At 43.1% G+C, this 71,790-nt stretch overlaps 1 protein-coding gene across 1 annotated transcript; it reads right to left on the bottom strand.

Annotated features, from left to right (window-relative positions):
• Positions 1-3,173: 3,173 nt before the first annotated feature.
• Positions 3,174-59,605, bottom strand: LOC134140779 (mucin-5AC-like). The gene is made up of 44 exons (XM_062576353.1): positions 59,533-59,605; positions 55,775-55,849; positions 54,551-54,812; positions 53,399-53,513; positions 52,865-52,955; positions 52,318-52,430; positions 51,580-51,796; positions 51,101-51,226; positions 49,943-50,060; positions 48,941-49,079; positions 47,120-47,230; positions 46,652-46,721; positions 46,315-46,452; positions 46,066-46,230; positions 45,201-45,295; positions 44,057-44,183; positions 43,305-43,560; positions 42,717-42,766; positions 42,068-42,168; positions 41,789-41,940; positions 41,136-41,274; positions 40,889-41,002; positions 40,382-40,561; positions 39,659-39,898; positions 38,908-39,064; positions 38,169-38,297; positions 37,694-37,838; positions 36,465-36,508; positions 36,159-36,365; positions 15,458-34,789; positions 15,054-15,274; positions 14,079-14,253; positions 13,647-13,897; positions 12,048-12,231; positions 11,462-11,654; positions 10,300-10,478; positions 10,006-10,075; positions 9,613-9,713; positions 9,189-9,220; positions 6,662-6,784; positions 5,557-5,682; positions 4,688-4,748; positions 4,000-4,105; positions 3,174-3,417 (listed from the first exon to the last, which is right to left on the bottom strand). The coding sequence occupies exons 1-44, from the start codon at positions 59,603-59,605 to the stop codon at positions 3,174-3,176; spliced, it is 25,347 nt and encodes an 8,448-aa protein (XP_062432337.1).
• Between the last annotated feature and the right edge of the window lie 12,185 nt (positions 59,606-71,790).

Here is a 71,790-nt window from a genome sequence, read left to right on the forward strand (position 1 = left end):
GTGTAACGTACATTAAATACCTACACTAGTAAGGTGTGACCTGCACAATATTCTGACCTCTGTCAATAAAGGCCTACAAAGCCAATCCCTTTTTTTTCTGCTTTACTTTTTATTGTCTTTAATACTTACCCGTGGTTTAGAAAAGTAGCAAATATTATTTATGAGAGATGTAGCTGATTTCATTTATCACAGTTTTTAGAAAAGAGTCATTGATTTCCTTTGGAGCTAATTCCCAATTTGTGTCAGCAATAACTCAGAGCAAAGTTAGTTCCTATGTAATGGCTAATAACTGGGGAAACCTAGAAGGCTGATCTATGCCACCTACAGGTGCTCTTGATTTTTCATTAAATTCTTGTTGTGTTTCCTGCTGCTCAGGGAGTATCTGCGAGTTCTTCTACTTGCTCTTCTGCACCCAAAGCACATTGTGTTCCCTGTTCTTATCCTCTGCAGCTGAGGTTCCCATTTGCTCCTTGCCAGCATTGGTGCTCTGTGTGTGTGAGATAGTTACTGGTTGCTCTGAGGGGGGTCTCCAGTGTGTCCTCCACCACGGGTTCTGCATGCCTCTGCACCTTGCCCCTGCTTAAAGGGCTCCTTGTTTCCTCATGCCAGGAGAAAGGTCTGTCCCCTCCACTCCTTCTTTCTTTCTCTCCCATGTCACACAACCTTAGGTTAGTTTTGCCCCCCCCTTCCCTAAGTCATTGGTCTTTCCATGTGTCGGCGAGTGAGTCTGTCTCATTCGCTTCTTCCTTGTTGTATTAGTCTTTCCTCTTTTAATAAGACATCTCAAGCGTGTGCTGGCACAAACTTAATACATACAGAGTTTTCTGTGAAGGAGGAGAACTGCTGGGATGTTAAGATATGGACTTTGCTTGGGAAAAGAACTGACGACTTTGAAGCAGCATTGTCCCCCGTGTCAGTGGGTTACCTGTGGATAAGGAGCTGTTGTGGACCGAAGAAGTGCGTAATAATTTATTTACTATTAACTTATTGTAATAGACTTAATTTATTTATTAATAAATATTCTCTCTTCCCTTCTACAGAATGAGTAGGAGCAGAATTACACCCTAGCCTACCTGGAAAGGGGATAGAATCTGTTAGTCACCAAACCATTCAGTCCAGTATTAGTGATGTACTGGGTTAGGTGGGAAAGAGCAAAGTGAGCAATAAACCATCTGGGACCTTACTAGTAGTTTGAAGAGCCTAAAACCTGTGACAAAAAAGATGTTGTGAAAAGCCAGAAAATGGACAGTGAAGTAGCAATTTGGCCAACAGGAAGCTGGGAGGTAGGGCAAATTTTTTCTAGTAGAAAGTATGAGGTTACCAGTGGTCCTTAAGGAGAACTCATTCTCACCACTCAGTAAAGGAGTCTATGGGGTGACATAGTTCTGTGAAAGAAAAGTGGGTGAGAAAAGCAGCCTAAGCAGGATACCTGCAGAAACCTACCAGCTTACCCTATTACTACTTCTACTGGATTGTCCAAACTATAGGCTACGAAAAGCTTATCATTATTTTTTTTCTGTTCCCTCTAATGATACTAGAGTGGTCATTTGTAAATTGTGTAATGTGCTACTTGGCATCATACAGTTTACAGGCAGGTGTGTAGTGGCTGGTTGAAAGCATAATGCAGCTTAAGGTGCATGGTAAAATGTCAAAACTTGCAAATTTACAATAGTGCTATTACAGATTTGTTTGAGATTTGTGTGTTTTCAATAGACATTACAACATGAGAGTGACTGTTTTGGAGTAATTTGGGTAGTTTCTGTCAATTGAGTAAAGAATTTCCAATTACAAAATTAGTATGGACTCACAAATATGCTCGTTTACTGAAGACCCTCTAGTCGATATCATCTGAAGTGATGCACTTGGAACACCTTAGGTATTTGCTTTTGAGTGCCTTTCATTCAAAGCACTGAAGAGCACTAAGGCTTTGTAGAGAGTTAGGTACCATAGTGTAGATGACTTTTTAACTGGAGCTATTGAGGAATGGCTACAGTGGAATGGAAAGTAAATATTTCATAGGGCCAGCAACTGTCTTGTATGGGATTCAGTGAAAAAGCAAAAGATACAAATGCTGTAAAATGCTTAAAATTTATTAATCATCATTTCTTTCTTTCATGAGGAACAAAATAAACAATATTCCAAGACAAAATGGAAGAAGAAAGTGTACCACAGCCAGGTAATATCACTAAGACTAAGAAATGGGGTAACAAACTCTGAAGGAAATGGCCCAGTAAATCAAATTTCCAAAAATAAAATAAATAGCAGTAGTACAGCTTTTTAAAACAAATCTCAGCTTCCTATGAAAGAATTTACATATAATATTATTATTATTACTTTTGTTTACAAAAATCCTTCATATGCCACTGTTGGCAAAATATATATATATATATATATATATACTTCTTCTGTAAACAGTTAACCACAAACAAAGTAAATTCCAAATTTTCATATAGTTACTATGCTGATGGTATTATGTAAACAAAGAGCAGTGTGCAGCAGCTTTTCATGACAAGATTTCTTTCTTTCTTTCTTTCTTTCTTTGTTCTTTCATTCTTTCTCAGAAGAATATGTAGGGAAAATGCCCATCATAAATTGCTTATGATATTGAAGTTTACAGTTTTGAGAAGATACAGCTTTCTATACAATCTAAATTTTCCTTAAAGCAAAAAGAAAAAAAGCTGAGAGGTACAGTTTTCTTAGTTTGTTTCTTTTCTCTTCTGGACTCTAGCTTTTGATCTATCTCAATGAAATGGAATGAAAATGTTCTAAAAATGGTCAGTCTATGTCAGTGGAAAGATTAGTTATTTTCAAGCGGGTGCAGAATGCAGTGGTAGCAAAACTTGATTTCCTACACACAATAATGTTTATTTTATGCCTATCTAGTCTATATTATGCCAGCAAGGGAAAGCCTCAAGCCAGGAAAGAGTGCAAACAATCAAACAACAGATGTCCAAACAACTTTATACTGTGCCTCTCAAGGTGTAAAAGAAAAGATACTCTAAGCAATGAGAGATGCATTGGAATGAAAACTGAAATAATATAGGAGCCAGGCAGAAGATATCATCTGTTCATCCAAGCTTCAGCTGCTTTTGACACTTTTGTATTTTTTGAAAGGTTTATTTTAGTCTATGTTCAACTCTTCCTTGTTTGGCTTCTTCTTGCTAATTCTCATTTTAGACCTTCCCTTTCTCTGGCAAGGCCTTTATCCCCTTCACTGATATTTTGGCATTGTTGATAGGGGTTTCATCGCTTTGAAGAACGCACTCAGTGCCCACACAGCTGCAGTTCTCCACATAGGTGTATAAGTAATTAAAGTGGGTTCCATCACTGCATGTCAGGGTCACTGTTCTTTGGCTGGTCTTGATTTCCTGACAGCACATGCAGTTATGTTCCATCATGTTTGCCTCTGTAGAATATCTGATTGCAAGACCAACACAAGAGAGAGATTCAGAAATGATCTTGTGAGAAATACCACTGCTGCTGTCATCCATTACTAGGCAAAACCAGAAGCTATGTGTTTGCATGAGGGGCAATTGCTCAGTATTACCATTCTGAGAATATTGTGCTGAAACATAAGTTGCTAATCACTGTAAAAATGGATGAAACTAGCTCTATGTTCCTAGCTCTACATTAGGACACAGAAAACATAAATAAATTAATCCAGATCACATATCAAGTCAGTCCAAAAACAGAGACTAGAATGAGACAGATAGCCTCACTTTTACGTGGGCTATTCAGCTTGGGTCTGTTCATTGTGGCATTGATCTATCTGTTAAAACCTGGTTAGTCTTGAGGTAATTAACCTTATATAACATCACATCTGTTAAAAGTTCATGTTAGCACAACAGACATGAGCAGTTGATGGCTGAGTGGGTGTTGGACATATAAATAAGGCACTTGCGATTTGCTTTCTGTTACTGATATAATGAGTAAAAAACAGGAAACTAGAGGTTCAGCTGTATACAAGCAAAGTGAGTAATGATCTTTTATACAACTTACCGTGAGTAAGCATTACAGCTGCCTTCACAGTATGTTAGCTCAACAGGCACAGGAGACACACATCCATTGTACCGGATGACAGTAGTGCTGTTGTGCTTCTTACAGCCTGAAGTTTCAGCAGATCAGGAGAAAATATGTTAAAATATGTGTACTTATAAGTAGACATCTGTATATGATAGAGGGTTCTAAACAGAAAACTGAGATGAGTGGAGCTGGAATAGGAACAGTGCAGTTCTCTTTTAATTGTTTATTGCCAAATGATAACTCTTCCCGTTTGTACTAGCAATGAATGAAAAAAATTCCCTTTCCTTATGCAGCACCAGTGTGCGATGCAAAAGAGCAGTGTTGTGCCAGCTCCTCAATGAACACCCACCTTCCGGGACTGGTTTCACTTTTTCGTCAAAGAGAATACATCTACAAAAGGTAGGAGAATAGCTACAAAAAGGCTAATGTTTAATGGCAGGGCATGGGAAAGTTCATCCTATACATGTTTTCAAAGGACTTGAACTGGGTAATGGAAATGTTCTATTCCTTAACACCCTGTTTCCTTTCTCACCCCAACGTGAGGCACAGCTCCCTAACTCATTCACCTATTCACCTGCTCTGCCTGTGCATCTACCATGCAAGATGACCTAATATGCTTAACAAGGCATATATTGTGTTTTTACTTAAAATGATTATGGCTTACTTTTCTGTGGTGGTGGTAGGCACTCTCTGCAGCAGCCATCCTGTGATATCGTGATGTCATCCTTGAGCGTGAAAATAGAACAAGATAACTCAGATTTCATATCTGCATACTAAAGCAGAGATCTTCCCTGCTTCCTAAGTTTCTCTAGTGCCAGAAAATTCTTTGTATTGAGATGGATGGGAGCAGGGCTAAACAGTAAGGGCATGTAATTGCTACTTCAATATAGTATTAATAAGACTCCTTCATAATCTGACATTAAGTGGGACTGAAACTGCCTTCCTATCATCAGACTTCAGTATTCAGATTTTAGAAGTAAAGCTTGTAGCAGATGAAGGGTATTTTGAGGGACCAAAGTGCAGATGAAGGATCATGTCAGCAAAGGTAATATAGTTAATGAAATTCCTTACATATGAGGGGCTGGTTCTGATCTACTCTGAGCTGTATCAAGATGAATTATTTTGCTAATTGAAGTAGCTTATTTTCTTTCCCGTTTGCTCTGAATTCTAAAAAGAATTTGTAAGCTTAAATAATTTAGGAATAAAAGTCCAAGTATTTTCCAGTAGGATTATTGCTCCTAGGATACCTGAAACTTTCGGAAATCAAAAACAGTATGCTGTGGCCTTTTCTCTAATACTTGCTCCATCTTTTTGCATTAGCAATGACTGTCACACCACCCATTTTAGTATTGATTTGCCCTTCTGAAGTGACATTTGATGAGGACCAGATTCAGACAGGATATAATCTGAATTATACTGCATATAATGCCTCTGCTAGTTTTTTTTGTTTGTTTTTTGGACATGGTGATCCTGTTACCACCTGTGCCAAGCCACATGAGAAACAAAATTGAGAACTGGTAGAAGAGTACTTACAGGATCACAGTTGTCTGGAATGGGTGGACAGCGTTCCTGTACAATGACTGGAATGAATTGGTCCTCATATTTTTCACATGTGTAAAATGTACAGTTATTGCCAGGTGGGTTCCAGACTTCTCCAACCTGAAAGTAGTTAAAATTAAATAAAAGTGAATAGAAATCTTAAATAAAGACAAAGCCCCAAAATGCAGTTTTTTGTCATTGCTCCTTGTTTTGGTATTGTTATGCTGTATCATGTTCTTGAACCTCCGATAATAGCTACTTGTCATATTATCCTACTGCTTTAAATCTTTTTCATTAACCAAGTGAAGAGGATATGTTTTTGTCTGGATACTCCCATGCTTTTTGTAGGAATAGGATAAGTACATGGACTAATTTTGAAAGAAGAACTTACATTTTGATAGTTTCAACCTACCCTTTTGTCATCAAATTTATAGAGTCTGTCCTAATCCCACTCAGATATATTGCAGAATTTCTGCTGGCCTCACTGACCTCTTCTGTCTTACAGCTCTCAGAAAACTTATGGTTGGCTGTTTGGGGCAGAAAACTGCCTTCAGATACATAAAAACAAAATTATGCTTTGAACAAAATGGGTGCTATATTTTCAGACTGAAAGCAAATATGAGCCCATTACTTTCACCTTTGTATTTTCTATTTTGATTTCTGAAAGCCATTGTTCAATATCACAGTTGCTTCCAGAAGCCTCAGGTTAAAACCAGAATCTCATAGTTCAAGGTGCTTTTTGAACCATGGGAGACAGTCCACTCCCTGTCTGGATAAGCATTGCAATCTAACATGAGAAAAGACAGAGCAAATAAATGTGATATAGAAAAGGAGAGGAAGGAGCAGAGGCTAGCAGAGTTCACCAAAATGTAACAGGAGTAGTTACTTTGAGCACATGTGTCGTGTTGTCTCTCACAGTCACTATACAAGCCACTGCCTTGCATGTGCCGCAGCATTGCCCAGGTATCTGTGTATACTTGTAACCCTGTTTTGAAAGAAATGCAGAGGAAATGACATTTGAGTTAGGACACCAACATTAACTCTGCTAGTTACTCGAACTGAGCAGGGTAAGAATTACTGGCTGCAAAATAGCACTCACCACTGGGCAGTACGTGTCACAGATAACTGGCTCGCACTTGACAAAGATGTGATGAGGGCTTGAGTAAGAGGAATTAAAGCAGGTGCATTTTTCACAGGGACCTGATGGGATGACAGCTCCAGGCTAGGGGGAGTCAGAAAAAAAAGTCATTATTAGTCAATAAAAGCAAGTTACTTAGTGTACATATAGACGTAGGTACACTAAGACCATGTACATAGACCAAAAGGAGCTGTGTATGGGCTAAACTATCCTTAAAAGTCGTTTTGATTGTTTTAGTTAACTAGAGTTTCGGTTACTGATAACATCAATGCTTTGCATTTTGGAAGGGACATTCCCTTACTACAGAAAGCAAAGCAGATAATACTCTTGCCTATAGGAAGGGTGTTTTATATCGGCCTTTAATAAATGATTAATAATGTTTTATCATGCAAAATATGGCGTATGACAGGAGTCTCAGAAATGTTGCGTTGTTAAGCTATGTGCAGATATATTTTTATAGTGAGTTGCTGTATGCTTACTGGATAGAAGGTGTCGTTGACTGCACAACCAGGTCCTGTTGGTACAATAAGAAAGGAAGAAAGATAGTGACATATATGTATAAATTTTAAGAAGCAGAAGTATGTGAAAATCTACTAATTTGATTTACAGATAAAAAAACACAGCTAATTTGCATCTTTCTCCTATATGGCTTTTATGTTCAACTTTCTAAAATATAGCTCAGAATAACACATGAAGACGGTACATGGTACTTACTGCATTCAAAGGAAGGACAGCATTTTCCAGGCTGTGTTGTAACTATTTCCTGTCCCATTAAGCATTTGTGTGTGACCTCAGGGCAGTGGCTAGTGTTGCAGTCTGTGTAATGTAACAGAACACAGAAAATGAAATCAGAAATTTTAAATGAAGGTGATTTTCTTTTGCACGAGCAAGAGCTTCTTAAGTTTTCCTTTTGGGCAGATATAGTAGTGCAGATGAAAATGTAAACAGGCTCATCTAGTGACTATCTCAATATATTTGCCAAGCCATTTTTGAAATGAATGAGTTTTTCTGTAACCTTTGGAAAACTAAGTATTGCCTGAGAAGAATAGAGTGGTGATTGCTGGAAAGAGGAATTTCCAAAGAGAAATTAGAACTAACTGGAAAATCTGATGTCTCTCAAATGTTTAGGAACACTCTTGAGAAATTTTTAAAAGTTAAAGAGATTTTTTTAAAGGCAAGATAAACTTTTGATAATGGTGTTTTTTTTCATGGAAAAATAAGATGTTTTGAATACTTTGGGTTTATTTTTTTAGGTGATGGCATTAAAGTTTTTTTTTTTCTTTCCAAAAGTTAAACTACAGGAAATTTTTAGTTACTCTTCTGTGTCTAACTGTGTAAAATCTATTAGTCTTTTAAGTTGTTCTCTTCAGGCATCTAGTAGATATTCTACAAGAAGGCTCTAGGAAGTGGGATGGGAAAAAAAAGCTTTATGAGATCAATTAAAACTATAAAAACCTGAGAAATTATTGCTTAAGTTCCCCACAATGAATACAAGATATTCATCATGATAAAGAACTCAAACTGTACTTACAGCACTCAGTCCTGGTACAGCATGGATCATCTGGTATCTGTATCTGAACAGGCATATAACCTGGATCATCACAATACACTGGTTTTATCAGAGGACATTTGTGTCTTGTACAATGCACTTTAAGAGTATGTTTGTCACAGACACATTCCTGGCAATCCTTCATCCATTTTTCTCCTGGCTGTACGAAAAATGAAAAAAAGAAGAAAGAAATTATATATAAATTCAAAATAAAATCAATCTTTTTAAATATTTACTTATTCATGGATATAGTGATACCTGATTGCATCAATGTTTTCATATTTCTAATACTTCTAGATTTTGTAAGAAAACCTTAGACCAAAACTATTCAGGAGAAGATTCTGGGGGTCACTAGAAGTTCTGAACATGTCCATGTATCTATCAATGTTTATTTATTTACGGAGATAATATGAGGGATAGAAAGGGTGTAAAGGAGAAGTGACTGAGTTTTGCATGTATTTTTATATATGACGTAATCATAGCACACACTCATTTGCACATTAGATTACAAAGAGAAGTTTGTGTAATTTTTGTGCAATTGAGAACCTAAGAATGCAGCTTGTCAGCATTTTCAGCAACAAACTCTGCTACTCGTCTGTCTGTTTGTCTCTACTAACTTTAGCTGGTCAAAATTATGTAAATGAAAGAAGCAGATATACCAAGTTTCCACTACTAACAGCTGTTCTCTCTCTCTCTCTCTCTCTCTTTTTAAATATGAGATGATGGTTATTGAAAGACTATCCCATCACTTGCCATTTAATGTCTCAGGAAGTAACATGTGATTTCAGCTATCAAACTCACAATTATTTTTAAGACTTAAGGGGAACAAGCATATGAAATTTTCTCAAACTTAAGCAAAACTTTGTTCTTGAGAAGCATCAAATGTCCTCTTTCTTCCCCTGTCTGTACTTGATATATCACATTGATTGTCATACTCACCCTTTTGGATATTCCACTTGGTTCCTTACAAACTGAAAAAGATAAAAGAATAGAGATTTATATTACTGAAAAACTACCCTAATGGAGTAAACCTGTTCAGTTTCTAAAACAGATACCATGAAGATACATCTAACAAGAAACTGAATATGCAAAGTAATCCTTTGGAAATGAAGGACAGAATTTCTCAATCTTGCTATGTCTGGCATAAATAAGAAAGGTGGGAAGGAGAGAGTATTGATCATTATTCAATTTTTAGATGGGGAGACTAAAGGAGCTTAAATAAACTGGACTGATTTGCCTATGATTTGACCATGTAAAAATCAGAGTAAAAATCAGAGTAAAACCAGAGTAAAAATCAGTAGAACTCCACTGACTCCCAGTCCAGATTTCTATTTATTCCTCAAAGTAAACACAGAGTACTCACCACAATCGAGGACACAGATACTGCTGTCTTCACTGATGAAACTCTGTCCTTCAGGGCAGAAACATCCTTCAGTTACACCATAGCCACTGTGCTCTACAGAGCTAGAGTGGGAGGAATGCATATATTTGAGTACAATGTTTTTGCTGTAAAGCAGGAGAGAGTGTTGAAGGTCACAATGTCATATACAAGGGAGACACTTTTTGAAATACAACAGGAAGTGTAGATTCATAGAGCTGATCAATGAGATATTTAAAACTTGAATAATTTATACAAATTCATGAAATATGCTTCACTATGGAAGTTTTTAGTAACTAAATTTTCTAAGGATAGTGAGTGAGTACATAGAAAAGAAGACAAAAAGTAGCAGTTGTAATTTTTTTGGTCTTTTCATACCTTCGGTCACAGGTAGCAGGATTAATGGGCCCGCATGCCTTGTATATTGTGTTTGGTGGACAGTCGTATGCTGTAAGAGAAAAGATGGAAATAGATCAGAAATTGGTATCAGATACCTTTTTGTAGCAAATATTGTTAGGTGCCTTTGTGATCTGGGGCTTGTTGGTAAAGATGTCTGTGTGTATTTTTCTGGTAAAATGCCATAGTCAAGTGTTAGATGCTAGGTGTCTTTACTGAAAAAACCCCTAATTAATAGTGCTTCACGCATACATTTTTGAGTTCTGCAGTACTTACGGCATATAAAGTTGGTCTTTTCTCTCCAGTCAATGCAGATACCTCTAGCAGCACACTCCGTAGCATACATCTCCAAACTGGAACACTGTATGGAGTCATCGGGTATGCGACAAGCATCAAAAACACACCCTTTGAAAAATGATTCTGGTGGTATCACATCATGGCATGGTTCGAAAACTCTTGAGACAGAAAAGAAACCACAACCTTTTCATGTAAACCAGTCATTACATAAAATTAGATCTTTTCAGACAGCATGTTCCTAGTTAAAGGCATATTGTTCTGTTCTTCAAGAAGGAATGCATTACAGGAAATAGAATTAACTCTAAGAATGGCCACTAATCTGGGAGATAGATTCAGAGTACGAGAGGTTAGGAAATTTGAAGCCCTCAGAACTGTTTTGAGCGTATTTTTCTGAAGAGGCTAATGGTCATAATGTTTGTGTATGTGTAAAGAACTCTTCATTTGCCTGACACCAGAAATTTGTTGAGGAAGGCAATTGCATTAGGTAGAGGAAAAAGGGATGCTAGAAGTGCTCAAGAGGTGGAAATATCTAATAGCTCATAAGTTATTAACACTACAGCAAGTATGTGGGAGAGGCTTTTATAAATGACCCAGCTAAAGAACAAGCTTTGATTATAGTTCACACTGATGTAAGATATAGGTACGTAGGAAACAGGCCTTTGTTAGTGCTAGTGCAGCTGTATATTTTATACAAAATGCACAAATATTGAAAACTACTTTTGGTGTTAGTCTGGTTGGTAAGCAGGCTCTTTATTGTTTGTACTAAAGGTCCAGTTCAAATTTAAAGTTCAGTTCTTACTTAAGTTAGCTAACTTAGTAGTTATACTAGTGGAAATAGTCTGGAAAGCAGGGAGGGAGAAAGATAACTTAAATCTATGCAATTGAAACCCAGGGAGTATGAATTCTTGTTTTTGTTGTGTGCCTGATTTGCTGAATTCTCTTCTCCTTGCTCAGGTATCTTTGGAAATGCAAGTCCTTAAAGAAGAACAGTTTCTTTTGCAGAGGCCTTTATATCCTGTCATTGAGCTGATAATTTCAGATATGATCACATGATAGGGCTATAGTTCTTACTCATTTCATAAAAAACTGAGAAAGTTTTCTCTAGGTTAGGAAGAGCAAATTGATTCAGTTTTTGACTTACTTGCTCATGATAAGCTTGCAAAGAGATGTATTACAGTGAGGCAATGGTGGAGGTGTAGTTACAATTGATGGTGGTACCCTAGGGCATGATGGGTTGTTACCAACGTTCCAGTGATGAGCCATTTGGGGACAGGAGGAAATGATCTTGCCACTTGGCAAGCGGCATTCATCTGATTTGTTATTTGAACATGTTCCTGGAAGATATCAGAGAGGAGCAAGGTAAGATGCATAAGCCACATCTGAGGTGCACAATACATGCCCGATTTAGAAGAGATTTGCACATGAAATGGATCAGATGCCCTGCTTCACAGAGAATGCTTTCCCTGCATTTATATGAATTTAATTCAGTCTGGAGGAAAAAAAAAAAAGAAAAAAAAAAGACCAAAACAGCCAGCCCCAAAACCAAAAAAAATAGATGGTCTTAATATTAAGCTATTGATCTTAAAGTAAGTTTAAGACCAAAACTGTCCTCAATTCCGTTTTACTACTGCTTGAAAATTTTCTGTCTATGGTGGGCCTGCATAAACAAAATGAATGAGAATAACCATGGGAGGTTAGAGAAAGAATCAGTAGCATATCTATCTTACCGCACTGTCCTTCAGTGTTGTTGCCAAATTTGCTGAAGGGGAGCTTCACTGAGAAAATCAGCCCACTAAAGGTGATGGTTGCACCAATCTCTGGTATTTCAACAATCATATTGATGCCAAGCATTGAAATAGAAATGCCATCTTTTTTGAAGCCTGGTTGGACAATCTTTTTATTGAAGTAAATCTGAATCAAAAAAATAAGAAATAAACTTCAGAATAAGAGCTGCTTCTATCTGACTGTTTTAAATAATGTATTTACTAATCTTCATAATTATGCATAAGTCACTGCTGTGTACCATATTCAATGACAACTTTCATTGCAATAACAGCATATGCATTCATTTCCAGCTTGCGTGGCTATATTGTTCCAGAACAATAGGAATAATAATAATAAAATAAAAACAGTAATGAAGTGGCCTCTATATGCCATGTTTGGGAAGACTGTGTGCTGTTGCACATCATTCTAAACCTAAGTATTTTATTGGTAACATCATTTTGTTTAATGTAAACTTTTCCACATAGAAATGAGTGGTAGTTTTCTTTTAATTGAACAAAATGTTCCTAACATTATTATATAATAACTTTGAAATTCCTACAAAATTATATAGTCCCAACACACCAAGATGAAGTCAAATGTGCCTGGTGCTATTTTTACTTAGCTATCGTCTTTATTCTTTAATCTAAGCTCTTCCATTTGCAGTCCATCTTACATTAGCTAATGAAGGTGGCATATTTGCTTAATAACTTTTTGTTGGGAGTTATTCTCCTACATTCTTCTCATTGAACTGAGATGATTTTCTCTAACAGGGAGTCCCTGGACTAACTGTTTCTGCATGGCTTTCTGGCTGGAGTGAATAGAGGTTGGTGTGGCTCTGTAAGGGCAGAGTGCAAGTTGACAAATGTATCCTCTCACCTATATGAGTTTTCTGACCAACTAACTAATTCCCCAGGATAACAGTGGCAGCATAACTGACTTCTGATTTTCACCAGCCACCAACACTGATTTAGGATCATGAGGGCAAAGGGACACCTCCATTCTGTCATTTTCTTAGCTGTACCTCCCTTCCTGGAAGGCAACTGGAAAGGGAGTCATGCCATGGCTCTGTTTGGTGTCTGAAGTTCCCATACAGAAGAAGGAATCCCTAGTCAGTCAACCAGTATGGGATACATACAGTCTTCACCATCAGAAAAGAAGTAGGCTTATCATCTGTTACTGTGTTTCTTCATAATGTGTTTACTTAAACAAGTGAACACACAATGTATTAATTTTCACGAAAGATTAATCTTGAAGCAATAGTGCAAACATTCTTTCTGTCTTCTCTCTGTCAGCTGTATTAGTCTGTTTCCTCCTGTTATTTAGATATATGTATGCATGAACATAATAGATTCATATTTGTACAGTGCTGTTTCTGATGTTTCTGACATTCATTTCTAGAAATGGGTGTACTATTTTTCTCCTAGTGATGCCTCTGTCTTAGTCAGTTCTGGGATATGATATTCTAACAGGCTGTATTACAGATGAGAATCAGTAAGGCCAATGGACCTTGTTTCTTTTTTTGGAAAAATAAACTTAGAGAAATAAAAAAGTATATATTTTACCACATTCTTCATCACACCATTCATTAGTTCACGAGTCAGCACCACTTCTGAAGATTTGTAGAAAATAATAATCGATTTAGGACAGGAAAGTCCATCTTTTGAATCACAGTAATAATTGTCAATGTAAACACGGAAGTTGTCATATTTAGGTACAATCTGTTTCACCAGGACATAAGTGCAGTTTTGAAGGAAAGTGTAGTAGATTCCATCAAAAGTAATATAATGAGGATCACCCCATCCACTGCACACACCTGATGGAGAGAAAGTATTCAGAAGATTGATATTAAAATTAATGTAGAAGAAAGAATTTAGAAACTTAAGAATGTACTACAATTTCTAGAGCAATCCAGAGGAAAAAAAAAATCCCCTTGTAGTCTGTGCAAAGTTTCACTTGATTCCTAAAATTTAATTCTTTAATTTACTGATGCTTACATTGACATTCATAGCGGTAACAGCAGCCATTTTCATCAGGGACCAGTATTGGTGGATATCTGTTGGCACAGGTGATTTCCTTTACAGGTGGGCATTGTGTTTGAATTACTTTTTCTTTGTTGTCTCCCTCACAGAGGAGTTCTGTGCAGTTGGATAATTTCATTCTTTGGCAAGGCTGCAAAATGAACAAAAATTGCTGTCACAGGACTTTGCAAACAGGTATGAAATTTATCCATATTTTTAATCAAGTAGTATATAATGTTTCCAGTGATAGTGGTATTGAAAAGGAATATATGTTCCTTCTCTTGAGCTTGTGGTATTAATGATTTGTAATGTTGATTACAGGCATTTATATTTCTGAGGGTGACAGGGATGATCCAAAACTGTTACTTGCTTTCCTGATCTGGAACAAAGGCTACAATGTACATCTCCACTGCTCCACTGACAGTACAAAATTAACAGTATTCTACACAATTAAAAAGGTGGGTTATGCTGAAAATGAGTGGTAGCATTAGTTGCAGCTATTGCTTCTGCATAAGGAATTCTCCTGAGTTGAGGGTTTTGAGGCAGGTTTTAGGTTGAGAAAATAAATGTCCTTTGCCCTGGCTTTTCCTCACCATCAGCACAGATCATTCCCCACCACCACCAAAAAAAAAAAAAAAAAAAGATAACATATGCAAAAATGTATGTCACTTATGCAATAGAGTGCTTTGAAGCCTGGATGTTTTACTAAAAACAAAATCACTAGAAAATGTTATTGCTGTTCTCTTTGTTAGTTTGGAAAAAATTCTATTGAGAAGGCATGTAAAAATTGTACGTAATTATGCAGACATGGGAATGTGAATTATCCATCACTAAAACCTTATTTTGGCATTTCAGACATATAAATGTAAAGAACGAAAACTGTTTCTTCTCGGGGTCAACATATAACATATTTTAACTCAAAAGTTCTAAAACAACTCAGAAATTACATACCTGTAAAGGAGGGTGAGTACTAGAATAACAACCTGTGGTATATGTGCCACAAGAGGTAGTAGAAGGAACTAACGTAGTTGTGGTAGATATTTCGGGGGAAGTAGTGGTAAAAGGAGTAGTAAAAATACATGGTCCTGTGAATCGTTCAACTGAACATGTTTGACTACAGATAGCGTAAAAGCTACATCCATCACTGTCTGTTCTGTTGTAAATAACTTCACCTAAAAAAAAAAAAAAAAGGAAAAAAAGAACAAGAGAGAAAAATAAAGAAAAGCAAGGCTATAAAAATTCCCATTCAAATGTCATGAATATATTAAAATAAAATCTAAGAAAATCCTGATGAATACTGAAAAAAGAGCGCAATAGAAAGAGAAAAATAGATAAATAAAGAAAAGTAAACGTACCAGGTGAAAAAACGGAATTTCCAATTTTACAGAAACATGATGTCCATGAGCTGGTGGTGGGGGTGGTGGTGGTGGGGCTGGTGGTGGGCGTGATGGTGGTGGTAGAGCAGAGCGGGTTTGGCGTGCAGCAGAGGACGCGGATCTTGTAGTTCAGGCACATCTTAAATTTGCCAAGCTGGTCTTCGTTCTTGCACACCAGTCCAAAGTGGACGTCGCACTGCACGACCTGGCCGATGTGCTCGATGGAAAGGTCGGGGTAGTCCTCCGCCTGGCACTGGATGTCCTTAGGGTGCCGACAGACGTTCCGTCCGGCGGCCCTGATGTGCTGGTAGGTTTCAAAGTCTCCCTGGCCGGGCCCCGAGGAGGGGAAGTCGACGTCGAACCACTCGGTCCAGGAGCACTCTTCTGGGGTACAGACGGTGGTGGAGAGTGTGGTGGTGGGGGTGAGGGTGGGTGTGGACGTGGGGATGCTGGTGACGGTGGTGGTTGGTGTTGCGGTCTCGGAGGAGGTGGGAAGGGTGCTGGTGGAGGTTGTGACCGTGGGGGTTGATTCCGTGGAGCTGGTCGTCCATGGGCTGGTGGTGGGGGTGGTGGTGGTGGGGCTGGTGGTGGGCGTGATGGTGGTGGTAGAGCAGAGCGGGTTTGGCGTGCAGCAGAGGACGCGGATCTTGTAGTTCAGGCACATCTTAAATTTGCCAAGCTGGTCTTCGTTCTTGCACACCAGTCCAAAGTGGACGTCGCACTGCACGACCTGGCCGATGTGCTCGATGGAAAGGTCGGGGTAGTCCTCCGCCTGGCACTGGATGTCCTTAGGGTGCCGACAGACGTTCCGTCCGGCGGCCCTGATGTGCTGGTAGGTTTCAAAGTCTCCCTGGCCGGGCCCCGAGGAGGGGAAGTCGACGTTGAACCACTCGGTCCAGGAGCACTCTTCTGGGGTACAGACAGTGGTGGAGAATGTGGTGGTGGGGGTGAGGGTGGGTGTGGACGTGGGGATGCTGGTGACGGTGGTGGTTGGTGTTGCGGTCTCGGAGGAGGTGGGGAGGGTGCTGGTGGAGGTTGTGACCGTGGGGGTTGATTCTGTGGAGCTGGTCGTCCATGGGCTGGTGGTGGGGGTGGTGGTGGTGGGGCTGGTGGTGGGCGTGATGGTGGTGGTAGAGCAGAGCGGGTTTGGCGTGCAGCAGAGGACGCGGATCTTGTAGTTCAGGCACATCTTAAATTTGCCAAGCTGGTCTTCGTTCTTGCACACCAGTCCAAAGTGGACGTCGCACTGCACGACCTGGCCGATGTGCTCGATGGAAAGGTCGGGGTAGTCCTCCGCCTGGCACTGGATGTCCTTAGGGTGCCGACAGACGTTCCGTCCGGCGGCCCTGATGTGCTGGTAGGTTTCAAAGTCTCCCTGGCCGGGCCCCGAGGAGGGGAAGTCGACGTCGAACCACTCGGTCCAGGAGCACTCTTCTGGGGTACAGACGGTGGTGGAGAGTGTGGTGGTGGGGGTGAGGGTGGGTGTGGACGTGGGGATGCTGGTGACGGTGGTGGTTGGTGTTGCGGTCTCGGAGGAGGTGGGAAGGGTGCTGGTGGAGGTTGTGACCGTGGGGGTTGATTCCGTGGAGCTGGTCGTCCATGGGCTGGTGGTGGGGGTGGTAGTGGTGGGGCTGGTGGTGGGCGTGATGGTGGTGGTAGAGCAGAGCGGGTTTGGCGTGCAGCAGAGGACGCGGATCTTGTAGTTCAGGCACATCTTAAATTTGCCAAGCTGGTCTTCGTTCTTGCACACCAGTCCAAAGTGGACGTCGCACTGCACGACCTGGCCGATGTGCTCGATGGAAAGGTCGGGGTAGTCCTCCGCCTGGCACTGGATGTCCTTAGGGTGCCGACAGACGTTCCGTCCGGCGGCCCTGATGTGCTGGTAGGTTTCAAAGTCTCCCTGGCCGGGCCCCGAGGAGGGGAAGTCGACGTCGAACCACTCGGTCCAGGAGCACTCTTCTGGGGTACAGACGGTGGTGGAGAGTGTGGTGGTGGGGGTGAGGGTGGGTGTGGACGTGGGGATGCTGGTGACGGTGGTGGTTGGTGTTGCGGTCTCGGAGGAGGTGGGAAGGGTGCTGGTGGAGGTTGTGACCGTGGGGGTTGATTCCGTGGAGCTGGTCGTCCATGGGCTGGTGGTGGGGGTGGTAGTGGTGGGGCTGGTGGTGGGCGTGATGGTGGTGGTAGAGCAGAGCGGGTTTGGCGTGCAGCAGAGGACGCGGATCTTGTAGTTCAGGCACATCTTAAATTTGCCAAGCTGGTCTTCGTTCTTGCACACCAGTCCAAAGTGGACGTCGCACTGCACGACCTGGCCGATGTGCTCGATGGAAAGGTCGGGGTAGTCCTCCGCCTGGCACTGGATGTCCTTAGGGTGCCGACAGACGTTCCGTCCGGCGGCCCTGATGTGCTGGTAGGTTTCAAAGTCTCCCTGGCCGGGCCCCGAGGAGGGGAAGTCGACGTCGAACCACTCGGTCCAGGAGCACTCTTCTGGGGTACAGACGGTGGTGGAGAGTGTGGTGGTGGGGGTGAGGGTGGGTGTGGACGTGGGGATGCTGGTGACGGTGGTGGTTGGTGTTGCGGTCTCGGAGGAGGTGGGGAGGGTGCTGGTGGAGGTTGTGACCGTGGGGGTTGATTCTGTGGAGCTGGTCGTCCATGGGCTGGTGGTGGGGGTGGTGGTGGTGGGGCTGGTGGTGGGCGTGATGGTGGTGGTAGAGCAGAGCGGGTTTGGCGTGCAGCAGAGGACGCGGATCTTGTAGTTCAGGCACATCTTAAATTTGCCAAGCTGGTCTTCGTTCTTGCACACCAGTCCAAAGTGGACGTTGCACTGCACGACCTGGCCGATGTGCTCGATGGAAAGGTCGGGGTAGTCCTCCGCCTGGCACTGGATGTCCTTAGGGTGCCGACAGACGTTCCGTCCGGCGGCCCTGATGTGCTGGTAGGTTTCAAAGTCTCCCTGGCCGGGCCCCGAGGAGGGGAAGTCGACGTCGAACCACTCGGTCCAGGAGCACTCTTCTGGGGTACAGACGGTGGTGGAGAGTGTGGTGGTGGGGGTGAGGGTGGGTGTGGACGTGGGGATGCTGGTGACGGTGGTGGTTGGTGTTGCGGTCTCGGAGGAGGTGGGGAGGGTGCTGGTGGAGGTTGTGACCGTGGGGGTTGATTCCGTGGAGCTGGTCGTCCATGGGCTGGTGGTGGGGGTGGTGGTGGTGGGGCTGGTGGTGGGCGTGATGGTGGTGGTAGAGCAGAGCGGGTTTGGCGTGCAGCAGAGGACGCGGATCTTGTAGTTCAGGCACATCTTAAATTTGCCAAGCTGGTCTTCGTTCTTGCACACCAGTCCAAAGTGGACGTCGCACTGCACGACCTGGCCGATGTGCTCGATGGAAAGGTCGGGGTAGTCCTCCGCCTGGCACTGGATGTCCTTAGGGTGCCGACAGACGTTCCGTCCGGCGGCCCTGATGTGCTGGTAGGTTTCAAAGTCTCCCTGGCCGGGCCCCGAGGAGGGGAAGTCGACGTCGAACCACTCGGTCCAGGAGCACTCTTCTGGGGTACAGACGGTGGTGGAGAGTGTGGTGGTGGGGGTGAGGGTGGGTGTGGACGTGGGGATGCTGGTGACGGTGGTGGTTGGTGTTGCGGTCTCGGAGGAGGTGGGAAGGGTGCTGGTGGAGGTTGTGACCGTGGGGGTTGATTCCGTGGAGCTGGTCGTCCATGGGCTGGTGGTGGGCGTGATGGTGGTGGTAGAGCAGAGCGGGTTTGGCGTGCAGCAGAGGACGCGGATCTTGTAGTTCAGGCACATCTTAAATTTGCCAAGCTGGTCTTCGTTCTTGCACACCAGTCCAAAGTGGACATTGCACTGCACGACCTGGCCGATGTGCTCGATGGAAAGGTCGGGGTAGTCCTCCGCCTGGCACTGGATGTCCTTAGGGTGCTGACAGACGTTCCGTCCGGCGGCCCTGATGTGCTGGTAGGTTTCAAAGTCTCCCTGGCCGGGCCCCGAGGAGGGGAAGTCGACGTCGAACCACTCGGTCCAGGAGCACTCTTCTGGGGTACAGACGGTGGTGGAGAGTGTGGTGGTGGGGGTGACGGTGGGTGTGGACGTGGGGATGCTGGTGACGGTGGTGGTTGGTGTTGCGGTCTCGGAGGAGGTGGGGAGGGTGCTGGTGGAGGTTGTGACCGTGGGGGTTGATTCTGTGGAGCTGGTCGTCCATGGGCTGGTGGTGGGGGTGGTGGTGGTGGGGCTGGTGGTGGGCGTGATGATGGTGGTAGAGCAGAGCGGGTTTGGCGTGCAGCAGAGGACGCGGATCTTGTAGTTCAGGCACATCTTAAATTTGCCAAGCTGGTCTTCGTTCTTGCACACCAGTCCAAAGTGGACGTCGCACTGCACGACCTGGCCGATGTGCTCGATGGAAAGGTCGGGGTAGTCCTCCGCCTGGCACTGGATGTCCTTAGGGTGCCGACAGACGTTCCGTCCGGCGGCCCTGATGTGCTGGTAGGTTTCAAAGTCTCCCTGGCCGGGCCCCGAGGAGGGGAAGTCGACGTCGAACCACTCGGTCCAGGAGCACTCTTCTGGGGTACAGACGGTGGTGGAGAGTGTGGTGGTGGGGGTGAGGGTGGGTGTGGACGTGGGGATGCTGGTGACGGTGGTGGTTGGTGTTGCGGTCTCGGAGGAGGTGGGGAGGGTGCTGGTGGAGGTTGTGACCGTGGGGGTTGATTCTGTGGAGCTGGTCGTCCATGGGCTGGTGGTGGGGGTGGTGGTGGTGGGGCTGGTGGTGGGCGTGATGGTGGTGGTAGAGCAGAGCGGGTTTGGCGTGCAGCAGAGGACGCGGATCTTGTAGTTCAGGCACATCTTAAATTTGCCAAGCTGGTCTTCGTTCTTGCACACCAGTCCAAAGTGGACGTCGCACTGCACGACCTGGCCGATGTGCTCGATGGAAAGGTCGGGGTAGTCCTCCGCCTGGCACTGGATGTCCTTAGGGTGCCGACAGACGTTCCGTCCGGCGGCCCTGATGTGCTGGTAGGTTTCAAAGTCTCCCTGGCCGGGCCCCGAGGAGGGGAAGTCGACGTCGAACCACTCGGTCCAGGAGCACTCTTCTGGGGTACAGACGGTGGTGGAGAGTGTGGTGGTGGGGGTGAGGGTGGGTGTGGACGTGGGGATGCTGGTGACGGTGGTGGTTGGTGTTGTGGTCTCGGAGGAGGTGGGGAGGGTGCTGGTGGAGGTTGTGACCGTGGGGGTTGATTCCGTGGAGCTGGTCGTCCATGGGCTGGTGGTGGGGGTGGTGGTGGTGGGGCTGGTGGTGGGCGTGATGGTGGTGGTAGAGCAGAGCGGGTTTGGCGTGCAGCAGAGGACGCGGATCTTGTAGTTCAGGCACATCTTAAATTTGCCAAGCTGGTCTTCGTTCTTGCACACCAGTCCAAAGTGGACGTCGCACTGCACGACCTGGCCGATGTGCTCGATGGAAAGGTCGGGGTAGTCCTCCGCCTGGCACTGGATGTCCTTAGGGTGCCGACAGACGTTCCGTCCGGCGGCCCTGATGTGCTGGTAGGTTTCAAAGTCTCCCTGGCCGGGCCCCGAGGAGGGGAAGTCGACGTCGAACCACTCGGTCCAGGAGCACTCTTCTGGGGTACAGACGGTGGTGGAGAGTGTGGTGGTGGGGGTGAGGGTGGGTGTGGACGTGGGGATGCTGGTGACGGTGGTGGTTGGTGTTGCGGTCTCGGAGGAGGTGGGGAGGGTGCTGGTGGAGGTTGTGACCGTGGGGGTTGATTCCGTGGAGCTGGTCGTCCATGGGCTGGTGGTGGGGGTGGTGGTGGTGGGGCTGGTGGTGGGCGTGATGGTGGTGGTAGAGCAGAGCGGGTTTGGCGTGCAGCAGAGGACGCGGATCTTGTAGTTCAGGCACATCTTAAATTTGCCAAGCTGGTCTTCGTTCTTGCACACCAGTCCAAAGTGGACGTCGCACTGCACGACCTGGCCGATGTGCTCGATGGAAAGGTCGGGGTAGTCCTCCGCCTGGCACTGGATGTCCTTAGGGTGCCGACAGACGTTCCGTCCGGCGGCCCTGATGTGCTGGTAGGTTTCAAAGTCTCCCTGGCCGGGCCCCGAGGAGGGGAAGTCGACGTCGAACCACTCGGTCCAGGAGCACTCTTCTGGGGTACAGACGGTGGTGGAGAGTGTGGTGGTGGGGGTGAGGGTGGGTGTGGACGTGGGGATGCTGGTGACGGTGGTGGTTGGTGTTGCGGTCTCGGAGGAGGTGGGGAGGGTGCTGGTGGAGGTTGTGACCGTGGGGGTTGATTCCGTGGAGCTGGTCGTCCATGGGCTGGTGGTGGGGGTGGGGGTGGTGGGGCTGGTGGTGGGCGTGATGGTGGTGGTAGAGCAGAGCGGGTTTGGCGTGCAGCAGAGGACGCGGATCTTGTAGTTCAGGCACATCTTAAATTTGCCAAGCTGGTCTTCGTTCTTGCACACCAGTCCAAAGTGGACGTCGCACTGCACGACCTGGCCGATGTGCTCGATGGAAAGGTCGGGGTAGTCCTCCGCCTGGCACTGGATGTCCTTAGGGTGCCGACAGACGTTCCGTCCGGCGGCCCTGATGTGCTGGTAGGTTTCAAAGTCTCCCTGGCCGGGCCCCGAGGAGGGGAAGTCGACGTCGAACCACTCGGTCCAGGAGCACTCTTCTGGGGTACAGACGGTGGTGGAGAGTGTGGTGGTGGGGGTGAGGGTGGGTGTGGACGTGGGGATGCTGGTGACGGTGGTGGTTGGTGTTGCGGTCTCGGAGGAGGTGGGGAGGGTGCTGGTGGAGGTTGTGACCGTGGGGGTTGATTCTGTGGAGCTGGTCGTCCATGGGCTGGTGGTGGGGGTGGTGGTGGTGGGGCTGGTGGTGGGCGTGATGGTGGTGGTAGAGCAGAGCGGGTTTGGTGTGCAGCAGAGGACGCGGATCTTGTAGTTCAGGCACATCTTAAATTTGCCAAGCTGGTCTTCGTTCTTGCACACCAGTCCAAAGTGGACGTCGCACTGCACGACCTGGCCGATGTGCTCGATGGAAAGGTCGGGGTAGTCCTCCGCCTGGCACTGGATGTCCTTAGGGTGCCGACAGACGTTCCGTCCGGCGGCCCTGATGTGCTGGTAGGTTTCAAAGTCTCCCTGGCCGGGCCCCGAGGAGGGGAAGTCGACGTCGAACCACTCGGTCCAGGAGCACTCTTCTGGGGTACAGACGGTGGTGGAGAGTGTGGTGGTGGGGGTGAGGGTGGGTGTGGACGTGGGGATGCTGGTGACGGTGGTGGTTGGTGTTGCGGTCTCGGAGGAGGTGGGGAGGGTGCTGGTGGAGGTTGTGACCGTGGGGGTTGATTCCGTGGAGCTGGTCGTCCATGGGCTGGTGGTGGGGGTGGTGGTGGTGGGGCTGGTGGTGGGCGTGATGGTGGTGGTAGAGCAGAGCGGGTTTGGCGTGCAGCAGAGGACGCGGATCTTGTAGTTCAGGCACATCTTAAATTTGCCAAGCTGGTCTTCGTTCTTGCACACCAGTCCAAAGTGGACGTCGCACTGCACGACCTGGCCGATGTGCTCGATGGAAAGGTCGGGGTAGTCCTCCGCCTGGCACTGGATGTCCTTAGGGTGCCGACAGACGTTCCGTCCGGCGGCCCTGATGTGCTGGTAGGTTTCAAAGTCTCCCTGGCCGGGCCCCGAGGAGGGGAAGTCGACGTCGAACCACTCGGTCCAGGAGCACTCTTCTGGGGTACAGACGGTGGTGGAGAGTGTGGTGGTGGGGGTGAGGGTGGGTGTGGACGTGGGGATGCTGGTGACGGTGGTGGTTGGTGTTGCGGTCTCGGAGGAGGTGGGGAGGGTGCTGGTGGAGGTTGTGACCGTGGGGGTTGATTCCGTGGAGCTGGTCGTCCATGGGCTGGTGGTGGGGGTGGGGGTGGTGGGGCTGGTGGTGGGCGTGATGGTGGTGGTAGAGCAGAGCGGGTTTGGCGTGCAGCAGAGGACGCGGATCTTGTAGTTCAGGCACATCTTAAATTTGCCAAGCTGGTCTTCGTTCTTGCACACCAGTCCAAAGTGGACGTCGCACTGCACGACCTGGCCGATGTGCTCGATGGAAAGGTCGGGGTAGTCCTCCGCCTGGCACTGGATGTCCTTAGGGTGCCGACAGACGTTCCGTCCGGCGGCCCTGATGTGCTGGTAGGTTTCAAAGTCTCCCTGGCCGGGCCCCGAGGAGGGGAAGTCGACGTCGAACCACTCGGTCCAGGAGCACTCTTCTGGGGTACAGACGGTGGTGGAGAGTGTGGTGGTGGGGGTGAGGGTGGGTGTGGACGTGGGGATGCTGGTGACGGTGGTGGTTGGTGTTGCGGTCTCGGAGGAGGTGGGGAGGGTGCTGGTGGAGGTTGTGACCGTGGGGGTTGATTCCGTGGAGCTGGTCGTCCATGGGCTGGTGGTGGGGGTGGTGGTGGTGGGGCTGGTGGTGGGCGTGATGGTGGTGGTAGAGCAGAGCGGGTTTGGCGTGCAGCAGAGGACGCGGATCTTGTAGTTCAGGCACATCTTAAATTTGCCAAGCTGGTCTTCGTTCTTGCACACCAGTCCAAAGTGGACGTCGCACTGCACGACCTGGCCGATGTGCTCGATGGAAAGGTCGGGGTAGTCCTCCGCCTGGCACTGGATGTCCTTAGGGTGCCGACAGACGTTCCGTCCGGCGGCCCTGATGTGCTGGTAGGTTTCAAAGTCTCCCTGGCCGGGCCCCGAGGAGGGGAAGTCGACGTCGAACCACTCGGTCCAGGAGCACTCTTCTGGGGTACAGACGGTGGTGGAGAGTGTGGTGGTGGGGGTGAGGGTGGGTGTGGACGTGGGGATGCTGGTGACGGTGGTGGTTGGTGTTGCGGTCTCGGAGGAGGTGGGGAGGGTGCTGGTGGAGGTTGTGACCGTGGGGGTTGATTCCGTGGAGCTGGTCGTCCATGGGCTGGTGGTGGGGGTGGTGGTGGTGGGGCTGGTGGTGGGCGTGATGGTGGTGGTAGAGCAGAGCGGGTTTGGCGTGCAGCAGAGGACGCGGATCTTGTAGTTCAGGCACATCTTAAATTTGCCAAGCTGGTCTTCGTTCTTGCACACCAGTCCAAAGTGGACGTCGCACTGCACGACCTGGCCGATGTGCTCGATGGAAAGGTCGGGGTAGTCCTCCGCCTGGCACTGGATGTCCTTAGGGTGCCGACAGACGTTCCGTCCGGCGGCCCTGATGTGCTGGTAGGTTTCAAAGTCTCCCTGGCCGGGCCCCGAGGAGGGGAAGTCGACGTCGAACCACTCGGTCCAGGAGCACTCTTCTGGGGTACAGACGGTGGTGGAGAGTGTGGTGGTGGGGGTGAGGGTGGGTGTGGACGTGGGGATGCTGGTGACGGTGGTGGTTGGTGTTGCGGTCTCGGAGGAGGTGGGGAGGGTGCTGGTGGAGGTTGTGACCGTGGGGGTTGATTCCGTGGAGCTGGTCGTCCATGGGCTGGTGGTGGGGGTGGGGGTGGTGGGGCTGGTGGTGGGCGTGATGGTGGTGGTAGAGCAGAGCGGGTTTGGCGTGCAGCAGAGGACGCGGATCTTGTAGTTCAGGCACATCTTAAATTTGCCAAGCTGGTCTTCGTTCTTGCACACCAGTCCAAAGTGGACGTCGCACTGCACGACCTGGCCGATGTGCTCGATGGAAAGGTCGGGGTAGTCCTCCGCCTGGCACTGGATGTCCTTAGGGTGCCGACAGACGTTCCGTCCGGCGGCCCTGATGTGCTGGTAGGTTTCAAAGTCTCCCTGGCCGGGCCCCGAGGAGGGGAAGTCGACGTCGAACCACTCGGTCCAGGAGCACTCTTCTGGGGTACAGACGGTGGTGGAGAGTGTGGTGGTGGGGGTGACGGTGGGTGTGGACGTGGGGATGCTGGTGACGGTGGTGGTTGGTGTTGCGGTCTCGGAGGAGGTGGGGAGGGTGCTGGTGGAGGTTGTGACCGTGGGGGTTGATTCCGTGGAGCTGGTCGTCCATGGGCTGGTGGTGGGGGTGGGGGTGGTGGGGCTGGTGGTGGGCGTGATGGTGGTGGTAGAGCAGAGCGGGTTTGGCGTGCAGCAGAGGACGCGGATCTTGTAGTTCAGGCACATCTTAAATTTGCCAAGCTGGTCTTCGTTCTTGCACACCAGTCCAAAGTGGACGTCGCACTGCACGACCTGGCCGATGTGCTCGATGGAAAGGTCGGGGTAGTCCTCCGCCTGGCACTGGATGTCCTTAGGGTGCCGACAGACGTTCCGTCCGGCGGCCCTGATGTGCTGGTAGGTTTCAAAGTCTCCCTGGCCGGGCCCCGAGGAGGGGAAGTCGACGTCGAACCACTCGGTCCAGGAGCACTCTTCTGGGGTACAGACGGTGGTGGAGAGTGTGGTGGTGGGGGTGAGGGTGGGTGTGGACGTGGGGATGCTGGTGACGGTGGTGGTTGGTGTTGCGGTCTCGGAGGAGGTGGGGAGGGTGCTGGTGGAGGTTGTGACCGTGGGGGTTGATTCCGTGGAGCTGGTCGTCCATGGGCTGGTGGTGGGGGTGGTGGTGGTGGGGCTGGTGGTGGGCGTGATGGTGGTGGTAGAGCAGAGCGGGTTTGGCGTGCAGCAGAGGACGCGGATCTTGTAGTTCAGGCACATCTTAAATTTGCCAAGCTGGTCTTCGTTCTTGCACACCAGTCCAAAGTGGACGTCGCACTGCACGACCTGGCCGATGTGCTCGATGGAAAGGTCGGGGTAGTCCTCCGCCTGGCACTGGATGTCCTTAGGGTGCCGACAGACGTTCCGTCCGGCGGCCCTGATGTGCTGGTAGGTTTCAAAGTCTCCCTGGCCGGGCCCCGAGGAGGGGAAGTCGACGTCGAACCACTCGGTCCAGGAGCACTCTTCTGGGGTACAGACGGTGGTGGAGAGTGTGGTGGTGGGGGTGAGGGTGGGTGTGGACGTGGGGATGCTGGTGACGGTGGTGGTTGGTGTTGCGGTCTCGGAGGAGGTGGGGAGGGTGCTGGTGGAGGTTGTGACCGTGGGGGTTGATTCCGTGGAGCTGGTCGTCCATGGGCTGGTGGTGGGGGTGGTGGTGGTGGGGCTGGTGGTGGGCGTGATGGTGGTGGTAGAGCAGAGCGGGTTTGGCGTGCAGCAGAGGACGCGGATCTTGTAGTTCAGGCACATCTTAAATTTGCCAAGCTGGTCTTCGTTCTTGCACACCAGTCCAAAGTGGACGTCGCACTGCACGACCTGGCCGATGTGCTCGATGGAAAGGTCGGGGTAGTCCTCCGCCTGGCACTGGATGTCCTTAGGGTGCCGACAGACGTTCCGTCCGGCGGCCCTGATGTGCTGGTAGGTTTCAAAGTCTCCCTGGCCGGGCCCCGAGGAGGGGAAGTCGACGTCGAACCACTCGGTCCAGGAGCACTCTTCTGGGGTACAGACGGTGGTGGAGAGTGTGGTGGTGGGGGTGAGGGTGGGTGTGGACGTGGGGATGCTGGTGACGGTGGTGGTTGGTGTTGCGGTCTCGGAGGAGGTGGGGAGGGTGCTGGTGGAGGTTGTGACCGTGGGGGTTGATTCCGTGGAGCTGGTCGTCCATGGGCTGGTGGTGGGGGTGGTGGTGGTGGGGCTGGTGGTGGGCGTGATGGTGGTGGTAGAGCAGAGCGGGTTTGGCGTGCAGCAGAGGACGCGGATCTTGTAGTTCAGGCACATCTTAAATTTGCCAAGCTGGTCTTCGTTCTTGCACACCAGTCCAAAGTGGACGTCGCACTGCACGACCTGGCCGATGTGCTCGATGGAAAGGTCGGGGTAGTCCTCCGCCTGGCACTGGATGTCCTTAGGGTGCCGACAGACGTTCCGTCCGACGGCCCTGATGTGCTGGTAGGTTTCAAAGTCTCCCTGGCCGGGCCCCGAGGAGGGGAAGTCGACGTCGAACCACTCGGTCCAGGAGCACTCTTCTGGGGTACAGACGGTGGTGGAGAGTGTGGTGGTGGGGGTGAGGGTGGGTGTGGACGTGGGGATGCTGGTGACGGTGGTGGTTGGTGTTGCGGTCTCGGAGGAGGTGGGGAGGGTGCTGGTGGAGGTTGTGACCGTGGGGGTTGATTCCGTGGAGCTGGTCGTCCATGGGCTGGTGGTGGGGGTGGTGGTGGTGGGGCTGGTGGTGGGCGTGATGGTGGTGGTAGAGCAGAGCGGGTTTGGCGTGCAGCAGAGGACGCGGATCTTGTAGTTCAGGCACATCTTAAATTTGCCAAGCTGGTCTTCGTTCTTGCACACCAGTCCAAAGTGGACGTCGCACTGCACGACCTGGCCGATGTGCTCGATGGAAAGGTCGGGGTAGTCCTCCGCCTGGCACTGGATGTCCTTAGGGTGCCGACAGACGTTCCGTCCGGCGGCCCTGATGTGCTGGTAGGTTTCAAAGTCTCCCTGGCCGGGCCCCGAGGAGGGGAAGTCGACGTCGAACCACTCGGTCCAGGAGCACTCTTCTGGGGTACAGACGGTGGTGGAGAGTGTGGTGGTGGGGGTGAGGGTGGGTGTGGACGTGGGGATGCTGGTGACGGTGGTGGTTGGTGTTGCGGTCTCGGAGGAGGTGGGGAGGGTGCTGGTGGAGGTTGTGACCGTGGGGGTTGATTCCGTGGAGCTGGTCGTCCATGGGCTGGTGGTGGGGGTGGTGGTGGTGGGGCTGGTGGTGGGCGTGATGGTGGTGGTAGAGCAGAGCGGGTTTGGCGTGCAGCAGAGGACGCGGATCTTGTAGTTCAGGCACATCTTAAATTTGCCAAGCTGGTCTTCGTTCTTGCACACCAGTCCAAAGTGGACGTCGCACTGCACGACCTGGCCGATGTGCTCGATGGAAAGGTCGGGGTAGTCCTCCGCCTGGCACTGGATGTCCTTAGGGTGCCGACAGACGTTCCGTCCGGCGGCCCTGATGTGCTGGTAGGTTTCAAAGTCTCCCTGGCCGGGCCCCGAGGAGGGGAAGTCGACGTCGAACCACTCGGTCCAGGAGCACTCTTCTGGGGTACAGACGGTGGTGGAGAGTGTGGTGGTGGGGGTGACGGTGGGTGTGGACGTGGGGATGCTGGTGACGGTGGTGGTTGGTGTTGCGGTCTCGGAGGAGGTGGGGAGGGTGCTGGTGGAGGTTGTGACCGTGGGGGTTGATTCCGTGGAGCTGGTCGTCCATGGGCTGGTGGTGGGGGTGGGGGTGGTGGGGCTGGTGGTGGGCGTGATGGTGGTGGTAGAGCAGAGCGGGTTTGGCGTGCAGCAGAGGACGCGGATCTTGTAGTTCAGGCACATCTTAAATTTGCCAAGCTGGTCTTCGTTCTTGCACACCAGTCCAAAGTGGACGTCGCACTGCACGACCTGGCCGATGTGCTCGATGGAAAGGTCGGGGTAGTCCTCCGCCTGGCACTGGATGTCCTTAGGGTGCCGACAGACGTTCCGTCCGGCGGCCCTGATGTGCTGGTAGGTTTCAAAGTCTCCCTGGCCGGGCCCCGAGGAGGGGAAGTCGACGTCGAACCACTCGGTCCAGGAGCACTCTTCTGGGGTACAGACGGTAGTGGAGAGTGTGGTGGTGGGGGTGAGGGTGGGTGTGGACGTGGGGATGCTGGTGACGGTGGTGGTTGGTGTTGCGGTCTCGGAGGAGGTGGGGAGGGTGCTGGTGGAGGTTGTGACCGTGGGGGTTGATTCCGTGGAGCTGGTCGTCCATGGGCTGGTGGTGGGGGTGGTGGTGGTGGGGCTGGTGGTGGGCGTGATGGTGGTGGTAGAGCAGAGCGGGTTTGGCGTGCAGCAGAGGACGCGGATCTTGTAGTTCAGGCACATCTTAAATTTGCCAAGCTGGTCTTCGTTCTTGCACACCAGTCCAAAGTGGACGTCGCACTGCACGACCTGGCCGATGTGCTCGATGGAAAGGTCGGGGTAGTCCTCCGCCTGGCACTGGATGTCCTTAGGGTGCCGACAGACGTTCCGTCCGGCGGCCCTGATGTGCTGGTAGGTTTCAAAGTCTCCCTGGCCGGGCCCCGAGGAGGGGAAGTCGACGTCGAACCACTCGGTCCAGGAGCACTCTTCTGGGGTACAGACGGTGGTGGAGAGTGTGGTGGTGGGGGTGACGGTGGGTGTGGACGTGGGGATGCTGGTGACGGTGGTGGTTGGTGTTGCGGTCTCGGAGGAGGTGGGGAGGGTGCTGGTGGAGGTTGTGACCGTGGGGGTTGATTCCGTGGAGCTGGTCGTCCATGGGCTGGTGGTGGGGGTGGTGGTGGTGGGGCTGGTGGTGGGCGTGATGGTGGTGGTAGAGCAGAGCGGGTTTGGCGTGCAGCAGAGGACGCGGATCTTGTAGTTCAGGCACATCTTAAATTTGCCAAGCTGGTCTTCGTTCTTGCACACCAGTCCAAAGTGGACGTCGCACTGCACGACCTGGCCGATGTGCTCGATGGAAAGGTCGGGGTAGTCCTCCGCCTGGCACTGGATGTCCTTAGGGTGCCGACAGACGTTCCGTCCGGCGGCCCTGATGTGCTGGTAGGTTTCAAAGTCTCCCTGGCCGGGCCCCGAGGAGGGGAAGTCGACGTCGAACCACTCGGTCCAGGAGCACTCTTCTGGGGTACAGACGGTGGTGGAGAGTGTGGTGGTGGGGGTGAGGGTGGGTGTGGACGTGGGGATGCTGGTGACGGTGGTGGTTGGTGTTGCGGTCTCGGAGGAGGTGGGGAGGGTACTGGTGGAGGTTGTGACTGTGGGGGTTGATTCCGTGGAGCTGGTCGTCCATGGGCTGGTGGTGGGGGTGGTGGTGGTGGGGCTGGTGGTGGGCGTGATGGTGGTGGTAGAGCAGAGCGGGTTTGGCGTGCAGCAGAGGACGCGGATCTTGTAGTTCAGGCACATCTTAAATTTGCCAAGCTGGTCTTCGTTCTTGCACACCAGTCCAAAGTGGACGTCGCACTGCACGACCTGGCCGATGTGCTCGATGGAAAGGTCGGGGTAGTCCTCCGCCTGGCACTGGATGTCCTTAGGGTGCCGACAGACGTTCCGTCCGGCGGCCCTGATGTGCTGGTAGGTTTCAAAGTCTCCCTGGCCGGGCCCCGAGGAGGGGAAGTCGACGTCGAACCACTCGGTCCAGGAGCACTCTTCTGGGGTACAGACGGTGGTGGAGAGTGTGGTGGTGGGGGTGAGGGTGGGTGTGGACGTGGGGATGCTGGTGACGGTGGTGGTTGGTGTTGCGGTCTCGGAGGAGGTGGGGAGGGTGCTGGTGGAGGTTGTGACCGTGGGGGTTGATTCCGTGGAGCTGGTCGTCCATGGGCTGGTGGTGGGGGTGGTGGTGGTGGGGCTGGTGGTGGGCGTGATGGTGGTGGTAGAGCAGAGCGGGTTTGGCGTGCAGCAGAGGACGCGGATCTTGTAGTTCAGGCACATCTTAAATTTGCCAAGCTGGTCTTCGTTCTTGCACACCAGTCCAAAGTGGACGTCGCACTGCACGACCTGGCCGATGTGCTCGATGGAAAGGTCGGGGTAGTCCTCCGCCTGGCACTGGATGTCCTTAGGGTGCCGACAGACGTTCCGTCCGGCGGCCCTGATGTGCTGGTAGGTTTCAAAGTCTCCCTGGCCGGGCCCCGAGGAGGGGAAGTCGACGTCGAACCACTCGGTCCAGGAGCACTCTTCTGGGGTACAGACGGTGGTGGAGAGTGTGGTGGTGGGGGTGAGGGTGGGTGTGGACGTGGGGATGCTGGTGACGGTGGTGGTTGGTGTTGCGGTCTCGGAGGAGGTGGGGAGGGTGCTGGTGGAGGTTGTGACCGTGGGGGTTGATTCCGTGGAGCTGGTCGTCCATGGGCTGGTGGTGGGGGTGGTGGTGGTGGGGCTGGTGGTGGGCGTGATGGTGGTGGTAGAGCAGAGCGGGTTTGGCGTGCAGCAGAGGACGCGGATCTTGTAGTTCAGGCACATCTTAAATTTGCCAAGCTGGTCTTCGTTCTTGCACACCAGTCCAAAGTGGACGTCGCACTGCACGACCTGGCCGATGTGCTCGATGGAAAGGTCGGGGTAGTCCTCCGCCTGGCACTGGATGTCCTTAGGGTGCCGACAGACGTTCCGTCCGGCGGCCCTGATGTGCTGGTAGGTTTCAAAGTCTCCCTGGCCGGGCCCCGAGGAGGGGAAGTCGACGTCGAACCACTCGGTCCAGGAGCACTCTTCTGGGGTACAGACGGTGGTGGAGAGTGTGGTGGTGGGGGTGAGGGTGGGTGTGGACGTGGGGATGCTGGTGACGGTGGTGGTTGGTGTTGCGGTCTCGGAGGAGGTGGGGAGGGTGCTGGTGGAGGTTGTGACCGTGGGGGTTGATTCCGTGGAGCTGGTCGTCCATGGGCTGGTGGTGGGGGTGGTGGTGGTGGGGCTGGTGGTGGGCGTGATGGTGGTGGTAGAGCAGAGCGGGTTTGGCGTGCAGCAGAGGACGCGGATCTTGTAGTTCAGGCACATCTTAAATTTGCCAAGCTGGTCTTCGTTCTTGCACACCAGTCCAAAGTGGACGTCGCACTGCACGACCTGGCCGATGTGCTCGATGGAAAGGTCGGGGTAGTCCTCCGCCTGGCACTGGATGTCCTTAGGGTGCCGACAGACGTTCCGTCCGGCGGCCCTGATGTGCTGGTAGGTTTCAAAGTCTCCCTGGCCGGGCCCCAAGGAGGGGAAGTCGACGTCGAACCACTCGGTCCAGGAGCACTCTTCTGGGGTACAGACGGTGGTGGAGAGTGTGGTGGTGGGGGTGAGGGTGGGTGTGGACGTGGGGATGCTGGTGACGGTGGTGGTTGGTGTTGCGGTCTCGGAGGAGGTGGGGAGGGTGCTGGTGGAGGTTGTGACCGTGGGGGTTGATTCCGTGGAGCTGGTCGTCCATGGGCTGGTGGTGGGGGTGGTGGTGGTGGGGCTGGTGGTGGGCGTGATGGTGGTGGTAGAGCAGAGCGGGTTTGGCGTGCAGCAGAGGACGCGGATCTTGTAGTTCAGGCACATCTTAAATTTGCCAAGCTGGTCTTCGTTCTTGCACACCAGTCCAAAGTGGACGTCGCACTGCACGACCTGGCCGATGTGCTCGATGGAAAGGTCGGGGTAGTCCTCCGCCTGGCACTGGATGTCCTTAGGGTGCCGACAGACGTTCCGTCCGGCGGCCCTGATGTGCTGGTAGGTTTCAAAGTCTCCCTGGCCGGGCCCCGAGGAGGGGAAGTCGACGTCGAACCACTCGGTCCAGGAGCACTCTTCTGGGGTACAGACGGTGGTGGAGAGTGTGGTGGTGGGGGTGAGGGTGGGTGTGGACGTGGGGATGCTGGTGACGGTGGTGGTTGGTGTTGCGGTCTCGGAGGAGGTGGGGAGGGTGCTGGTGGAGGTTGTGACCGTGGGGGTTGATTCCGTGGAGCTGGTCGTCCATGGGCTGGTGGTGGGGGTGGTGGTGGTGGGGCTGGTGGTGGGCGTGATGGTGGTGGTAGAGCAGAGCGGGTTTGGCGTGCAGCAGAGGACGCGGATCTTGTAGTTCAGGCACATCTTAAATTTGCCAAGCTGGTCTTCGTTCTTGCACACCAGTCCAAAGTGGACGTCGCACTGCACGACCTGGCCGATGTGCTCGATGGAAAGGTCGGGGTAGTCCTCCGCCTGGCACTGGATGTCCTTAGGGTGCCGACAGACGTTCCGTCCGGCGGCCCTGATGTGCTGGTAGGTTTCAAAGTCTCCCTGGCCGGGCCCCGAGGAGGGGAAGTCGACGTCGAACCACTCGGTCCAGGAGCACTCTTCTGGGGTACAGACGGTGGTGGAGAGTGTGGTGGTGGGGGTGAGGGTGGGTGTGGACGTGGGGATGCTGGGTATAGTGACAGTCGGTGTTAGTGTTCTCATCGTTTCAGTGTATGTGGTTGTTGTTTTTTGTGTTTGTGTTGTACTTTCTGTTGTAGTTTGCGTATGAATATGTTCTGTTTTTGGTGGAGTTGGTGCAGTAATCGTTGGCGTATGTGTGTGTATGCTTAGTGTTTGTGTTGGTGTTGTTATTGTTGTTGATGTAAATGTTGTTGATGTGGTTCGAATACTTGATGTATGTTGTGGTGTTTGTGTTGTTGTATATGGAACTTCTGTCTTAGAACATGGTACTGTTTTATTCATACAGCACTGAAATCGGAGCATGTAGTTATAGCAAATTGGTGGTAACTGGTCTTTGTTGTAGCATATCAACCCTTCTTCTGTGTTACATGTGATGTGTTGCTCCAGGAGGGGATAGGGTGTGTCAGGAAACCTTACCGCTCTGCATTCCACAGCTTTTCTGTTACTACAGACTTGGTATCCGTGTTTTTTTATGTTCTGAATTGTATCAAAATCTCCATCATCATATCCAGATCCCGGGTAGCTGACATCATACCACTTTGACCATTCACATACTTCTTTAATACAAAGAGGAGCTGTTGAAGGAGAAATAGTGACAGGTTTTGTTTTTTCTGTTGTGGATGTGCTTGTGGTTGTTGCTGTAGCTGTTGAAATTTTGAAAGTTGTGCTTTCAGAAGTTGTAACAATTGGTGTTAATCTCGTCGTTGATGAAAATGATGTAATTTCTGTAGTTGTAGGTATTTGTGTAGAAGTTTCAGTTGATGCAGTTGATGTTACTGTTGTTTGACAGTGGCTGTAGTCCTCACAACAGTATACCTTTATCTGGTAATTAAGACATATATGCAATTCACCTTTTTGGTCCTCATTTCTACAGATGAGCCCATATGTTACATTGCAGTGAACAACTTGGCCAATTTCTTCAATAGATTTGTGTGGATATTTCTCTGCTCTACATTGTATTTTTTCAGGGTTTCTGCAAATTGCTTTTCCAGCAGCTCTAATATCATGGTAAGTTTCAAAATCTCCCTTGTTGTGCAAAGTTGGGGAATGGACATCATACCATTTGGACCATTTGCACTCAGGTTTGCAAGGTATTGTACTGGATGTTGTCTCTGTGGAAGTACTTGCTGTTGTTCCAAGAGGTTTTGAAGAAGTCGTTATTGTTTCTGGAGTTGTAAGTGTGATTGATGTAATACTTTCATAAGATTTCGTGGTTACAGTTGTGCGAGAACATGGTACAAAAACACAACATAAGACTCTGATTTCATAATTGTAGCACAGTGTTGAAATTTGATCTTTGTTGTGACATATGAGTCCCGCTGTTTTACTGCATTCTAGTTTTTGGCCAAGTTCTTTCAGTGGTATGTTAGGAAATTTTTCTGCCCTGCATTGAATAGCCTTTGGAGCTTCACAGACTTTATAACCTTTAGCTCTCAAATCATCAAATGTTTCAAAATCTCCACCATCGTAGCCAGGCATTCGCTGATTCCCATCATACCATTCTGACCAGTCACAGACTTCATGAACACAGACTGATGTAGTTGGCAACACTGTGGATATAAAAGAAAAAGATAATCAATAGATCTTAAAAATAAATTCCTGTAGGTATTCTCTCTTTTTGTGTATAAAATGGACTGAACATTTTTCTAACATTATTTGCTTGCATTATGAGCCTATAATACATCAGTTTAGTTTGCTTATAATTTAATATGAACCAGAACAGAGAATTCACCAGCCAGCTTTTAACTTAATGACACACTTGAAACTGTCAATTCAAAGAGGATGCCAATTATCTCTTACCAAGTGCTGAAATAAGACTCAGGTACCAAAGTGTAAAAACAAATCTCTCTAACATAAAAGTACATAGTTTATACAGTTAGCAAAAAAGAAAAAAGAAAAAAAAGCCCGAACCTCACTTTTTTTTTTTTTTTTTTTTTTTTTTGCATTTTACTCAGTGTAATTGATTGGTTTGAGCCTCGCATCTACATTTATTTGTCCCTCCTGAGTATCAAAGCTCTGATTTAAACCCAGTGGAAATCAGTGGAATGAATAGCATTTAGTTTCCCAGTCTATGCATTAGGATTCATAGGTACTTTTTTCGTTTATTTGTTCCAGGTGAACTGATTCATTATGAAATGCTGCATTTGCTCCTCCATTTGAAGTTACAGGATGACTGATGAAGAATTACTAGCATCCCTATGCTGCCATATTGCACGTTAGCACTAGTCTTAAGAAAACATTTCCTGGCTGGAGAGCAGTCCATGAACTTTTGTTTATTCAATACAGGTGAAGTCTCATTGTGAAATGGCTGAAAAAATGAATTCTAGCTGTGGTGATGGCTTCTGTGATCTCAGAACTTGTAGTTCTGAATTTTATACTAAGCACATTTCATCAAACATCATGTGGTCAGCCTAAAGAATACTGAACAGAAATTCTGGAAGTGGTAAGTTCAATATATGAATGTCAATATGTGAGCAATCCACTTACTGCTTTAATTACAAATACCATGAACCATACCAGCAATTTTAAAGCAAGCAATTATTTTGTTATTTAATAGGAAAAAATAATGAATGATTTATTCTTTCCATAAAGATTATTCCAGGAGTCACTACCAAGATAAATTTTAATAGAAATGATATAAAAATAGTTAAAATTAAATGTGGAAAATCTGATACCATTTTCTTATCATTTGCTATGAAAATAAACAAAAGAATACTATGAAAGCAGTGTGCAGTAGTTTCCACTTTGGTGTTTCAAAGTGGTTTTACATTTTGTAGTAATTTGATTAACAGATGCTGACTGAAACCAAATGCTAATAAGAAATGAGACTGACTGTCATGTATTGAGGTTATAGTAATTCATTTAGGTTATAGCATGGGCACAGTTTGGTATCTACAACAGAAGCAACAGAAGATGTACCTGTGTGAGTAGTGGCAGGTGGTATAGTGCTGAAATGAAATGGTGTTGACATTGTGGGTGATGTTATGATTGGACATTCATAGATACGCCTTTCAACTGTCCCATTGGGACCACAGGTTGCAACAATGCATCCTCCTGTGCCATCTGTAGTATTGTAGATCACATCTTTATAGTTGTATATCTTTCCCTCGTAAATGCAGTGGCACGCTGTAAATCAAAAGAGAACGTTATTGGTAGGTACCTGAAACATAGAGCAGAGAGTTTCAAATTAATCCTATTGAGATAAAAACAACTTTGTCAACATACCATATGCATCGTATTTGCAGTTTTTGCCACTGATTGTGCATTCACTGGAAAAGAGATAGGAAACAATGAATATCAATATATTGGTTATTGACTTCATTTCACTATTTTAATTTTTCTGTTCATTTAATTTTGTTATTCATGATGTTTTTAAATGTAGAAAGACCCTATCTTTCTCTGCTTCAGGTATTCAGTTCTGCTGTACAAATTCAAGTTAGGTAGGATCACTCAGGTTGTCAGACAAGAAAGACAATTCTTATATGCCAGCATACTTAGCTTGGGTAATCTCTTATCTCTCAGGGGGATGAGATCGCTTATCCCCTAGAAGGGAAAGTGCGGTAAATGCAGCATTTGAGAAAGGATTATTGTATTGCTGATGTTGAGGTTATCCCACAGAGAATTTTCCCCAGATAATCCAATAAATCACCTATGAGAACATCTGTTTTTAATGGGGATTTATCTGTTATTTATTAAGAACTGATTCCCAATATCTATCTGTACACTGAATAAACTTAAGTGAATATAGATATATATTTTAACAGGTGAGGTTTAGTACTATTAATAGGAGAGCTGATGTAAGGCAAAGCTGTCTATGAACTGTAATACATGCTATGAAAGTTGCATAAATGCTTAGATAGGCTTAGTACTAAGCTCCTTGCTATCTCTGGCTGCACTGCTCACATTATTCAGTGTAGCTACTTTAAATACACCTCAGGACATGAGTTAACAGTTTCTAACTTTGTGCTACTTGATAGAAGGCTTGTCAGCATTTGTCCCAATATGTATAGCTATATTCATCAGTTCTAACAGAATAGGTAGGAATACTTGCCGATGGTAGCAAATACATAAGTACCAGTAGAATAACAGAAACAAGCTTTAAACAATGAAGATCAATTGTTTACTGAGCTCTAAATAATTTCACGTAATGGTTTTAGGAATAACTTGACAAAAGTTCTCTGACTATTGCTGTAACTATAATTATTAATTTTTTCTTACTTAATAAGAAGAATTTAAAGTTATATCAGTGAGCATACAGAAGGAGTACTGAACTAGTCTCTGTGCAGTAAAATGTTTTACCATGCCATTATTTTACTTCCTGGAAACAGAAGAAAATTAGACATTAACTAATAACTATGGCTTGCATAGTTCCTGTTAGTAAACAAAAAATTTAATGCATGTTGAGTTATGTTCCAATCACAACTTTATTCTTTAAAAATCTTTACTTGTCCTACCATGATTTACAATTCTCCTTTGAAGGCATCCCCATTCCTGGCATGTAACGTTTTCCATTATCATCATAACAACCACAATATGAAACACAAGTCATGGTTTCTTCATCAAAATAGGGTTCATTGTTTGGACAATGTGGATAGCAGCCTGCAAAAACATGAAAGTTATATTGGCACTAGGGCTTTCACAGGTAGAAGTAACTCTACATCTTTTCTCCCCACATGACTCCTTTTGGTGAGAGGAATTTCACCCTCCACTATTGCTATCCCATCAATTGCATGTTGAGCTTTGGAACATTTTTTCTCATATTCATTCCAAACAAGTTCATGATCCATTAGGGAATTACATACTAATTAAAAAATCTCCTCTTGCAATTTCTAATATAAACATTTTATATATTGAGTAATATGAATTTTGTTCATCATAATCTATTTTATCTTTTTACAAGAAGAATGAGATATGCATAATTATCCTTACCTTCCAAACCCCTCAGCTCATGAAGGCATTTCCCACTTGGGTTGCTGCAGGTCTTCATACAAGGGGCTCCACATGGCTTGTAATGCCATTCACATTCCCCTTGTGGATTGTAGTAATCACAGAACAGAGCTAGAAGAATGAGAAATGGCAGAAAGATACATTTGATTTTTTTTGCCCTGAGGTCCTTCACTACTATAATTTTGCTGGGTAAAAATCCCATGTCATTAGCATAATTATGTAAGAGGTGAACAGTATGTCTTATTTCTAATTTAGTGTGATTATCATACTTTGACCATACTTTGAGACCAGTAAGGTTATAAGTCACTGAACAGTTACACATAAAACATTAAAAATCAATTAATTAAAGCACTGATTTTAGCTAATATACACTAATATTTGTAAATAAATGTTTGTGTATGTTAAATAAAAACAAATGTAGACAGCCGGGAGCACCACATAGTGCTCTAATTTACCAGTAGTGCATCATGAGCAAGTAAATAGTACACTAGACTAGAGACTGAAAAAATTACCAGTGCATGATTTCATTTTAATAAGGTAGATTGGCTTCCACTGATACACCCCACTTGCTTTGTGTTACTTTGCTGCATCTAGAAAATAGCAATGGCTCTTGCAAATACAATTTTATCCTCCTTTCTTTCTTCTTCCTACTTATTTTCCTTTTTGACCTGTGTTTTCTTTCTCTCTGGCCTCCTTCAGAAAGTAGTGTGGTGAAACTCACGACAAATGGATGGGGTTCGCCATGAAATGCAGATGTCCAACTCATTGCATGCTTGAGCGTAGGCAGCTACTGCTGTACAGAAGCATTCACAGTCTCCCCCAGTGTCACAGGCACAAGCATCATTCACACACGCTTGGTAATATTCATTTGGTTCAACCTGTTGGAGAAAACATCTGAGTTCAGTTTCCTGCATTTGTCCTCTTTGAAAAAGAATTTTCTCACCTAAAATAATCGAGTAAAATATTTTGATTTGACACCTCTGTGTATATAGGAAAGAAAGGTGAGAAACAAACTATGAGGATGTTTTGAAAAATCAATTGAAAAATTTAGAATACAACTATTAATAATAAGTCATAACGCTAGGAGTTATCTGATGTTAAAGACACTTTTACAGAAATAAATGTTACTTCAGCAGATTCTAGCACACAGTCACAGACATAAGGCAGCTGCTTTAGTAGAAAATGGTGCAATTAAAAATTAAAGATACCCTGACATGTATCTATGATTGTCCCTTCTAAAAAGAAGTGAGCTGATAGTTTTTCTTCCACTATCAATTTCCTAGGTGTACTAGTTTCTGTCAAAGCTTAGGAAGTGCAGGTAAATATCTATCATTTCTGTATAGTCTCCTTGGAACTTGTTATAGCTTCACTTTGTCTAGTATGGGCCAATCTAACTCCTATTGTATTATACAGCTATCCTACCTAAAAATTAATGCAGCTCAAGAGGATTTCAGAGTGAAGATCTGTCATACCTGGGAGTGACACCTCGCAAAAACTTCACTGGTGATGATGCTGCATTGCTTCTGTGCCCAGGAGCTCCTGTAAGGGTTCGCAGCACAGGGATTCTTGGTACGATTAGCGTTTGGGCAAGTGGAAGACACTTTCCAGCTGTTGCCAAACTCCAGCACATTCTCTACCACTGACTGACTGCGAGTAGTGAAATCATTGTTCCCATTGCCGTCATAGTTTCCACAGAGGCCACAGACATGTCCCTGCATGGATGTAAACACAAAAGGAGGGAGATCAGTAAGGTGTAATCTCAGTAGCTGTGAGGAACAGACCTCAGAATGAATCTAATTTAAGCTTTAAGAAGGTCTCTTTAGTAACAGTCTCAGACAGCCTCATAAAATGAGTTTCATGAAGAGGTGCCTCTAACTTGTTAGAAAAGATAAGGAAAGAAGCAGAGTACACTCATGTTTTATTGTTGTTAATATTGAGTTAATTAGTTTTATCCAATTCTGAAGATACTTCTTTACTCTTATTTATTCATATACCTGTAGTTATGCAATTGCTGAATAGCATAATTTATGGAAAATGTATCATACAGAATCTAAGTCAATACTACAAAGATAATAATATGGAATTGCCTGTCTTTCAATCTTCCAGTTGTAGCCTAACTTTCTGATATTTTTTGAGATATAGCAAGAAAATGAGTCAGAAAAAGTTGGCTCCAGGTTTTGGCTTTTAACATGTACCTTAAAATCAGGGATAAGTTTGATGAATATACTGGTTTTTTTGTCCCACATGAGTATTAGACCAACATTAGTGTCAACCACCATGTAGATGCCCATGGAACGGATTTGGAATGGCATTTTTCCTCCAGGTGTCCTCTGGATGACATCAGAACGTCCATCACTGAGCACTAATTCATAGTTCTGGGACAGGAACAGAAAAAGTCAGAAGCCAATTTAAAAAAGTCAGCTGTTGTGTCTGGTTTTATATATTGGCAGTAGCTATTGTTGAAATAACAATTCTATTACCATCAAAATGTTCAACAGCCTCATTTTAGCAATTTCACTGTATAATCCCCTCCTTTGATTTCTATAGCAGTGAGTGGAATTGTTGGCAGTAAGCAGGGAAGTATAATAATGTTTTCATTGTCTTCATTGACACTTTTGCAATGTAATCTATCTGGGAGAGGCTACTCCATCATTCCAGTACAAAGGCCCTGGGCACAACTTATGAAAAAAAAAAATACTTACCTCCAGGAAAACTTTAATAGACTTAGAGCAGGTGGTTCCTGTGGTACCACATGGAATGTTCTCAGTGATAACTCTGAAGGTTCCCTGATTCAAACTTTTTTTGCCACAGTAGTTCTGAAAAAGGGAATGATATTCAGTGTTAATGATGCTGGGTCCGAAAATGGGAATGATATTCAATGTTAATTAAGCTAGGTCATCATAGGAAAACTACTTCAGCAGTGCAAAATCCTAGGAAGGACTCTGTTACCTGGACCAGAACGTATTCACAGTCTCCTTCAAAATCGAAACGCTTGCCATCGAAGGTGGTGTAATGCCCATCTCCATAAACAGAACAGGTTTCTAGGCAAGGTTCTTCAGAGCATTGCCATTTTCTGTTTCTACATGTGCTATATGAGATGAAAAGCACTCCAAATGTTAGAAACAAATATATACACAATATGTATACATTTCTGCACACACATTCTTCAACATTTAAAATGTAACATCTATAATGAAAAAGTTTGCTTATTCTCAGTAGAAACATAGCATAACTCCAGTAACAAAGGCTGTATTACTTCATTATATCATGAATCATTTCAGTTAGAAAAGATTTAAAATCTGTCACGTTTCAGAATCTTGTTGGATGCATTGAAATGTAGGGATTGCCTATAACCTGAGAGGTAAAAAGTTTTATTGACTATCTATAATGAATATGAGAGCATCCAAACCATGTTATTCTTCTGACCGCTTGCAATTTCTGTGCTCTGTGGCACTGTAAAAAAACAAAAAGAGCTTGCTTCTTAGTTACTAAGTGGAGCATCTTACATAGGATTTCATTGTCAATCATAAATATAGACGCTATGAGAGTGAAAAGTTGTAATTCACTTTGAGCTTAAATAGTATTTGTCAGTATGTTCTTACCAGTTGTTGCAGCCAACTCTGATTGATTCTCCTGGGGGGTAGGAATCCCCATTGTGAACACATGGACAGTCTTCTGCAGCTATACAGCCACCCTTGCCATCCAACACTTGGTTACCAGGACATACACAGCCAGAGACACACTGCGTTCTGTACTGTAAGGACCATGCAGAAAACATGACTTGATATAGTGCCCTGATGGAAGAGTCCATCTACAGTTGGTAATAGAAGAGAGATCTACTTTAATATGTTTTTAACTGGGTATAAAGAGCCTGTACTTACGCATTCCATATCCAGAGTCTGACAGCTCTTCTGGCACTCAGCTCCTATCATGTCTGAAGTGGTGTTGCCACAGTCAATATAGAACATGGGAGGTGTACAGACTGGAAGAGTGAAAAGCCATGAGAAATATGAGATCAAACGTGTTTATACCTTTGTGTTTACTTAATGCAGAAAAGCACTTGAACTCCTTTGTGAGATGTGCCTTGCTAGGATATATTTGACCAGAAGAGAAACTGAATGATGTTTTGTGGTGATGCCCATCCTTTTTGTGCTTTTATTGGATTGCCCATGGAAAATAACATTTAGCTAGCTTAATGCAAATCTTTATTTCAGCAGAAAATCCCAAAGTCTGGCTTTCAGTACTTTTATGTATAAAATGTGGAAGTTCTTCTCCTCATATTCAGTATTTTAAGCAGTGATCAAATGTTCCCATCTGGATAACCTTGTTATAACTTGTTTCTGCCATCTGAAAATTAAACAAGTGATTCTTTATTTTTCAGAAATGTCCTCTATGTTACAATGGTTATCAGTTCATTTTCTTCATTGATTTCAGACTTGGACAATTTGCATCATTACAACAAAAGAGAGCTAACCGAAAAGTGGGAAGATGGAAAGGGAGAATTAAAGAACATCTTAAGTGGTATGTTACCTGGTTCTGGTTTCTCTCCAATGCAGCTCAGCTTTCCATGGATGCAAGTGCTATAAGAAAATGAAAGGAATTGTATTTGCTTCTCTTGTTAGGTTTCAGTTTGTTTCCTAAGGAATTTGAACTACTGAAAAATCACCATGTGGTAAAACAGAGAAAACATGTCCTTTAGCAGAATTGTTTGTGCTATTTACATGTATTTTATGTTAGAGCTGTCCAAAATACAAGTATGTTTTATATAAGGACATGTTTGCTCAATCCATTTGCCTGATTAAAAATTGTCCTTTAGCGTACTCCAGATTCCACTCATACTGTTAATTCTAATAGAATTATCGAACTTGTGGTATCTGCTCCTATAGAAGAAGTCTTTTAAAGTCAGGGATAAGAAAAGTATAGTTTGTTGGATTACTACGCCAGTCTAAATGCAATCTTATAAACACAGGTCACACTAATGATTTTCAAGGATTTATGACTGTTCACATCAAAATTATTAGGAAGAGGAACTCTTTGTATTTGCATAGATTGCATGTGGTATACATGGTTTCACAATCACTCGTATCCATCTCACTTTTCTGTTTATAGATCTCTTACCATACAACACCGTTATCATGAACAACTTCCCCAGAAGGCAGAGAGGTTCCTTTGTAGTAACAAGGACAGCTAGAAGCAGGCACACATTTGCCACTTTCATCCATGTAAGTTCCATTTATGCAGGTGCAGCCATCAACTGGGACAAACTTGATGTTGCATGTGACATCAGGCTCACTCAGAGACCGGCAAGTGGGTTGACAGGAATCAACGTTATCAGTGTACGTCAAGGTTTTGGGACATGAGGTGGTGTATTTTTCTTGAGAGAGCAAAATAAGGTGAGTTACATTTGTAGTCTATTTAATAATCAATGTAGGTAAAAATACAATATTTGAGGTAAAGTGCATATGGTAAAAAGGGCACTGTGTGTACATACATTTGAAGAAGATGACCACATACTCTGCTGTTGTCCTTATTAGTATAATTTAAATATATTTTGCACTTCTAGAGCAAAAAACCCTATTTACCCCACCCCTTCTAAGTGCTGTAAATGTAATTGTTTTTTTCTAGGTCAAAGAAAAAAGTTAAATTATATTAACATATACAGTATAGTTTTTTTTTATGCTTATTTTCCATCTTCCACAAAAGTATTCATTGTAAAAGTAAATTGAGAGATATCCGACTTATTTTAGTTCTCTTGCTATACTTAAACCCAATTCAGCACAGTTTACTGTGGGAATCCTGAATCTCCTGAAAGATGGTCTGTGGGACCTCTAGATGATCATTTTGAAGAGACAAAGGAATGTGGAACTTACTGCAGACATTGCTTCTCCATCCAGTGAGGAGAACTCCTTTAGCAGCGCAGGCCCTGACGTAGCTCGAAAGAGCAGCACACATGCAGTCCTCACTTTTCTCACAGTTACACGTGTCAAACATACAGTTCTAAGAACACAAGATGACATACGATCACAAGCTAGTCATCTTAAAGCTCTTTATATTTTTTAGACTGCCTAATTTGTTAGCATTAAAAGCAGTGCAATCCATATATGCAAGCAAACATATGCCTGTTTTTCACTTAAAAATTGCCTGGAGTCCCTGCAGAAAAGATTCCTTGAAAGGAGAGATAGCAGTTAGAGGCCCACAAATCCAATTTTTTTTTTCCTTCTTGATTTTGTTTTTTACCTTTCTAGAGGGTAGTATGTTTTCCAGTTATTTTCAGTTTGTAACTACGATGGTATATACACATAGTGGAACGTCAGAGGGCTGTTGATGCCACCTGACTTTTAGCACCTCAGATAGGAGGTTGGACTCTACATCAGAGGAATGAAGAAAACACAGTACACTTGATCTGTTGCCATGACAGACAAGGCCACTGTAGTGTTGTCATTGAAGATCTTTTTTTGAACATATTCTTACAGCTTTCCAATAATAAGGAGGCTTCATAGAATTCCCAGGCAGTCTGTTCCGGAGCTTCACCACCTTGAACTCGTGGAACATTTTTGTTCACATCTTATCTAAATCTCTTTGCTGTTTTTTACAGGCATTTCTTATCTTGATCTTGTATATATGCAAAAGTAAGTGCATCCTGAGAGGAGTTCAGAGCAGCTAAGTTAAGCTCTTGATTAAAGCTTTCGTTATGTGTCTCAGGAGGGGCTGCTTCTGTCCTTTAACCTGATAGAGAGTCCAAGCTCCTAGCTTACTCATTTAGATCAGTGCCTAAAATTATGGGCAGCCGGAGTAGACTGTAAGTTTATCCACCTGGGAATGGAAAGAAAGATAGTTTTGCAAAGGATTAAGTATTATGATGCATATAAAAAACAAACTGTTGTCCAGAAAAGGACTATCATGAATATATTATTTCAGACAGGTCCTTCCAATTGGCAAGTTATTCCCTCAGGTGTTTGTATCAGGAATCTGAGTCTCATTCTTTTAAACAGAAACAAGTTATGAGCCAAGTACCTTCTGGTAAACTTCTGGATTTACTGTTGAATGACATTCGGTGAAAGGTCCTGTGGTATCAGAGAGCAGTCCGCACCAATGCTGAGCATACTGGTCTGTGAATTTAGAACATATTAAGAATTTCTACTATGCTTCATTGTCTAAATTCTTTTCTCATTTAACTATACTTCATGCAGGGAAATTGCAGAAGCTTAATTTTAAAGTAGAATTCAGCTTTACATTTCCTGAAACAAGAGCTGCCTTCTGCTTCTTCTATACAGAAATATGAGTCTTTAATAAATTGAATCCAATCAATTCATGGTACTTGCCATGGAATAAACTAAACACCTGTAGCTGCGTTTTGAAAAAGAAGATTCCCACTGTGCACTAGAAATGCACTAGCTCAGCCTAGAAGCCAGAAGGGTGGCTTGTGGATGCTCAGATGGTTAGTATTTCATTGGTTGAAATAAAGCCTAATTGCTATGAACCGATGAATTGTAAGTCTGGTTCACAGTTTGGCAGTGAAAAGATTACACTGGCTCCAACCTTCAGTGGGCCAATTCCAGAGCTTCTTTTCTGTGTGACACTCAGTGATTTCCTGGAATGGATCCCTGGTATGCTGTATGGTTCCAGTTCCCCTTAAGTAAATCAGCAAAAACAACACCTGCTTTCTTAAACCAAAGGAATGTTTTTGAAGATCACAAATCATATACCAGACCTAAGAGTTATTATTTATTAATGGAACACTTCTAGTGTCTTCTGAGGAAAATAGTGTGTGTGAAAATAGTCCACTGTTATTTCAACTTAAATGCTTAGTTTTTGATCAGCTTATTTCTTCTTCCCATCTTAAAAGAGAACAGGAGAGGTTCCTATATGCTGAGCTTACCATTTTCTATGCTGAGAGTACAGGGGTTCTCAAAGGTGATTTTGGCATCAGGACAATCAGCCCGAGTTTTCCACGTGTTGCCATAGGCAGCTGAAGTACCCTCTATTACTCCACTGGTTGTTTTGAAGTCATCTGTCTGGATGTCATTGAAGTTGCCACAGAGACCTAAAAGGAAGTGGAAGGGCTGTGAAAGTCTCTGACAGAATCAAGCATAGCGAGAAGGCAGTTGTTAACATAAAGGTCACTTACCACATGTCTGCCCTTTATGTGATGGGTCTAAGTTTATAAAAAGTTGCATGATGGGCACAAGCTGAATCTCTAGCTGAAGACCAAAGGTTGTTTGTAAAATGATGAAGAAAGATGATGGCCTGAAGATGGTAACATTTGCTAGGGATGAAGAATACAACAGATGTAGTTTCATATAGACAAACCTTGTAACTTTAAGAATCAGAGATTAAATTCTGATTGAGTTCCTTGGGCTTGCTGAAGTGTAACCAAAGGTTGAACTGGCTTTAGATGAACTAACGTAATAACTTTTTAAAGTCAAAGACAAAAACCGTCACAAAAGTCTTCCAAAGGAATTTACCTGCAGAGAATGGCAGTTGTGTGTAGATCATATTCACAAATACACTGCCAGAAGTTTGGATCACAATGTTCTGTTCAAAGGAAAAGGCAATTATTAGTAACCATGAGCTGGAAAGCTAAAACACATTAGAAATGTTTTTATCGCTAGTACTGTTCAGGATAAAGGTAAAAAAGTGGAGGAGGGGCTTTGGGTTTGGTGATTTTCTGATTCCTATAATATTTATTATAATGGCTCATTGACTGTTAAACAAAAAGCAAAGATAACTAAATGATAGGAAACTACGAGGGTCTTGACTTCCAATGTACATACTTTATTCTTATTTTTTATTTGATCAATGTTCAAATATGATAAAAACAAAAATCAATGCAGTTTTCTTATCTGTGCTGTTATGTATCATTTGCTATCTATTTGTCTATTCAGTTTGGAAACATCTGTGCAGAATGTTAGGTGCTTGCATTTGCTACTTACAGTTTGTCCTCCACTTATACTGACGGCTATGCCCTTGAGGCATGTCTCAGTGTCAGTCAGGCCACACTTGTGAATCTCTCCCAGAACAGTGAAATCATTGCTGTCACAGAGCTAGAAGAATAAAAAATATGCCCAGTGTTTTAAAAGGGATCACATTCAAATAGTACTCTTAGTAAAGTGAGTCTTTTAAAATACTGTTTATTCCTTTTCTTCCTGCTCACATACACTTACATAACTGTATACAGTCATCAAAGTAAGCAGGCATTCATGCACACTGCACAGTGGAATCTATCCATTACTTATGATATTAAAGGTTAGAAACACAAAGGCAACTTAGACATATTAAACTGAATGTTAAAGCTTCCTGATGCTTTGGTAATGCTAGTTTAATTCTTTAGAGAAGATAGATCAAGTGTGGCTTTCTTGCCCATCGGTTATGGCATTTACCTAAGAGAGAGAAGAAATTGTTTCCAGTCTTTTCTGCACAAAAGAGATTGAGTACAAAAAACCCTTGTGGTTTGGACATTCTTTTAACAAGTAGAAGATATCCATTCAAACATCCTCTCATTGGAAAAAAATGAACTAAAATCACTATCCACTAAGCTACTGAATGAAGCAGGAATGCAGATTCTCTCTTGATTCGGATTTGTTAGAGAGTGTGTTCTGTGTGCCTAATGGGCAGAGGCATTTCAGGAAAGCATGCAGAATGCTGTAAATCCAAACATATCTGAGGACTTTTTTGGTATTAAGACTAAACTGAGGAAAGCTGAGATGCAGAATTGTATCTATATGGTAATTTATTGTTAAATTTGTAGATTTTTAGGACCTTTTGAGTCCAAGTTTAGATGTTTTTGAACTTCCTGAGCTTCTGAGACTAATTTTAGGTGTTGGTGGATGAAGGAGAGTTTAGCATGTAAGTCTGATCTACGTTCCTATTGTGGATCTAGCCTTACCGTTTTGATTCTTATGGAAGACTTCAATTGATTCAGCCTCTTTTATGTCTGAATTACCTCATTCTAAGCTCATTTCTAAGTGTTGGTGATTCCCTTTTCTGGTAATATTCAGTCTGATGTTTTTGAGAGCAGATTTTATTTAATAAACTTTTATGAAAATACTTTACATCAGTAATCCTATACAAACCAACAATAAATATACTTAGAATTCTGAAATTTGCAAGTCTATAGCCACTTATTTAGACAAACCTGCTCAGGATTCAGTCTCTAGTAATCTAAAAGTCTAGTATATTCTGGATATTTTTGTAAATTATTTATTTCTGATACAGATGTCCTACTGAATACCTGTAGGACATCTTAGCTTTTTGCTTTAGATTCTAGAGTTTTTTACATTTACGGGGAAAGACTGGAGGGCTGATCATCATATATGATCATCTTATCTCCTGTGAATTCTGTGTAGTAATTTCAATATGAATACTGTTAATCAAATAAGGCCCTGAACTATATTAACAGTGACAAAAAGAATAGTCCCAATGGATGCAATAAGCAAGTTACTCAGAAAACAATAGTTACGCAACAATAGATTTAATTTAAAAATTGAATGGGAAGCACAGAGATTATTTCATAGAATCTAAAAATTCAGTGCAATTCTTAAATGATGGCCAAAATTCACAAAAATACTATGGTATATTCACTTACTATAACCCTGACAGAAAGCCTACCAAAGTCCATTTAAGGTTCTATGTTGAGGCTCTAAGTTACAGAAAGTTAATGCCATTATTAGTAGTTTTAATTAAACAACGTTATATTTAATAAGAACATTTTTCTTTAGCATAGTGTTTTAGCAAGGAATGTGACTCATTTTTACCTTGGTCAGGACATAGCTACAGTCTCCGAAGAAGGAATAATGCTTCTCATCAAATGTTGTAATGTGGGAACCTCCTTCAATACTGCAAGTCCCTGGACATGACTGGGTGACACAAGTCCACTCACCTCCAGCACAGGTACTAAAATGATGAAGGCATTCAGTAAGCTTGGGTCATGCAAGTATAAAAGACATAAGAGACAATAAGGGCAGCTGATGCCTTCATTTTCCTCTTTTGGAAGTATTGATCATATTGTCTTTAGGAGACAAGAATGCTTAAAAATAATCAACATTGCTTTGAAATTTCAGAATAAGTATGGAAAGTGATAATTTTTTTATATAATTCCACTGATTACAGGTTCTTCCTTGGACAGAATTCAGTCCTAGTGAACCTGGCATCCATTCTGCTGCATTTGAAGGATGGGCCCTCATCTCCATTAGCATGACTCAAGCTTCAAATGTGTTCAGTATTTCTTGGAAAGTAACATGCATGTTTATAGTTCTTGTATTCACAGACAGATAGATAGATGGATTTGCATACACTTACAGAAACTACTTCAACTATAATGAAACTGAAAAAATACACATTATGTTTGTCAATGTCCCTCAAACATGATCTCCCAATCCATGTAATGCAACATGTCCCTAAATGTCTTTCCCCCAGCAGTATTTACATGATCATCCAGTATTACACTGTAGTGTTGCAAAGGCATTTAAGCAGATGACACAGCAATTTACATTCTTAAATGCTCATTTAAGCCTCTAGTCTCCTTTAGGTGATTGTTTTTGAAATGAGAGTACCCATATCTAAGCTCAAATTTTTGCTTTCATGCATGAAGAGATAAAAGGATTTAAGTATCTATCTTTAAAAAACGTTTAATCAAAGAGCTTCAGTTGACAGGTAGTTCCTAATTTCTTTTCAAGGAGTAATTGATAATTTTTCCTGTCTTCAAAATATTCAGGTAATGCATCTAAAAAAGAAGTATGAGAAAGGGAGTATGTTACCATGATCTGCATTTGGATGAGAAGGAGGCCCCAGGAGCATAACTTTCACCTTCATACGTACAGTGGCAATCTTTACGCGGAATACAGCCAGCACCGTTAATGTCATCAAATACCATTCCTGGAGAAAAAAAAAGGTCTGTTACTCATTCTGATGTGCACTGCAGAACCTACTTTGGTGTGCACATGTGGGAGATGCTGAAAGCCTGCTGCATTTCTTCGGTATTACAAGGAAAATTAAGAATAAGGATCTTGAAATAATGGCATGTCAGCTGCGTAGAGTTTGAAGGGCCTATATTCAGTTGAAGGCCAACTAAAATCTTAAGGTGATCATAGGGGATCAGTAAGGAAATACTCTTCTGATATGGTCTTCATTAGATTAGAATTAGGATTAGAATTAATACATGACAAAATAGCAAAATGGAATAGATTAATGATTTATAAGGCTGCCTGGGAACGTATTCATAGAATCAGTGTTTTTGCACCCAAAGGCAGAGTATTACCTAAAGGAAAATGGTATTATACAAAGAAGTGATGATTAATTCTATGAGACCTTATGGAGGATGGGCAGCAGATAAGCGATAGAAGAATATTGTATAGCACAGTCACTCACAAAAGCAGTTGTCAGCACCAGAACTAAGCATGTGTGAAGACAACACACTTGTCTTATTCATCACATCCTGACATTTGGTTTTCATGTGTAATTCTCTGAAGTGCTAAATTTTATCTGCCTACTGGTCTCTCAGCTCCTTGTTTAGAGGAAGTGACATACTGCACTGAACAGGAAATACGTTGTACCTTGGGGAACCAGGTCTGACTTTGCTAACACCAGGAATTACCATTATGGGCAGGATGTGATGACATGTTGTGCACTTTCTGTAAACTGATGGTGGATGTTAAGAATAGAAAGCTTCTCCATATTGTTAGTACTGAAGTATCTCATACTGATTTCAGACATTATGTGCATGACTTAGGCACGTGTTTGTTATTTGAAAGAGTGTTTTCATAAACTGGGTAGAAATTATGCATGTATATCAAGAAAAGAACATGGTTGTTACTGTGACTGTGATGTGAATGCTAGAGAGTAGGAAAGCTGCTAAATGTGTACCAGTAAGTGTTCTAGCAGTTTTGACATGAGAAAAGTGTAGGAAGTAAGCTTGCCTGGAGGACAGATGCAGCCATCCATACAGTGATCTTCACAAAGTGCAGATCGTTCAGGGTTGGTACAGGTGTCAGAACAGGGGGAGCCACATTCCTGGTATTGCATGTTGAAAGGGCATGATTTGGCTGAAAGTAGAAAGAATAGTACAATGCTGACTTTTCCTTTGAAATGTTGAAAAAACAGACTTTACAGTCTAGGAAACTTTCTGATGAGATGTAACAGGGAATCCTGATCCAAGTGAAGACATTAATATCTGCAACATATTAGAGCTCCAGCTGTATGTTGAAGCCCCTTGGCAAAGCAAAATCCTCTGAACTTTTGTACCTCAAAGGTCTTGAGTTCGCTCAAGGTAAACTGGTTTTATGAATTTACATGCGCCTTTAAATGGCTGTCTGCTTCGGGGTAAATTTCACATAATTGTTTATTTATTGCATGTGGGTAATAAGCATAGGTGAAAGCCCCTTCCAGAGATACTTACAACACAATTCAGAGGTCCTCCAGTTTAGAGGCTGTCCACCTGCATGAGCGCACTGCCGGGAGTATTCAGCAAAGGTGTTGCACATACAGAAATCAGCCAGAGAGTCGTCACAGTGGCATAGGTCTTGTATGCAAGTTTCAATGTAGTCTTGAACATCCACAAGTACATTACAGCTTCTGAACGCTTCACTGGTTAATACTGTTTGACAGATAGAACCCTAGGGGGGAAAATAAAGAAGATTAAACAACAGTGTTTAGAAAAAATTGAACTATTTTATTTAAGGAATGTACCAGAGCAGACCAAATGTCCATCTGTTTCAGAATCCTGTCCAACCATGAGCAGATATATAGGGAAAAATATAACAATAGGGCAAGTATATGTGAAACTCTCTTGATGAATTTCCCTGTTTTCAGCTACCTTCAGCGACTTCCTAAGCATTATATGTTTTTTGCATATATAGAACTTCTTAGTGAATTTCTCTTTCATAAAAATGCTCACTCTCCCCTTAACTCAGGTAAATTTTTAGCATTCACTTTGACAAAGAGTTAAAAATAAAATTTGTAAACATTTTGTTTACAGACCTACAGTTGGGGGCATATTCATGCTGTATTTTTTCTAGTCCTAATTACTTTTTTTAGCAGAAAAGAAGACTGAAAGAAAGGCAGTATGTATGTTACATTGGGGGAAAAAAAAAAAAGAAAAAAAAGAAAGAAAGAAGCTCTGAAAAAAAATTCTTACAAATTCAGCTGTGCAGTTCCCCAGAACAGCAGGAGGAATAGGGTCATCGCACTGTTCTATGGGTCCATCCATCTTCTGCCTGTTCCCAAACTGCAGGGGAGTCAGTTTTGTGTCTGTAAAATCAGTCAAAATATTAGTATTTTCACTAATATTGTATCTACTGGCTTTTGCATGGGGATTTTCTGATTTTCTCTTTGTGACACTAGAAGTTATGACATCAATATCGATTACCAGATATTATCACTATAATGTGAAAGGCGAGGGGAGATAAAGAAGGTAAGTGACTGGATTTTAAATATTGGAAAAAATAGATTACATGCAGCAAGTTTTAAAAGATCTAATGGTTATGGAAACAGCCTAATGCATCTCAAATCTCTGTCTCTATTACATAAGTATTAAAACTGACATCATGAAAATATGATGCCATGAAAACACATGCCAAAATTATCACTACTTTGCAGTTAATCTGATTCTCAATCCTTGTCAGAGGATACTGCTAAAAGAAAGAAAAACAAAGCACCAACATTTATTTTTTTTTATTACTTACTCTCTGAAATAAACTCATTGTTAATTGGTATTCCATTGAAGTCCCCACAAAGACCACAGGTCTGATTGGCATATTTCTTATCTAATTCCACCTAAAAGAAATGAGGAAAGCAAGTTTAGATTCAAAGTAATGTCAACCTTGACATTTGGGAACAGTCTATATCAGTATCACTTAGGTACTCTGGCTTATGTGTGCCATGAAGACTATGTGGTGTGTTAACAAGTTAGGCACTAATATGAATGTCAATGATTACCAAGAAAAACTTGGTCTTGCTGTTTATGTGATTATCAAAGTATTGTGTCTGGAATCTGAAAAGTACTTCACTGTGTTGTGAGGACCTTGTAGTTGTGGGGATATGCGGTGGAGGGAAAAGAAAATTGAAGGAGAGGTAAATCAGGAAGAGAGCACAATTTACTAAAAATAGATACAAATCCGAATTTAATTAAAGCCTGTCTAAGTGATTAAGATTAGAAAGATTTAAAAGGAGTATTTTTAAAATGCAAGTTTTCTGCTGTGTTTTAGATGTTTTCTTACCAGGAGGGCATCCTCTTCATTCCAAAGGAAGACCAGCCCTAACTTGGCAGTAACTTTCAAATAGCTGTTACTTCTCTCTATCGAGATTCCCATCTTACTATAGGGAAGCTGAACCCTGGGGAAAAAAAATCACAGTAATTTAGTGGGAGAAGGGGCAGAATAGCCACTGATAGCCACACTGATATCCATTCTCATTCTTTTTGAGACATGTCAAAATGAGTAAGTAAAGAAATCAGTAATAGCAGTAACTAAATAAGGACAACTCAAGTTTGTAGCATTTTGGTTGTATGCTGTGGAATTGCTTCTCAGTACACAAATGGATCAGCCTTGTTTTCACAGCTGTTCTTTTTTACTATCTCTGTTAATTGTGTTTTGGCAAATAAAATGTTGGCATGAGTCTTAGGTTATAATGTTCAGAAGAGTATTGGGAGGTTCTATTTAGCAGGCAATATGCTTCAGGATATTGCTATTTACTCCTTAAAACCCTTTATAATAAAGAGAGAGACTCTTTAGGCTTTATGTGCATGACTGCCATTCACAAGGTGTACCCAAGATAACCTTTAGACTAGCTCGCTGTACATACCTACTGTAGAACATAGATCACTGTGGGATAGCTGCCCAAATATTTACCCAGGTTTTTGGAGAGGTTTTTTATGCCATGCCGAAGTTAGTGTTACCATTGCTACATAAATAGGAAGTTTCCAAGATAACTAATTTAAAGCTAGTTCAGGAATATTGGTACAAGCTGCAATCACTGTTTAACTGCACACTCTTCACCAAAAGGACAAAAGCCATCAGAAATTCCTCTCAGGGCTCCTATTCTGGTAAAAGCAATGGAAGAGTAGAAACTTAAAGAGTATAAAAGTCTAACGCTTTGGATGAATCCAGGTTATACATCCATAAATTGTAGCAGTGGGAAAGCAACTGGGATGTAGCTCATCTGCACAAAATAGACACAAGGATAATGCGCAAAGGTGGCGCTCACTGTCAGATCCTCTTATTTCTGTTGCCTCTTCAAGAAGGACCTGTGCCCTCCAGCTGCTTGGGAGTACTCTGAGATCACACAAGGGAAAAGGGTGCTCCCTCAAAAAGCCCACTGGGAGCAAGAGCAGTGATGGTAGTTTCAGGGCATGGTAGAAAGTATGAACGTACGGTAGGCCAGTAACCAGGACAGCACTGCGTGTCAGCTCAATTACTGCTCCCTCCAGCTTCATGATGACGTGGGTGATGATGGTAGCATTTTTGACCATTGTACGCCTTATCTGGATGTTGAAGTCCTCATAAGAGGACTTGCAGTTGGATACAAAGACATAATTGCAGACCCCAGGGAAGTAAAAGATGTCTCCATCAAAAGTCTTGAAGTGGAAGTTACCCCATGTGCTGCACACACGGCCGTTGTGAGAGGGATTGCCAGCTGTGGATTCAAAATAAGCTGTAAGAATTTTCTGTAATTTGCAATGGTTACCTTCTGTTTAAATGTTTCTCCCCTTTTATTTCTTTCACTAGCCAAAAAGTTCCCATCTTTTGTTTGCCTTCTTGTAAAGCTATTTATTTATTTAGCTATTATTTATTTACTTCAATTATCTTTTGTGTTTTCTCATCTTTTTGCATGAGGATATAAGGAACAAGACTGGAAGAGACCTCCTGGGTCACTTAGTCCACTGTTCTGGTTCTGCTGACAGCTATATTCTGTAAACCCTTTTCTAAATGCATGAAGTTTGAAGTTTCACCTTCACAGTTCAGTTTAAAGTTAGTTTAAAACTAGCTAGTACTCCTTCTAGCTAATACCCCGCTCTTCTAACGGCTGCAAGACTTCTGCCAATTTCTTTGGAAACATCTTCCTGACTAGTGTATGCCTGCTTGTGCTTGTGCCAGCACTACCTTTTACCCTGAAGGTGTTCCACCTCCTGGTCTTCCTCATCTTTTACAGAAAACATTTATCTCTTCTCAGCCTCCATTTTACTGAAGCAGGCTCCTTTCTTCCTAATCATCCTCACGCTCCTCTCTGCCTCCTCCAGATTTCCACTCACCCTGCCTGAACAGTAGTAATCAGAATTGTATCCTATATCCTACATGAGGTGTCTCACCAATGTTTTGAATATGTTAAAATTTCCCTCTTTTACTGGAAATAGTGTGCATGATATATCCCAGTATTCAGTTTGTCCTTTTTATGGCTGCATTATATTAATAAAAGACAAGCTGAGCTTGGACCACATTTAGATGGGCTTTATTACCTAATGAAATGACTACTTCTCTCGTTCATTTTTTGTTCTATAAGGCTAAAGGATCTTATACAATTTATTGATCTGTTCAGTCTCTCTGGGCTTTATGATCCACAAGAACATGGATAATAACCAAGAAATTTCTTTAACTTACACTTTACTGCCAATATGTTTCGAAGAGGTGGAATGATTGTCACTCCTTTTGATCTGGTGTCATATGCACTAGAATCTAAGGAAGAAAAAGATGAGTTTCTTTTAAGTGTTAAAAAACAATATAAATTGCCTAATCTCTTTTAACAGTTAACATTTCCTACTACTAGTTACACCCTAGGTGAAGTTTCCATGAGATTTTACTGGGTTTAGCACAGTGCTTTGTGTTCTGTCTTCCTATGTGCTTCACTAACAGCCAAATCCAAAGACCGTTCTGTATGGCTGCAGTTCTTTCTTCTAGTATTTGTTCAAGGGTCCCATCTGATGCTGGCCCTGCTGACTTAGGCTCAGATGCAACAATTTGATCCCAACAGTTTGTTGTTGTAATAATAATGTAGAAAAAAACAGCAGTAATGGCGATATATTTGGACCTTTGCCTATTGGCACGCTTAGAACCTCAAAATTGCTGAAGAATTGCAGTAGGGTGAGAAACATCAACTATTTTTTTCTGAAGCTCGTTTTTTTCTCTGTGCTAAAGGAAACATGCACAGCAAATACAAGGAGATTAAAAATAATAAAAAAAACCCACTTCCAGTTCTGTGAAACTTTTATCATGTGTTTTTTCATGGAAGGACTTCTATTTGCAGGATTCATCCCTAAACTTTCCATGTCCAAATCTATTGTTTTTTGTTTGGTTATAGTTATGAAAGGGATATGACAGTTAGAGAGCCTACACTGTATTTTCTCAACGTGAGAGTTTGAGAACTTGCTGCATTTTCTCCTGAAGGTATCATAATCATAGAGTCTGATGACTTCCATACTGTAGACAGGCAATATCAGCCATTGATTTTTCCATTTAGACCAGGAAGGATGGCTGAGAAAGACAATCTGATTTAGTCTTCGTACAAGGATTTTAAGGGAAAGCACATATACTACCTTCCTTGACAATCTGTTGCAATGATTAACTGAATTCACTATTACTACACAATTTGTGCTATACTTTCAGTTTGTGTTTATCACTATTTTAATTGCCAGCTATTGACCCCACAAATTGCAGATTGAAGCAGGCTGAATGACTAAATTTCGTTCTGATATGGTAAATAGTATTATAATGTGTTTATAATAAGAACTAGGAAAATATGTCAGAATTTTTGGTCTGTAATCTGTTTTATATCAGTTTGTATTGTATCCTTCCCCCTTATTTTGCTATGTACAGTTACTGTGTTCCGGGATGTGTCACAATGCTATTTTTTTACGTATATGATCTTGTAGCACTTAATCATTCTAATGTTTAAGATAGTTACAGTTTTCTTATTCTTTCTTGTGAGTAGCGCCTTGACACAGCATAAAAAAATGTATCTTCTATTACCTACTATCAAGTACAGTCGTGATATGTATGTATGCACACACCCCTTCTGAAAATACACTTTCAGATAGATGGTATGTACCTTTCATGAAACTAAAGATTAGATAACTGTATCACATCAGTAGACCAAATCCGTTGCGCCAGATTTCAGAGGAACTTCTCCAGTTTGTGGCAGTCAGAGATCTGCTGGAACCTGGATATATTGTATACAAGATCTATCTCTGTCTCTCTTTCTTTCTCTTCCTCTCTTTCTCTCTTTTTAGAGTACACTATGTTCCAGCTCTTCTAGGCCCATTGTAGTAATCTTCTTATTTATCCATTTAATTTTTGGACAAAACATTAGAGGTAGATAGGTACAAAAATAGCTACAGTCTTGTTGCTGCTGGATAGCCAGAGAAACATTGTTTTGTTCACTGCCCTGGGCTTTAACTGCATCAAGAACAGTGGAGGGGGAAAATATTAATGTTTAATTTGTAGGAGTATATTCATCATTTTGCTGTTATAGCTGCTTAAACATGTAACAAGAGTTTCAAAAATAAGTAAATCTACCTTGATATATAGGAGATCAGATTTACATCAAGATCTGTGCTACATGCAACCATGATGGCCATATATCACTCCCGGAGCTATTTTTTTCCTTTAGGCTAATAAGTAATTATACTGAAGCCATCAAAAGCACCTAGGTGAGAATTTGAGCTGATCCTTAATCTGTTATTCTCACAGTAACCTTGGATGCCCTTATGAGCTTTTCAGATAAAGGACTTCATTTTTCTCTTTGTTTTTATGATCATTATGTGCTTTAATCACTAGTAAAACCTCTTGGCTATCTAGAGAGCTTTAAAAATAGGTCCCTTTTCTACTGGAAGAATCCCTTTTAGAGCTAGAGAGATGATCTCTGTCTCACTGAAAGCCAAAGTTACTCTATATTTTACAATTTTAAGCACTTTTTGTAGTAAGTGATGGAAGAAAAATAAACCCACTGAAAGAATTAGGCCTTTTCCATAGATATGTTTGCTATTGTTGGTTTTGCTGCAAAGCAAAAGTTTTGCTTCCGGTGATGGAACTATTTTTATTCCATTCCATGGCAGCCTCAAAATAGGAAGTTACATGAAATTTACAGGGCCTGGAGCAGCTTCCTACACGCTACTGTGCAAGAGATGATCAGGTAGAGGGCAGACTGCAGGGCAAGATATGCTGGCCAGGGAGAACAAAAAAGGCAGGCAGGAGCTCTGCTATGTCCCACAACAGGGCAACCCATGAGTAACACCACTAGAGGGGCTAATGCTAAAATCTGAACTGTGGTGAGATCCATTGTGCCTTCCCTGTTGCACCAGTTGGGTGTCTCCAGCTAGTGTTGGAAGGACATGTTGTGCCCCTTTTAGAGAGGTGAAACCAGTCCATGCTTCTGGGCTTCCTGCCTTAACTCCCTAGCCCCAGAGAGCTTTTGGCTTGTCTTCCCACACACTCTCTGGTGCCAATGCTCTGCCTCATATGACAGGCATCCCAGATTCCCATTTCTTTTGCACAGCATGGTGATGTTATGGTTAGCCTCTTGATGGGCTGTTCTTTACAGGAGCTACTTTTTAATGTAGATTAGTGTGGAATACTCTGGAAGTAGGAAGAAGTACAACAGCTCAGATCTGTGTCTGAGATCAAAATGTGCTCAAAACTAGCATTGTTATTACATTAAATTTCAGGAAAAGTGGAGGTGGAGTATTAATAAAAAGGATTTCCACCTGGCTGTGAGTATTAAGTGCCTTTGTAGAATAACTAAGGCACCATGAATCCCAAATATTTAAGGTACTATGAATTCCAGTTTCACAGAAATTCGGTTGTTTTCCCTTCTTCAAAAAACTCAACTCTCTGCCTTAAACTTTTATACATTCTTGTGTGCAACAGCAGATTAACATCTTAAATTTGGTGTCCTGCATTTTTAAAGTAAAACCAGTCCATTTTTTCAATATTGTAGCATCAACTGATAGGACAACCCAAATCTTTAATAATGGAGAAGCACTCCACTGATTTGTTGCTTTTCAAAGCATTTTTACACTTTTTGGTCTGCGCATTTGCAAATGCTCTATCTTATGAAATGAACATCAAGGGCTATATGCCAGTCTGAGGTATTTTGGTAGAAATATGAGCTAGCTCTGTTAAATTCAGTGGAACTATTCCAAATTTCATCCAGAGAATATAAGGTAACAACCTGAGCTAGAATATGAACTTTGAAGACATTTAATTTTTTGTTCTTAGGAAGGAAAGTATTTGTAACAAAAAAAAATCTGTTATAAAGGTAAAACGTTCTTTAGCTTCACAAAGACAAGAAGATCATTTCAAACTCTGAACAGGTTATAAATTCTTTGGAACAGTTAAAATGCAAAGCAAGTAAGTCCTCCTACCTTTGATGTGCGTGAAGGCAAGTGCTAGTACTGATATCCATAGTGGTATTCGTGTCCCACCACCTTTGCCCATCTTCTGGGAAGTTCGGTAGGAACTACCGAACAACCTGCCTCTGAGAAAATACCTGTCTGCTCTTGAGTCTTATATAGTGAGAGAGTAGATTTTGGCTCAGTTCCCAGATTGTTTCACAAGGTTCTTGAAAGGTGGGGCTTCGGACATTTTCGTTCTCCTTCGCAGGTGCGCAGGTAAATAGAGGATGCTCTGACTTCTCTAAGATATTTGCACTCTAGGAGGAGTCTTCTTTCTACAAGATTTTTGATGAAACATTGAGAAATGAGCAGCAGCCAAGGAAAACTTTTTACTCAGTCTTACTTCCTAGATCATTTATATATTCTGAGATATATAGAATTTAAGGGACTTCTGAATAACTTTCAAAGGGGAGCTTGGAATGAATGACTTGGCATTTTTTTCTGTTTCTCTTATGGTAACAGTTCCTCTTATGTGAACAGTGTTTTGTGAATATGTTTGTTAATGTATTTATTTACAGATATATTACAGATATACTACTTCAGTGAATTAACCTTAATAGTATTTTACCTTGTGATGTAGAGAAACTCAGTCTTTCAGTACGGCTAATCCCATAACAATTCCTGCAAAGAACGAGGAACTAAACTGTCCTCCACATTCACTGGGAACAAGACAAGATGTAATTAGGCTTAATACCGGGAGTGAAGTTCAGGTGAGATACTGGATAGAAAATTTCCTTTTTGCAGGGATGGTGAAGCATTGATATAGATTACCTAAGAGGACTGTGGAATTCCCATCACGGGTGGTTTTTAAGAACAGGTTAGACAAACACCTGCCTGAGAATGGTGTAAGTGTAGTTGATAGTGCCCTGGGGCAGGGGAATGGACTAAATGGTCATTTAGATTCCTTCCAACCCTATTTTCTATGATTTTTCCAGAAAATTATAGCCATTCTTGCTGTTGAGGTAGTTATATTTGAGAAAAGTTTCAATATTTAGGAGAGGGAAGTAAAATGCACTATTTTTTTTTCAAAGCAGTAGAAAAGACATTGTCTTCTCTGAACATTTTAAAAGTGCAACTGGTTATTAGTGTTTACATAAATATGATACAAATAAATAAACTTGCAAGTGTTGAGGAAAAGATTTGGTCAATTTGGTTATGAGTTATACCTCTGGTAACTTCACTGAAGTACAGTTTAATGTAGAATTTATCTTATCATTTGAATGAGGAAGATGGCTACAAGGTACTTGTATATACAGAAATACATATAGTGAAAAACTAAGGTGTTATCACCTGTAATAGTTATTATCAAAATGCCAGGACAAAGAGTTGTGAAAGAGAAATTGTAAGAGATGTAGCTGGTAAATAGTTATAGTCATGATAAAATAATAAGGAAAGACAGCTGGATAATACACGTATATCTGTTTATTGGTTCTAATGAAGAAACATATGCTAGCGAGAGGAAAAATGTATTTTATGAATCATTACATTGCTTACTACTGAAAAAATAATTCATACCAACAGTTGCTTTGCTGTGGTTTCAGATACACAAGGTTCACATTTCCTGCGTGTTCAGGGAAGTACAATGACCTCTTAGTGATCACAGTCTGATCACTACTGATGATTCCTATTCCTATTGTATAATAGGATTCCTATTCCTATATAATAGATTCCTATTATATAATCTTCATAAATTAGCCTGACACCTAAGCTGATTTGTACTTAAATTTATCTCCTTTGTCTGGGCATTAAGGCAGCATCAAAAGTCATTGGCTGTATCTGAGTTTTTGGTTCCAAGTCCCAGATCTCTTCTGTGTCGTGGATCATGTTATTCTAACACTGCTGACTCATGGTCAGCTTGTTCATAAGGACCTCCAGGTCTTTTCTTGCAAAGTTGTTTTCCAGCTGGTTAGCCCCCAGCCTATACTCTTGTGTGGGATTCTTGGGTCCCATGTGCAGGACTTTGCATTTGCCATTGCTGCGCTTTGCTAGGTTCTTGTCAGCTTGTTTATCCAGCTTGTCAAAGCCTCTGTGAATAACAGCACTGCCATCCCTCCCAGTTTGTTACTGCCTTTGTCATAGTTGTTAGAGTACTCCATCCTGATGTCTAAGTCATTAATAAAATAACTAAATTGCATTGATCCCAGTCAGTTCTGGAGGAATGCCACTAATAACCAGCCACCTGTTAGATTTTGTATCATTGATCACAACCCTTTGAGCTTGACCACTGAGACACATTTCCACCTGCCTTACTGGCCCCTTATCCAGTCTAAATGTCACTAATTGAAACACCACGTCCAATGAGTTGGCAAAAAAACAGTAGTTTTCTATAAAAATTTTGTCAGACTGTAAAAAGAGGAGTTTTTATTTAATTAATTTATTTGCCTCTTAAGAAAGAGCCTGTGAAGGCTGAAGTTGTTAAAATTGGAATAACTTTATTTAGAAAGATAAAAACATTTATAGTTGACAAGAATTCCTGCACTTCCTCAATGCCAACCCTCATATGCAAATTAAGAGATCTCTCTGCTGTGTTCATCTCTGGCTGGCTGTTTGCACTGCTTTGAGGCTGAGCTCTGGCTCCAGAATTAGTGTCAGGACATTAGTCTTGGAGTTGAGCAGAAGTAGCGTTCTTACTGTCCCTCATTTTTGATCTGAGGATTCAAACCTAAGCTTTTTATCGCCTGAAAATTTCCAAAGTGAGGTGACTGATCAGTTTCTAATCAAAAGCTGTTTATTAACTTTTCAAGTGTTACTCTTTTAATTATGTGATGATGAACTGCATTTCTGCCAGTGTAGTATATATTTTTTTAGTACCATATAATATAGCTATAGTAAACTGTTAAAAATTAAAATAGAAATACAACACTTTTATATCCTTTCCTAAATCTTATTCGAGCATAATGCCATTGATCCAATCCTTTGCTTCCAAATGATTAGATAAAATTCATCAGATTGAAAATAAAATCACTTAAATGACTAGCATTTCAAACCCTACTTCATTCACAATGAATAGTTCTTCTGTATTAGAATACAATGTTTTCAGAACAGTGGCTGTATTTTAGTGTGTGTATTGTGGAGGCTCAAACACATAATGCTCTGATCTCAGCTGCAGCCTCTATGCTTTATTTTCATGCAGATAATGTATAGTATGATTAGGATCTATTGAAGGAATGCAAGCTGTCTATTTTCATGCAGTGTAATTTAGAAGAACTCAAGCAAAGCTTAGCCAGATAATCAGGCATTGGGAGCTGTCTAGTTGCAATGTAAGATGCTAGTTTACACAATATAATTAGGAAGTGAAATATAATGATGAAAATATTTCTTATTTTGTTTGACAGTTTTCATTTAGGAAGATGTTTAGTCACAGAATATCACAGAGATCTATATTAGAGAATTCCAATTACTTGAGATTAGTAAAGAGACAACATTTTTCAAGTGTAGCATGCCAAATATACCCATGCTCTTATAATGACCAAATTTCTTTTCCTGGGAAAGATTTGAAATGTCATGACTGGTGTTAACTGGGTCAAGAGGACAATAGCATTAGCATTAGCACAATAATGTGAGATTACTACAAGTTCCCAGTGTAACCCTGCACTTGTGCCTAAGTGCTCTACAAACTGGTATAAGGTGTTTTTTGCACCTAATAAAACATTCTGAGATTGAACAGCATTGTTTCAGCCCATGCCTTCCTTTGCACCTTCTCCGCAAGTCCAAATTTCAGGTTGTCATTCCCAGGATTCCTGCATACAGAATAACCTTTCTAATGACTGGCTGCTTTTGCCAGCTGCATCCATCAGCATTTCTCCACTTCAGTTCTAGCTACACCATATGCTCCTCTGCGTTCTTCCCTTTCTCTTTTCTTCTTCCTGCACTATCCTTTAGCTTCTTCTTCTTGACATACCTGCTCTCCTCCTAGTTCTTCCTTTCACTTAATTTTTCCTGCCTTCCTTCCTCCCCCACAATAAAGTGAAAATAGAGACTGGTCTTTCAGGAGCTTTTTGACAAATAAAGAAAAAATATCTGAATTCTGTTCCATGGCAAGCAGCACAAAATTTGTGTTTCTTGCTCTATGTTTTTGCAAAATCAACAACTCAAAGTCAGAAAATGCCAGAATTCAGATTATTTGTACAGTTTTCTTTGTTGTAAAAGTAAATTCTGATCTAGTCTTGTTTTGTGATAAAACACATTATTACTTGTAATAATAGAAACAATAAACTATTAAAGAAATGAATATATATGTATATTATTTATATAATATATATTATTACCACTTCATATATTTGTATTGCAAGTATATCAATTTGTGTTGATACATAGAATTACACAGCCAATTCCCAAAACACTAAGGTTTCCTGCTTCCTTGAGGTTGTTCTTCAGACCTCCTACCTCCTGTGAAATGCCTGTTTCTTTGCACTCATAGCAGCTTCTCCTTCCTTTTACTCTCTAATAATTTCGTTTGGTAATAGGCAGTTAGGAGAGTCACAGGCCAGTGTTCCCTATTTGTCACTGAATCTTAAACAACCATATTGAGCGAGCTGTGTATCTGCAAAATTGTTTGGCTTCCTTCGCTGGCTTTGCTTTCATTTTTTTATGAATGTGAGCAATATCTGAGAATCTTACCCTATGCTATCTTTTTGACACATCTGTGTGGGAATTGTTCTTTGGATATATGAAGGGTCCAAAAAACTGTTGTGTCCACACATAAGAGACTCCCAATCATTTTAGACACTATTGCATCTTTCAAGCCTTGGTAAGACCTGGATGCTGCACAAAGTATAATTGATGTTTTCAATAATTTGGCTCGGACCTGAATGTTGAAATTTTGAATTATGTTGGAATCTCCTTCACTGCTTAGGTGATCTTAACTGAACTTTCTAGACATTAAAAATCACAAAATGTGAGCAAGGTTTGTTAAGATCATAGTAACAAATCACTCTCTTCTTCCATTGGTTGTAGATGGTACAGTTATATTGGGTCACAGAAGCTCTTGGTGCATTTGTGCAGGGACAAGAGAATCCTATTAGAAGTCCTATTATGAGTGAAAAACATAGGGTTCATCTTCCACCAGAGCCTTGCAAATATACCCTTACGTTAAATCTGTAACACACTTTCTTTAACCAAAAAGTGCACCCAAAATCAAATAGATATAAACAAATACAAAAGTGGAGAATAAAACAAAAACTTTTTGTGTATGTATGATTCAAGAATTTGAGAAATGAATTGACTTTATAGCTTTGGTATTCATATAAGAAGAGACCTCTTTAGTATCTTAATTCAAAGATTCCCATTCATTATAATAATTAAAGCTTGTAATTTGTTGTTCTCCTTGAGGGCAAGATATATTGAATGGAGGGGGGTGTTGAATTCCTGTTGTAAATTAACTTTTCAGACTTGCTTTTCTGTATTTAGATTTTCAGTTTACAAACTTAGATAATAGGTTAGCAGAAAATCAGATGAGCTCTAAACTAAAGGAAGAGGTTAGACAAAGTGCAGGAAGGTAAAAATTGACTACAAATTAATTTCAGTTGAAAACTGGAAAAAGGTTTGTAAGCATCAGAGAAGAATCACCTTCAGTTCTGCAAGACTTTTCTTCAGTAGCATTAGCAAGGGTAAGGACCATAACTAGTTTGAAGACAGCTCCAGTCATGACGATCATTCATGTGATTCTTAGTATGATGTTACGAATAAATATTGTTTTCATCTTTTGTTTTATTTTTAATTTTATAAATTTTATGTAAAGCTTCCATTTATTTTTTATTAAATATTATTAAGTTTGCAGGACAAAAAGTTAGGACATATTGGTGTAAAGGCCCTTAGTGCATTCTTATGAGATAGTTTTAAATTACATGATGAAATACCACGTTTCTTAAAAGATTCTTGCTTTTTTCAGACTAAAGGCTAGAAAAGGCTTAGGTAATAAGTAGATTATCTGTAGCCTGTTCAACTGTTTTTGACTGTGTGTTATTCAAACTATATTCTGAATATAGATTTATTAATTTCCTTAGTGACTTCTTTTTGGTGCCCATCACTAGAGTACTGAGCAATTCATAACTAATAATGATTTGCTTTTGAAAATATGTTTGGAAATATTTGGGGTTTACTATCTTTGTTTAACATATTGCTAACTGAGGCACAGAAAGATATGTTTAGTAGTTTTGCGCAAACAACCTAAGACTCCTAGGACCTGATTTTTGAAAGTACTGAGTTTTATTTTAGTAGTGTACGTGTTTAGAATACAGACTTCGGGCAGAACTGTGAAGATCCCCCACTTTGGCAAATGAAATGTTGAAGTCTCCAGCTGAGCATCCAGAAGAAAACAAATCACCATTAACAAAAACTTTGGTTTAAACTGGCATGCCCAGCACTGGAAAAGAACAATGCAAACTGGGGCAGAAACTGAATCCATTCCTCCATGGTATCATCTGCGCGCCTTGTTCACTCTGTAACAACCAACTTCTCCAGGCAATGAGAGAGAGGGCTGTGGGCAGCAGTCGCACTCGCAACGTGCTCTCATTTAGCCTTGAACCTAGGTTCACCCTGCCTGCAGCAAGTGCGTTCTGTGCACCCAGTGAAACAGAAAGCCTGTGGAGGATGACGGGACCCGATCGTGTAATTACAGACTGCGTAATACTGCACGTGTACAAAGACGGCACATTAAGGCCTCAGATAGCCTGCAGTCATTACTCATGTGAATAATCCTTCTTCAGTGGGTCTGACTACGCAGAAGAGAATTTCTCATGAGAGGAAGGACTCTGGGATCTATATTGTAAGTTATCATAGACTGTGGTTTTTAGATATATTCTCTAAATACGCATCATGAAGATGACTAATTGGTCTGCGTGTTTTGCTAGGCCAAGCTGTCAGCCTGCTTATCATTTTGGAATGCCAAAGCATGATATAAGCCAAGAATGCTGCCAAACTTGAATGGCTAGACTTGGATTTTATAGAACATTAAATACATCAGTGGATGAAATGTCTATTGACCTTTTTTATTGTCTAATTTCTGTTTTATTGATCTGAAAACTATGAAGAAAACTTACCTGCTTCAGTCCGTCACTGTAGGTGATAGAAAACTGGTGTCGTATGTTCATGTGTTATATAGCAGAACTGTATTGAGTGAAAATTATTTGTTTGACCTGAAATGACTGCAAAAATTACAGGTGTGTAGAAGATGATTCTGCTCCTTTTTTTTTTTTTTTTTTTTATAATCAGGCAAATGTTATCGATGAGGGTTTGACTGTCAAGCAGTCATCAGCAGGAGTGTCATGCTGCAAGCCAGTAGCGATTGCTGTGGCCATGGTCTGATTTTGACAGAGTACACCTTAAAGCTCTGCCACTTGTTTGGATGCTAGCAGTATTTCTGACTGAATGAAGGCAGAGCCTGCACTAGTGGTAATAAAATGAACAGAGAGAATCTCACTTAAACTTCAGATCTGCAACAGTGTTTGCTATACTACTGGTTAGGACAGTAAGGCAAATTTATAAACTGTTGGTAGTCATCCTAGAAATCAAAATAATGATATTTCTAGATTCCCTGGGCAGTGTCAAGCTTACTTAGTTTTCATAATAAAAATGGTATTAAAGTACTTTATTTCTAGAGGAAAGCTTTCCATGCCATTTTCTTCTCCAAATTTTCAAACACTAAGTATTGTTCCATACCTTATCTGTTTGTTGATATGGTGGCCACTGTGATAATGTGAAATAGGATGACAAATGTTGGTCAAATTTTAAATTCCTAATATTTTAAGCCTGTATCTTAAGTCTTACTCTATGTATGGCTAGTTCTGTTACAAGGTCATGGGCTGAGGCCATTATACAGGTGCCAAGTAGAAGAGCTGTGATTCCTTTTGTATGAAAAGGCAAAGCACACTTATCCCTCATGCTCCATAACTAGCTTCAGGGAAATGTCTTTTTTTTCATTTGTTCATGTGTCTTTCTCTCCTTTCAAGAATATTGCATGTAATAGAACAGGAGTAACTTGGGCTGGAATCTGTTTAGTTATGTGGCTGGAATATGCTCTCTGCGTATGTCTCAGTTTCATGAATGAAATGCTGGTAGGTTCTGCTTATTGGTGAAAGCCCTAAACCCCATTGTTGAATAATTTAAGGTAATTCTGTAGAGGCAAGTTTTCAACTGTTGACCCAAACTAAGCTCAACACAATTATTCTTGTCCTACTTCATAAAATAGAGGTGTTATTACTTTTCCTGAAAAGCATTTTGAATGCTACAGATAAAAACCATCATATTAGAACACTTAAGAGATTCAACAATGAATGCATCAAATGCAGATCTGAACTTATGACACCTTGCCATCTCTTCCCAGAGATGTGGAAGGGATCTGAAGAAAGCTTGTCTATAATGCAATTAATTACATCATCATGCAATTGACTGCAAAATAGATTTCTGCTAGAGGCAGACTTTTTTTGGAAATTGAAAGTGAAATAGAGTTTCTTATGCAGTTTATCTCAGATTAATATTGACACAAAGGGTTGTCTTCTGTTGTTAACCTTATCAATGTAATAAAATGAAAATGAAAATGTCATAAATGAGGAAATATTTTTTCTGTCTTTAAAATGATGAACAAAGAAGTTAGCCTGTTACAATCTCTAGAAAAAAAATATAAAAATTTGCAGTGTGTTTCATAGTAGGCAGTGGACTCCTAAGCTTTCTAAAACCAGCACAGTCCAGAAAGTTGTCCATCTCCATGTTCTGTGTCTGTCCAACAAGAAGAGAAACAGGAAAAGTAAGTTTGCTTTTATGGTGTGGATGCTGAAGTTTTGAAACTCCTTTGTATGCTCATTTGTTCTCTCTGAATCATTCATGCAAACAGGTGGGGAGCACTTTCTTACGGATCTTGGATTGAATTCAAGACTCCAGGAAACTCAAGTCGTCTACGCTGGTGCACTTTTGATTTAGTTCAGCTTAATTCAATGGACTGCAAGCAGTAAAGCTGAAGCATGTGAGTTCCAAGTCTTTGATGATATTTCAAATATCTCCTAATATATTTCAAGACTCCAACATTGAACACCGTCAGAGATCATTGTGATCATCTTTGTTTATTCAGACCTCCTGTATGACCCAGACCACACACTCATAATTTTTTATCCTATACTTTCTTTATGTAACTCAGCAATTTATATTTGATCTAAGGTAAATTGTTTAGTCAAACATCTCCTTTTGACTCAGACTCCAAATGGCAGAGAATTGACTGCACCTGTTGATAAGCTGTTCCAATTATTATATACTCACACTGCTAAAACAGAATATTGCTTTTCTATAGGAAAACTATCATAGAATATAGAATAGTTGAGGTTGGAAGGGACCTCTGGAGATCGTCTAGTCCAACCACTGTTCAAGCAGGGTCACCTAGAGCAGGTTGCCAGAGCTGTGTCTACTCAAATTTTGAATAGGTCCAATGATGGAGGCTTTACAACTTCTTTGGGCAACCTGTCCCAATGTTCAGATAGACTTTCCTGTCCATCTGAAATATAGATTTCCTCTCTGTTTAGAATATAGACTCTAGAGGAGGAGGTTTACATGCATCAGTGACGGAAATGTTACCTAGCTGAGCAGTACTTTGGGGGGTTGCCAAAAGATTGAAGACAATTTTTTTCTGGAGTAGGAGCTACTGCCTCTTTTTCATGAAGAGTTCCAGCTCCCAGGGATGCAGTCCAGTTTTATCCTCAAACCAAGAGGAGGTAGATCAGATCAATACAAAGTACTACCTCTGGGTAAAAAATTGAGAGAAACTATCCACTGTATCTGGAATTGTTTGCGTAGGATGTAACCAGAAACATTTTGGCCACATTGGAGCTGTGCAATGACCACTTTAATTTATTCTTTTAGGCTTTGTGGTGTATTTCAGCTTTGTTGTAAGCACTGCATATCAAAAGACTTAAATGATTTTATGTTTTTCTTAATTTTTATTTATCATTTAGTCAAATGGATAATTAGTAAGCTATTTATGTATATTATAGTTTGAAACTCCATTAATCTGGAGCCCACATATGAATTAACTTATGGCTCACATGAAATTGTTGTATTCACACTGATTAAAGTAGCTGAGGAAATACCTTGTGTTTTCTTATTTTGATCAATTCCACTTATATATAGGGGTTCCAAGCTGAACCAAGAGATCATAATATAAATTCTACGTATTTTCCATCATCCAATACTATAATGGCCTAGATGTCAGGGAGTAAAAACAGTTTTCACAGTAATAATGTATCTGAATTATAAAATCTTCTGATATTCAATTAATCTGCTGAATGATTTCTTTGCAGATATTCACAAAAAAAAAAAAAAGAAAAAAAAAAAGTAAAGTCTTTGCTCAGCTTACCCTCAAGTCTATAGGAAGTAATAGTTGTCACAATATTGTGCAACCCATTAAACCCAGTGGTTCTGTGAGACAATCTGCTTTGATAAGCTCTTCATTTTCCTTGGGGAAAGCTGGGGGAAAATTCCATGGGTCTGGAATATGAGTCTTTTAACTTTTTAATGGAAAGAGTTTTTTTGTGATAAATGAGAACAAATATGCACAACTTAGTTCTTGCTTTGGGGTTTAAAAATCAGAGGCATTGAAGGGATGGTGATTTATGCTGGTTCCCACCTTGGTAAATAAAAGGATAGAGTAGACATACTTGAGAAACCCGATCAGAGCCAGAAAGTAAATGAATCAGTAAATAATGGGTCTAGGGACACTTCCCCTGTGTAAAGAGCAATGACTATGTTACACTATGGCTCCAACATACAAGATTAGCCAAGACAAATCTCATTAAAATCTTAAATATATAACAAACCCCAGACACTTTCTAAGGCAGCGCATAACAAAGCTTGGCTTTTAATAACCCAGAATGGCAGGTTAAGTGCAAGAAAAGGTGGAGGCCGCAGCTGCGGCAGTGATGATTTTAAGTACATAAACTCTGGGTGTAGCAGTTCAATCACTTTTCTCTTTGCCATGTCCTAAGAATAAGGCTCTTCAATTTCAGAGCCATGTTTCATACTGTGAAAATAGTGTTTGTTGAAATACTGGAAGCCAGAGACAGCGCTTTTTCTGGCAGCCTTTTTGAATTGCACCTATTCAAATTGGGGAAGAAATGGTGTGAAACCCAGCACTGGAGAAGCTGCTGCAGATGAAGATCTCCTTTGCATTGCTTTTCCCTTCATTCCAATAACCACAAAGAATAAAATTGCACTTGATGCAGGGGCTACTCCAGAACATGCACTGGGAGGTGTGCAAAGAGAATTTTCTTGTGTCCCTCTCATGGGAATATTGGGAGAGAAGGGAGTAAAAGTACATTCAGCATAAGGAATTTGTGGGAGTTGTTACCAATATCCTGTAGAAGGGAGATGCGTCTTAAGTCCTAGCCATGATCACAGAAGAGATTTGCTTATGGCACACTGTTTCTTAAGGGTACTGCAGCATTGGTTAAGATTACCTACCTGGAAATGTGATTGAGAGGGGTAGTACTGAGTGTGTGTGTGTGTGTGTTGTTATGAACAGGCTTCTCTGCTCTTGCATCTCTACCACAACCTGCAGTTAACACCTTCAAGCTTAAAGAAGAGATTTATCCTTTCAATTAATAATATGTGTATTGAGTTATGCAGTGATCCAGCTTACTGGCAATCATCAAGAGGAGATGTTTGACTGGCAATCTTGTCCTCAGCACTTTGTCATCATTGGTACATCATTGACTGCTTTATTGGAGGATAATCTTAGTTCTTAAGGTGATTCCTGACATTTTAGAATCACTGGCCAGAAATATAATCACAGTTAAGAACCACTGGTAGTTATTCACTGAAGTCTAAAATGAGAATCTCTCTAACAGGAAAGATGAGGCTGCAATATAAATTCCTTGGAGCTTGCATACATAAGACTGTGCTGTTGTGCTCTGGAAAAAATAGGGATTTCAAACTAGTTCATTGGTAATGAGGGAATCACTAAATGGAACTGAGAGGATCCTCTTCTACTATGGTGCTAACAGGAAATTACAGCACACTGTACGTCACTTTCCTGGCTGAGTCTTGGCACCTAATGCCCTTTGCAACTCCTGAGTTCCTTTTACCAAACAAAAATAAACTACTTATGTATTTTTTATGTCCTGGACTTAACGTTTTAGACGTTTTTCCAAAGTATTCAGATAATTCTGATGCTAATTCTTTTTTTTCCAGAATACTTACTGTCCCACAGAAGCTGGTATTATCAAGAAACTCATTATCCAAATCATG

This window comes from Rhea pennata, chromosome 5 (genome assembly GCF_028389875.1).
Source record: "Rhea pennata isolate bPtePen1 chromosome 5, bPtePen1.pri, whole genome shotgun sequence".
NCBI lineage: Eukaryota > Metazoa > Chordata > Aves > Rheiformes > Rheidae > Rhea > Rhea pennata.

Excerpts from the sequence above, each read along its gene's own strand:
- LOC134140779 (XM_062576353.1), bottom strand. The coding sequence starts at position 59,605 with ATGGGCAAAGGTGGTGGGACACGAATACCACTATGGATATCAGTACTA. Across the intron at positions 52,431-52,864 it reads CAATGAGTTTATTTCAGAGA|ACACAAAACTGACTCCCCTG; the intron begins GTAAGTAATAAA and ends CTGATTTTACAG. Across the intron at positions 4,749-5,556 it reads TTCCAGACAACTGTGATCCT|GATGACATCACGATATCACA; the intron begins GTAAGTACTCTT and ends TTCACGCTCAAG.